Source organism: Carya illinoinensis, chromosome 15 (assembly GCF_018687715.1).
Source record: "Carya illinoinensis cultivar Pawnee chromosome 15, C.illinoinensisPawnee_v1, whole genome shotgun sequence".
Classification (NCBI taxonomy): Eukaryota; Viridiplantae; Streptophyta; class Magnoliopsida; order Fagales; family Juglandaceae; genus Carya; species Carya illinoinensis.
Window position 1 is genome coordinate 18,027,075 of NC_056766.1, and position 72,089 is coordinate 18,099,163.

At 36.8% G+C, this 72,089-nt stretch overlaps 3 protein-coding genes across 3 annotated transcripts; 2 read left to right on the top strand and 1 right to left on the bottom strand.

Annotated features, from left to right (window-relative positions):
• Window positions 1-16,328: 16,328 nt before the first annotated feature.
• LOC122296383 (gamma carbonic anhydrase 1, mitochondrial) lies at window positions 16,329-19,413 on the top strand. The gene is made up of 5 exons (XM_043106014.1): window positions 16,329-16,517; window positions 17,059-17,202; window positions 17,866-17,991; window positions 18,092-18,243; window positions 18,980-19,413. The coding sequence occupies exons 1-5, from the start codon at window positions 16,403-16,405 to the stop codon at window positions 19,262-19,264; spliced, it is 822 nt and encodes a 273-aa protein (XP_042961948.1). The 5' UTR covers window positions 16,329-16,402; the 3' UTR covers window positions 19,265-19,413.
• A 7,228-nt stretch (window positions 19,414-26,641) lies between these two features.
• Window positions 26,642-30,893, top strand: LOC122296384 (fructoselysine 6-kinase-like). Its single transcript, XM_043106016.1, has 8 exons — window positions 26,642-26,912; window positions 27,338-27,601; window positions 27,709-27,780; window positions 28,025-28,063; window positions 28,393-28,500; window positions 29,416-29,513; window positions 29,670-29,781; window positions 30,321-30,893. Exons 1-8 carry the CDS (start codon window positions 26,730-26,732, stop codon window positions 30,567-30,569), a joined length of 1,125 nt encoding a protein of 374 aa, XP_042961950.1. The 5' UTR covers window positions 26,642-26,729; the 3' UTR covers window positions 30,570-30,893.
• A 2,240-nt stretch (window positions 30,894-33,133) lies between these two features.
• Window positions 33,134-37,836, bottom strand: LOC122297127 (proteasome subunit alpha type-1-A-like). Its single transcript, XM_043107030.1, has 2 exons — window positions 37,332-37,836; window positions 33,134-33,899 (listed from the first exon to the last, which is right to left on the bottom strand). Exons 1-2 carry the CDS (start codon window positions 37,680-37,682, stop codon window positions 33,411-33,413), a joined length of 840 nt encoding a protein of 279 aa, XP_042962964.1. The 5' UTR covers window positions 37,683-37,836; the 3' UTR covers window positions 33,134-33,410.
• Between the last annotated feature and the right edge of the window lie 34,253 nt (window positions 37,837-72,089).

Consider the following 72,089-nt stretch of genomic DNA (forward strand, 5'->3'; position numbering starts at 1 on the left):
TCAAACTCATGTTTATGTTATGTTATGTTCATATTCCCGTTATGTTTCAAGTTCATGTCATGTTATGTTCACGTACATGTTATGTTCAAGTTCACGTCCATGTTATGTTATGTTCATGTTCACATTATATCTCAAGTTCACGTTTATGTCATGTTATGTTCAAGTTCACGTCCATGTTATGTTATGTTCATGTTCACATTATATATCAAGTTCACGTTTATGTCATGTTATATTCAAGTTTATGTTAAGTTCAAGTTCATGTTTATGTTATGTATGTTAATGTTTATGCTATGCTTTCAAGTCCATGTTATGTTTCAAGTTTATGTTCTTGTTATGTTGCTAGTCCATGTTATGTTTTAAGTTCAAGTTCATGTCATGTCAAGTCAAGTTCGGTTCATGTTTCAGCTCAGGTTATGTCAGTTATACCATACTATATATCAAGTTATGTTATATTACACGACTTTAATTATGCATTCATACTTTTACTACCATGCATGCATTATTAACCTGCGTGAGAGTTTCTGTTAACTTATTGAGATTTATAATCAAATCTCACCGTGGTAGTCCCAACTACCATTCCCCCGAATGGTAGGTGATGTGTCAGGATCAGAGCAGAGAGCAGACATTGGTAGACTGGAGAAGGTTGACTAGAAGCCGCAGACATGACGCGAAGCTTACAGCTTTCATAGGTAATTTTTGGACAATATTCTGGCCTCGTTAGTCGAGTTACACGAGTTACTCGATGAACTTGCTTAATAGTATATTTTTGGTAATATAAATATGGAGTCTGGTCTCCCATGTTTTTAAGATTAAAGCCTTCTGAGACTCGTACTGAAATTATGGATGTTTATTTTGTTAAGTATGCTTGGATTACAATTTAACTATTTAGGATATTATAAGTTTGGCGCATAGTATTGCCTAAAAAAATTATCTACTGTGAATATTGCATAATGCTAGATGCACAATAGGAATATTGCATCTTATATGTTATGAACAGGGGCAGCTAATCTTGTGTTGTATATCCCGATGCTTCAAATGTCTGTTCGATCCCAAGTGAAAACTTGGGGCGTCACATCCTGACCGTTTGCAATCTTCTCAACTCCATCGTTTACGGTAGTCGTAGGGAAGTGTTCAGGCAAAGGAGTTGGTCCTGCAGAGGAGGTGGTCGTGCAGAGGAGCCGGTCGTGCGGAGGAGCTGATCGCGAGGAGGAGCTAGTTGGAGAGGAGCTGGACGCCACGGATGGGAGAGAAAAATGGCAAAAGCGTGGGCAAGAAGATTTTTCTTCTTATTTCATTTCCCTAGTTTTGTTTTTTGTTTTTGTCTCTTTTAAATAATTTAGCCTGCCACGTCAGCAATGGTGCACAAATTCATCCACCATCCGCTTGCCTATAGAAGAATTGTATTAGAAAATTCTAGCCATGCGCAACTTCCTAAAAAATTAACACGGCAAAAAATTATTCATACTTGACTAAACCCTCGGCCAACAGTATTGACCGAATACTATGTGAGAAGTCAAGAAAACAAAGGATCTGAAAAGAAAGAGAGAGAAAAAACAAAAAAACCATTGAACCTAGAATATTGAGATTCTAATAAAGCTTAATATATGAATTGAAATAAAGTAAAAATATTTTCATCAATCAATTTCCACCCTAAGCTTTATCCAAGGTTTAGTTCTTAATGGGAGAACTCAAAAAGTACAAAAATAAAAATGATTTTCTCCTTTATTCAGATCTGTCTCTTGTGCCTCTCATCTCCCTTCATTTCGTGTTAATGATATGCTTATATAGGGTAGGAAAGAAACCCTAATGTCTTCATGATTTCCACATAAAAAATATCTAAATTTTAGGACTTATTTTGGCAGCTATGTATGTGTTTCAAGAGTTTGAAATTAAAAATCCTTATTAGAGACTAATTTATATCCCTTTAATATTTCTTTCCAACACATCAAGAATCACATCAATCCAATATGTGAGTTGAAAATTACAATCAAAATACTAAAGTATGTCTAGGTTGTCTACTAGCAAATTTCGGACTTGGACTTATTGTAGTTTTCTTTTGTATTTTTTTTTAATCCAAATTGCTTTCAAATCTCATGAAAGTCCTCATTTGAATTTGACTGGGCATTACTTGCTCTTTTATAAATTCTGAAATTAAACATAAAAATTTGCTTAAGAATATTACAAAGCAAATAGAAACTCAATTCAAGAATACACGTTAATTTATATAATTTCTATTCATATTTTAGTATTTTAATCCAATAATAAGGCATTTAGAGTGCACTTTCGTACACACATCAATCAAGTATGCCTAAATCGAGAAGTCAAGTCAAGGACGAGCTGAAGCCCCTATCACCTAAGGCTCCCTCAAGCTTGTACAAAGGAATAACTTATTTAGAACTCGTTTGAGCCCCTAAAATCATCAATCTAAGGTATGTTCCCTCTCCTTAACACTTCTAGACAATTTAACTTTCTCTATATGAAGGTTTCACTCCTAAATTCTCCAACACCCAACACCAATGAACTGTACACAAAACTCTCTCATGCACGTCGAGATGCACTCGATTTAACCCTAATCCCAAGTGAACTCTCTCCCTTTAGTTTATGCTAGTATGCCATGATATGCTTATGCATTTAATATATATTGTGAAGGAAAAGAGTAATTACCTAGAACAATTTAGAAACACCCAAGGAGTGTAGAGGAGGAGAGAGTTAGGTTTTGAACCCTACTTTCGTGCAACTTGAGGGTTGCTTGAAGGGCAGCTCCAACGAACTTTGGTAAATAAGTGAATGTGGTTAGAAAATATGATGTCATGATAGTACTGTGGTGGTGGTTGATTGTGTGCGCTACATGGGACATGTGCATATTGGATGCGACTGCTTAACCCGATGCACGTGTACGAGCAAGTGTGGTCCATCCAATTTGGGAGAGCACTTTCACCTTCTAGTCGAATCTTTTGGCTTGGACCTTCTCAATTATATTTGCAAAATTCCCTTTTGGATCAAGTCAAATGAACCGGGAGCCCCAACTATTTAGGATTAAAAGTGCCTTTTTAAGGCTGAGATGGACATAGGATAGCTATCACAAGGGAGTGTTGTGTGTTTTTACTAAAATGAACGTTGGACTTCTCTTATTAGTGATTTTACCCAACTGAGTCTCATATTTGGTGAGCACAGATGAAATAGCTTCCACTACTTTGTTGGTGGCATGAGAACAAATGATTAGATCATTAGCAAAGATTAGATGGGTGACTAGAGTTGAATCCATGCTAATTTTGACTCCCTTCATGTTCCTTTGTTGCTCTTTCTTAAAAAGGTCTAGAAAACAATTGAGAGCCAATAATGAAGGGGAAAGGGGATCACCTTACCTCAGTACTTGTAAAAGATCGTCATTGCATAAGAAGCTTTTGATGGTAGCTATTAGTGTAAAAATATGTGTGTTGGCATATTCATGCGACAAACTATGTAAAATTGTGTTGTAACAATGCTAAAGTGGGTTAAAGTGAAAAGGGATCAAAGTGAGCTCAACATGGCTTAAGCATAACTCATAGTGAGAGTTCGCTTGACAAGCACCTGACATGGAGCTCGAGCGAAACTCATACATAGAGTTCGCTTGACAAGGGATTGACATGCCACTCAAGCGGACATCCAAACAAAGTGTTCGCTCAACACCAGCTCAACATGGTGCTCAAGCATAATCCAGATAGAGAGTTCGCTCAACCCTCATTCAACAGTACGCTCTAGCGAAAACCCAAATAGAGAGTTCGCTCAACATCTGCTTGACTCATGGCTCGAGTGACTCCTTAAGTATAACGTGCACTTGACACTTTGCTCAAGCGAATGTTCAGACTCTTACTAAGGTTTGAGCGTTGTATTCCTTTGTGGCTATAAAAGGAAACTTAAGCTCAATTTCATTAGGTGGAGAAACTAAGCTAAAGCAGCGCCCCTTCCAAGAGAAACACCATTCTACATTCAAAGTTGATTCTCACTTGAGAAACATCTCTATCATATCACACCCATGATTAAACACAATTGAGTCCATTGGTGTGGAAATTTTCATTGCCCAAAAGGGATTCTAGAGCTGCCATTGATGTGGAGATCGAGAGGTTCTCATGGGAAGCTATGGAAAGGTCGAAGTTCTAGAACTGCATGCGTGCAAAGATTGAGTGGGTCACTCATAGTGTTACAAGCTAAGTTTAGCCCCTGCAAAGGTTTTATGAGTGCTTCTAAATTAGTTGTAACAAACTAAAATTTTTATAGTGGATTTGAGGTGGTGACTTACACACGAAATGGTTTTAGATTTTGAAAATATTTTTCAAATGAGTTTCCACTTCGTGACCAAATTGTTGTATTGATTATTTGTGTGATTTGTTTCATTGATTAATTATTTGTTTAACAATACTTTTAAATAGATTATCAAAATTGAATTACACATATTTAGCCCCATTTAGGTGTTGTGTTGGGGTAGAACCACCGCTTTTTCAGTAGTGAAGACAGATGTTGGTAATCAAGTCTCATGGTTAGAAGGTTTGAAAAATATCAATAAAGTTTAGATCAATAAAGTTTGGGGTGAATAAATCAACTATTCATAGAATCCAATTTCCATCAAAAGAATTTGTAAAAAGAAGTTTGTAAATATATATATATATATATATATATATATTTAATTACGAATAGCCAACCATCAAGGTATTAGTGTTGGGCCCAAATATTAGGCTTAAAAAACTCAGGAATATTGGGTTGGAGCCAACGGATTGAAACATTTTTCTTTTAAATTCTCTTAAATAAAATTATTCGCCGAGAATTTACACACTCCTAAAATTAATTGGGACCCTATTCTCAAACACCCAGTTCCAATTAAAAAAATTATGGGATACTGGGGTCACAACTCTTGCCATCATTGAATGCAAGATTAGTTGAATGAAATTTTGCCATCATATGTGTCCTTACAAGGAGTTTACATTCATTCAATATTTGTTTAATAACTCGCTCTAATTGATGAAAATTAGGGGTGTAACGGGTCCGATTTTAGATATATTTTAGAATCAAATCGGTATATACCAGTTTTGAGATTTGAAAAACTGATACTGCACCGATTACACCCCTAAACTGATACTTCCGATTTCACCGGTTCTGGTCCCTTTTTTTCGGTATATTATATAGTATATATAATATAGTATATTACAATATATAATAAGATAATGACAATAAATTTTAGTATATTATAATATATATTGTAATTATATTATAGATTATAGTGATGTATTATAATATATAATATAGTATATTATAATGTATAGTGATATAGTATTAGTATAACTATTAGAGTAATTCTACATACAATTATAAAGTGAGCAAATGCCGTATAATTGTTTTGAAAAAGAGTGGAGTCTATTATTAAAAAATTAATTTTTTTCATGTGGGTCTTCTGTTTTATTCACTTTTTTCAAAATGATTACGTGATGATTACACAATTCAAGATTGCAAATATCTTTCCTTTAACTATTAATACAATAGGCTATAGTGATATAGGATTTTAAAATTTAATATTATATTTGTTAACGACGTGTTTCGTCAACAAACCGGAAGAGGAGAAGGATCCCTCCCTAAAGAGCTAAGGTGGCATTGGGCCCCATTTGGCGATGTGTAAGCCCTAATATGTTGGGCTTGGACAAGGTTGTGTGGGCCCCAGCTAATTCGGTGTGCCTGTACGGAGTCCGTGCACATGGCCATGATGGTGAAAGTAGATAAATGCATGAAAAATATAGAGAGATAAACACAAAGACTTACGTGGTTCAGCACTGGACCTAAGTTCATGGGAGTTTGGGAAGAAGAGAATCCACTATAATAAGCTTGATTTACAGTCTCTCAAGGTCTCTCATCCTCACTGTATAATAGGTTTCGTAAATCTCTTTTCTCGGTCTATACACTATTGCAGGATCCCATGTCTAGAGGTTGAAGAAGTCTTCTTAATAAGCTGCCTCCTAAGAAGTCTACCCAAAGAGTCCATTTGAAGTCCTCAGTTGTCTTTCTTTCTCTTCTTTTATGTCATATCACCTTGCCTTACTTCTTTTCCCTTCTTTTCCTCCTGCTATGCTATCCTGGCATTGCTTTGCCTCCCTTTCTTTCCTTTCCTCTTCTTTTTTTCTTTTGTCTTCCCTCCATTTTTCCATATTTTGTCCTCTAGTGAAGCCCCATTGATGGGCTAGGTCTTTAGAGCCCATGTGGGCCTATGACAAAAACCCACCCTAACAGATGACCGTGATTCTTAAAGGCAATTTTGCTCAAACGCTAACCTTAAAAATCTTCAACAGTAAAATATGTATCTAAACTGATCTGTCCAAGTTCATAGAGAAATAAATTTTAATAACTGGTCCTTATTCATCCGTTCCTAGAGCTAAGCAGTGAAGGTTTCCAAGTTGGGATTAGGAAGGACATGGGTCGAAAGCGAAGTGCAACCATGCAACTCATCTTGGCGAGATAAGCAGGAGATAGCTAAGCAGCATGTTAAGGTTGAACTTGCTCTAGATCTTCAGAGGTAACCGAGTGGTCTATTAAGACAGGGCCCACCTCTGACAGAGGTCGAGTTGCGCATAAGCCTAGCTTGCCCACATATTCCAATGGAGGTTGAGTGGCATGTAAACCTAGCTTGCCTCACTAACCTCTGTGCTTGGCGAGAGGGGGCTATTAGGACTGGGCTCACCCAAATACTCAGATGGAGGTCGAGTGGTGCGTAAGCCTAGCTCACCTTGTTAACCCTCGTGCTTGGCGAGAGGAGGCATAGTGGCATGTAAACCTAGCTCGCCCAAATATTCCAATGGAGGTCGAGTGGCACGTAAGACTAGCCCGCCTCATTGACCCTCACGCTCGACAAAAGGGAATTGAGTGATATGTAAGACTGGGCTTGTCCAAATACTCAGACAGAGGCCTAGCTCGCCTCGTTGACCCTCATGCTTGATGAGAGGGGGCCAAGTGGCTTGTAAGCCTAACTCGCTAAGATACTTTGAAGAAGGTCGCGCGGTAAGAGATCATGCACCTCGTTGACCCTCGTTCTCGATGAGAGGGGGCCAAGTGGTGCATAAGCTAGAACTCACCTAGATACTTTGAAGAAGGTTGCGCGGTAAGAGATCATATGCGCCTCGTTGACCCCCGCTCTCGGCGAGAGAGGACCTAGCTATATATAAGACCAACCCTACCCAAATAATCTGACGAAGGTCGAGTGGCATGGAAGCCATGCTCGCCTTGTTGATAGGGATCACCCAAGTACTCTGACGGAGGCCGCACGGTTAGATTGTATACGCCTTGTTGACCCTCATGCTCAGTGAAGGGGGGCCGAGTGGTATGTAAGACAGGACTCAGTCAAGTACTCTAACAAAGGCTGCACAATTAGATTGTATGTGCCTTGTTGACCCTCACTCTCGGCAAAAGGGGGTCGAGTGGTATATAAGATCGAGCTAGCCCAAATGCTCTGATGGAGGCCATGTGGTTAGATAATGCACGCCTTGTTGACCCTCGCACTCAGCGAGAGGGGCTGAGCAGTATATAAGACCGAACTCACCCAAATGCTCTAACGGAGGCCATGTGGTTAGATAATGCGCCTTGTTGACCCTCACACTCGATAAGAGGGGCTGAACAGTATGTAAGACCGAGCTTGCCCAAATGCTCTGACGGAGGCCGTATTGTTAGATCATATGTGCCTCATTGATGTTGTGAAGGTCAAAGAAGTTGGTGCAAATAATCACTAGAGTTTGCAAACCAAATATGTTTGGTGGATGTGCAATGAAGATGCTTGTCTAACTGAGTTGTCTGGCTGGAGCACTATCAGTCATAGGAGATGTCGTCATCAGAGACAGGTAGTCTTGGGACTATCCTGCACTCCACTAAGGGAAGGGTAGGGGCGCCTCAAGCCATACCCTCCCCTTTTAGCCCCCCAAGGAGGTCATCATCCCTTTGGTGTGATGGGATAGGGTCATGTTCATGCAGCCTTAGGGTTAATTTTGCCTATTGAGCCACATGTGGAGGTAGTCTCTTCGGGCAGTACGTCTAACTAAACTCACTCCCATTTGTTAAACTCTCACAGAAAATGAGAGTAAGGTTCAGGCTAGCACTAGAAACTCTTCGTCATGGTAGAACGAGGTATGTTTGGGCAATCTTAGGGCTGGACCCTCTCTCCCCCGCAGGAGGGTCGAGATGGCCTCTGGTTCATCCTTCCCTTGCGTACCCCGAGGAGAGGTCATTTGTTCGGGTGGTCCCTGACTGGACCCTTTCCCGTAGGTCGATACGGCTGCCCTTTGGCATTACACCCATATCTTTGGTATCCCATAGGGGAGGTTATAATTGGAGGGCCTAGGGCCGGTCCACTCTTTGCCACAATGTGGACGGGGTCATATTCGAGCAACCTCAAGGCTAGACTAGCTTTTCCCCTTTGGGGAGATTGGGACAGCCCAGGGCTAGACTAGTCTGTTCAGGCAATTTGTGATTGTAACCGCTCCTGCCCGTTGACATTGTTGGGAGGTAAGTGAGGATCGGGCTGGTGTCACGTCCACTTTTTGTCTTGTCGGAATGAGTTATGTTCGAGCAACCTCAGGGCTGGACTCACTCTCCCCCGTGGGAGGGTTGAGATGGTCTCTAGCTCACCTCACCCTGTGGTGTCTCGAAAGGAGGCAATCTGATCAGGCAGTCCCTGACTGGACCCGCTCCCGCTGGTAGATGCCCATAACGAAGGTAAGTTGGTGTGCGATCGGGACTAGCCCGCTTCCCATCGCAAGAGGAATAAAGCAACCATTTGGCATTACACTCCTCTCTTCGATGCCCTACCACCCGGGGGGGGGGGGGGGGGTTCAGTCATGGAAGGTCGAGAGGCCGTCCATATCTTCACCGCGATGGGGATGGGGTCATGTTCAAACAGCCTTAGGGCTGGACTCGCTCTCCCCCGTACGGAAGAGCGGGATAGCCCAGGGCTAATCTTGCCTATTGACCCACATGTGGAGGTAGTCTATTTTGGTAGTTTGCGACTATACTCCCGCCCGTTGATATCACCAAGAAGGGTGAATTGGTGGAGATTTTGAGTATGGCTGTATAGCTAGAGTTCCACACCACAAGTATCAACTATGTTAGCAAAAATAGAATTCACATAAGTTTTAAAGAAGACAAACTGAAGTATTTTAGCTGCTATAGTGTAATGCATGTCCTTGTGGTGAGTCATTTAGAAAATGATTTTAAGAAAATATACGGGAATTACGGTTCCTTTTGAAATTTTTTTTTCTTTCGTGCCAGGATATAAAAGACTACATATTTATAAATAAAACTTGTTTTCTTAATTAAAAAGTTACAGCGAAAAATATTAAATTTTATAATTAAAGTCTCTCATACAAAATAGCATGCCTAGGCTTTCGTGCTCTTCCCCTTATACTATGTTTGTCCTGACGTGTCTTGCTCATTTTGTCCCAATGAGGGCACACATTAAAACTAAAATGATTCGTAATCATTACTTCATACAGTTAAAATATAATAATATAGGTTTTCAAACATGCATTCATCACTCCATACATATCATACATAGACATTCAATTCATTTTAAAACGTTGCGAGGCGGAGTTTTTCTTTAAAGAGGTTTTTTTTTTACTTAAAGCAGTTCCCCATGCCTCACTGCATTCATTTCTTAAAGGGTCTTTTCATGCATACACATACATCTTTTCATACATGCATGCATTCTTTCTTAACATACATACATCTTTTCATACATACATGCATTATTTCTTAACATACATACATACATTCTTTCTTATCGCTTTTATTGGCTATTGCACACTGTTAATCCCATTGTACTGGGGTTAGCAGTCTTTTGGACTTGATTCTGCCCATGGGCATAGGTTGGGAATCCATTTCGTTAGGGTGGAGCACTAGGTGCACTACTAGTACTACTTATCTGTCATTGCAATCTGCTCAGTCCAGTCCTTCGGTACCTTTTCTTTCCATTCATGTGGCCGTTACGTATTTTCACACATTAAACATTCAGTCCTTTCCATTCATTCCTTTTCAGTTCTTTACAGTCTAGTCCTTTCCAGTTCTTTCATTCCTTTTTTTTAGTTCATTCATTTATTCCAGTCCTTTCAATTCTTACAGTCCATCAGTCCTTTTATTCATAAAAGTCATTTTAAAAGCATGGAATATTTTAAAACTCTTTCTTCAGGCCGAGACCTCTCATTTCATTTCGTGAAAATGCATACAATACATACCACATATAACATTTATTCACATGCATACACTTACATACTTTGGGTGTGTGACAATGGGCTGCCAAGGAAGGTCGTTACGTACATGTACTTAAAAACTTATGCTTAGCATCCTTTTTTAAAACGTCTTTCGTGTCAGTTCGTAAAGCATCGTAAAGAAAAGCATTTGTTTTTATCTTCTTATCTTTTAGAAAAACTCTAGAAGAGTATGACCGCAATACTTACTTGGACTTCATGCCATACTCATTCGATGCAGTCCATTCATGTGCATGTCAGATGGCAACCTACATGTATACACATTACCTCACATCATTCTCTGTCTAATGCAAAAGCAACTATACTAGAAATAGAACTTAGAACACTTTCCGTCCATCCTTAGGCTCTTACATGCCATTTACTATGGTAAAACCTTCGGAGTCTTATACCTTAAAGTGAAACTTCGTAATTCACCTTAGGGTTAAGACACTAAGACATTTGTCTTATTCTTCTATCAACCACATATTGACGCATGACTCAGACTGACTAAGTCACACATCCTAATCCTAGACAACTTACCCATTACTACCTTCATGTATCCTAGCCCATAACCAATCTCCATTTTCATCCATACATGCCACAAGGCTTTAAGCCAACTCTGGGGCTAAAACACCGCGTAACCATGTTGAAAACAAATTTTCCATTATATATGGTAAATCTATCAGATACATGTGTTTCACCAGAAGCACATGTACCTTACCCTTTTTCACCTTAGAACAACTTATAGTCCAATGAACGTCTGATTGTATAAACAAGTTCCATACTCCGATACCAACTTCTACTCAAACCCGATCGGTAGGACTCTTGCTACTTTTCGGCTCCTCTACAAGTTCATCCTGACACTTAATAAGATAGGACTACATCTACAATGCACCTCTGTCAAGTCACGTAGCTAGAGACTAATCTCGAGTTATATCACGATACCCGTCATGCTTCAGCTGCGCTACTCTTACACTTTTCCACCACTTCACACATATTCTTAGCCATAAGTCAACCATAAAGTGACACTCGTCACCTCGAACTACATGCCACATCACAGCTATTTCGGGATACTGTTACACAGTTTCCGACACTACACAACACATTCTATGCTCTTCAACTATGCAACCATTCCGTTCTTTGCGACATGCCATACGGTGCATCACTACACAACATGGAGTACGCATCGAATGTACTCCCTTCGCTACATTACTTATTATCACGATGCACATCACACTGTGCATCACTACATGACACAGAGCACACGCCATATGTACTCTCTTCATTCTACGCCACACGTCACTACGGCGCACATCACACGATGCGTCATTGCACTACATCGAGTACACTCCATGTGTACTCCATTCACACATCACGTCGCATCACAACTGCGGCATACACCTTACGCCCATATCTCACAGCACAATCCACAACACTACACAGTTACGCTCAACACTTCACTACATAGCCACACTTCACTACGCACTCCACAATACTAACAGCATAATCCACAATCTATTAACTAACATATAGCATAAATAACAAGAGATAGAGGGTTATACCATCGATGGGATAACCAATGCGTTGCTCGCTGCACGTCACGGAAAGACATCAGAAGAGTCGTACATGACAGTTAACACCATGAACAGTGGCGGTTAGCCACATACAGTGCCTGTCCACCAGGTAAAATGGCTTTGACTTGGGAATAGCTAAGCATGGTTTTGGAAAGGCTGAAGGTGGCCTCATAGTGGTCTGGGTGGTAGAGCACGATGGATCTCGCCATGAACAATGCACCCGAGAGAGAGTGAGGGTGCGTGAGGTTAAAGGGAGGAGTTGGAAGTTATGGCTAGGCATGGAGGAGCTTGAGGGAGGTGTGGTGCAGCTATGGTGGCTAGACGGTGGCCCACGGTGGAGGAGAGGCTGTGAGAGAGTGAGAGAAGTAGGGACTTTGGTTGGGCATGGGAATTACTAGGGAAGGTCATGGTGGTCAAGACAAGCCATTGGTGGTGGTATGGTGGTGTGGGTAGTCGTGCACGGTGGAGAAACTATGCGTGTGTGTGTGCAATGGCCCAATTGAGAGAGAGAGAGAGAGAGAGAGAGAGAGAGAGAGAGAGAGGAAAAGAAGACCATGGAAAGGAAGCCATGGAGTGGGGGTGCCGATAGAGGAGCTCAGTGGCCACTTTGGCCGTGTACGGTGGCGCTAGGAGGAAGAAATGGGTTTTCATACCCATTCGGTTGGAGGGAAGATGAGAGAGAGTTGGTTGCCGGTGTGACTCACCACAGGTGGGGGTGAACTCGTTGACTTGAGGGGATGCTGCTGGTGGTAGAGGTGAGGCTAGGTGGCGTGTGGTGGCACCGGCTGGAGGAGAGAAGCCGCACGGTGGAGAAGAGAGGGAGAGTGCACGCGGGGCTGGGAGAGAGAGAGAGAGAGAGAGAGAGAGAGAGAGAGAGAGAGAGAGAGAGAGAGGAAAACGTGAGGAAAAAAGGCTAGGGGTTGGGTATTTAATCCAGACTCTTCGTTTCAGGGTCTTCAAAACGATCTAACGGTAAATTTAAATACTAATTTGAAAATGCGTAAGCATTTTATTTAAATTAAACACTAAGAGGAATTAAGATAGAATATTATTTTATAAACTAAAGTTTATAAAACAATTTTTCTTCATCATTAATTAAAATGATGAAATCTAGTTAGTTACTCGAAGAGAATAAAACCATTTAAATTAATTTAGAGTTTTCAACATAAATTTGAATCTCATAATATTTTTAAATGACTAAAATCTTTAATTTAATTAATTTTGCACAATTATAATATTTTTCAAGCTGTTCAAAAATATTATAATTGTGTTATTTAAAAACAAGCTTAGTCCAATAACATTAGAAATATCACGTATAAATATTTTTAAAATATTTAAAATATCCGTAAGTTTTAAAATATCAAACTTACTTTAAAATCCGTTTGTTATCTTTTAAAATACGCTATCGAGGCTCGGCACATAAAACAAGACTCGTAATTATGGAAGAAAGAATGAGTGGGGTATTACATATAGCCCATTTTTTGCTTGACTAAAATTGCTCGCTATTGGATGTTATTTCTTTTCTTCCTTGCTTTCCTTTTGCTTTTCTATTTATCTTCTTCTTTTTTCTCTTTCTCTCCATTCTTATTCCTCTTCTTATTTCTTTTTTTTTTTTTCCTTTGAAATGGGGTTGCCTCTAGTCTAAGTATGGCAACTGATGTTGACAACCCACTTGCCCCCTGTAGGGGCTAAGCTTGTGGTGGAGTGTTCTGGCTGACGTGTCCTTCACGATGGTACTATTGCCAGTGAGTCTTCATGGTGGTCCCGTTCAAGCTGCCTGCTAGCCTTCATGATGATTCTACTTTTTTTGCTCTCGATCCCTCGTGATGATTCCACTTGCGGTGCCTGCGAGCCTTCGTAATGATTCCATTCGTACTGCCCTCGAGGCTTCACGATGGTTCCACTCACACTGCCCACAAGCCTTCACTATGGTTCCACTCACATCGCCCTTGAGCTTTTAAGGTGGTCTCACTCACAATGCCTACGAGCCATTGGCAGCAATCATGCTTGCAAGGCCAGCAAGTATTCTCGGATGTCCATTATGCTATCTATGGGTTCATCCTGTGTTCTGTGCGTTATATGTGACCCTTCCCCTTGGTTGTGTTGCCATGCTTAGGCTGCCTAAGAACTCTTCCTGCAATCATTGTGTTGCCCGCGAGTTCTCCTTGTGGTTATACTCGAACTGTCCGTGAGCTCTCCATCATGCTGCTAATTAAGCTGGGCACTTTGTCTCCCACAAACTTATCCCACGGGCTCTTGTGCTACCCGTAAGGTTCTTCATAGTGGCCGTTCGCAAGCTTCTTCCTGTGGGTCTTGTGTTGTCTGTAAGCTTCCATGGTAGTTGTGCCTGGGGCTGTCTATGAGATTTCATTTTGGCTAATGCTAGTACATTGCACGCAAGCTCTCTCAAAGGTCACTACCGGCAAGTCTCTTCACAGTGATCGTGCTACTGTCCATGATCTCTTTCTACAGTGATCTTTGTGAGCTTCTCCCCGTGGCAATCCGTGAGCTTCTCCACCGTGGGTATCTGTGAGCTTCTCCAATGTGGCAATCCGTGAGCTTTCCTTGGATTGTCCTACTCGAGGGCATCTCATGGTGGCCAAAGGCTACCCTCAGGCTGGCAGAAGATGCCAATGCCCCCAGTGATGGTTATCTGCCAAACAAAGGGCTCACGACAACATGTCATGAGCTTCTCGCACAAGGTGCTCATGCTGCTGGTCAGCATGGTTGCTGGATAGCTTTCCCCTAACATGGTGATTAGAGGTCTCTCAAGTAGAGACAAATGACACCAGCGAGCCAGATGGTGGCAGCTAGTGTCCTCCCTTGGCCATGCTGTTGATAGGAGTGGTCATTGCCCACGTGCAAAGGGTGGGACGCACAGTGTGTGTTGTTCATAGCCCCAGCAGACAAGGGGCCACTAGGGTCACCTCTAGAAACTGTTGACGGTCGAGAGCGGACCTTCAGCAAGTCATCTAAGCTCACAGTGGAAAGTTGCGAGCTTCTGCTTGCCAAGCCACTACTCGCAACCCAGTAGCTGGGTGCAGCCCTGCCGAAGGGGGACCACACCACACTGAACAAAAGCTGCTGACAGTCCACATGGTGGCCACCGATGGGCCAACAGACCACGTGGCAAGCTGCCACGAGGCTCCTCGGGTGCACAGTGACGTGCACCCATGGAGAGCCATATGTGCCATGCACGGTTTCCACATGCATCCCTGGCTCCAGTATTCTATGTGCTCGGCCTTTAATGTGAGTGCTCAACATATTTTTTATACACAATTTAAGTTGTCAGGAGCCTGGCCTGTCAGTCTATACACTACACATATAAAAAGGTGCAATGCGCTCAACTGAGAAAGCTCGCGGTCATTTTCTGCAGTAATATTTTTCATAAAAATAAAAATAAGAAAGCTGGGAATACTTATCTAGAGAGCTTCACTTCTGGAGATTATTGAGTGCACCAAGAAATCTTCCATCTTCCACTCCTGATGTTAGAAGTACTGATCCCATAAACGGCACTAACTGTTAACAACGTGTTTCATCAACAAACTGGAAGAGGAAAAGGATCCCTCCTCGATGCGCTGAAGTGGCGTTGGGCCCCATTTGGTGATGTGTGGGTCTTTATATGGTGGGCTTGAACGAGGCTATGTGGGCTCTCAACTGATCCAATGCAACTGTACGGAGTCTGTGCACATGGCCATGGTGGTGAAAGTAGATAAATGTAGGAAAAATAGAAAGAGATAAACACACATATTTATATGGTTTGACATTGGGCCTACTTCCGCTAGGGCTTGGGGAGAGGAGAATCCACTATAATAAACTTGATTTATAGACTCTCAAAGTCTCTCATCCTCATTATACTATAGGTTTCATAGATTTCTCTTCCTGATATGTAAACTATCGCAAAATCTCGTGTCTGGTGGTTGAAGAAACCTTCTTGATAAGCATCCTACGAAGTTTGCTGAAGAGTCCATCCGGAGTCCTCAGTTATCTGTGCTCTCCTCCTTTATGTCACGTCACCTTACCTTGGGTCTTTTCCCTTTTTTTCCTCCTACCATCCTGACATTACTTTGCCTCCCTTTCTTTCATTTTCTCTTCTTTTCTTCTTTCATCTTCCCTCCCTTTTTTCATATTTTGTTCTCCAGTGCAACCCCCTTGATGGGCTGGGACTCGAGAGCATATATGGGCCTGTGACAAAAATCCCCTCTAACAATATTTATTAGTAATTTATTATATAATACAAAATTATGCTATATATAATTATATATATTATATATAAAAAATCATATAAAAAATAATTTATACAATATTAAAAATTAAAATATATATATATGAATTAATCCCATCCAATTTAGTCCGGTATTAGGACAAAAAAAAATAGAAATCAAACTTATATACGTTGTCATTACCAAAGATTTTTGTTAAAACGACTTTTCGACCCAAAAGAAAACCTGTGTGGGATTGAAAACGACGACGTTTACAAAAACCCTCTTTTACCCTGCCACAATTTCGTCTCTCACTGGTCACTCCACCTTCATACCCGATCGTCACTCACGCAGAGAGCTGAGTTTCAACCATCACAAGATGGGAACCCTTGGAAAAGCAATATACACCGTCGGATTCTGGATTCGAGAGACCGGCCAGGCCATTGATCGTCTCGGCTCCCGCCTCCAAGGCAACTACTACTTCCAAGAGCAACGTAAAACTCCCAACCATTACCTCCTTCTAAACCTAGATCTCTTGTTTTACCAAATCTGTTACTCGAAATTTATAAAAATTTTCGTTGTCGATTTCGTTTTTCCATAATTTAGATCGTTTCTGTAAAATGCTACCGTCTGCTTGGGTCAGAAATACGATTTGGCCTGCTTAGATCACTTTTTGTTTCCGCTCAATTAGATGTTTTGCTGCTACGGAAAGTGTTTTAAGTGTTTGAACCTTTTTTTTTTCCACCCATAACGCGTTGACGGAATGTTTCAATTGTCAACGAGCTGGATTTTCTTTTGGAAATGACGAATTGAAAGCTAGCGGAAAATATTGTGAAATAGATTAGGGGATTTGGCGAGCACTGTGCTTTTCATAGTTACGCTTTTATGCCCATATTAACGAGTTCTTATTTTCTTGTATGCTTTAAATATGCATAGGGTGATTATTGTTCTTACTTGCTTTGCTGAGATTTGGGTAAATGTGGCTGCACTGTTTTGCTTGACTTCTGACATATATTTATTCAAATAATTTTTTAGTGTCTCGGCATCGAACTCTTATGAACATATTCGATAAAGCTCCTGCGGTTGATAAGGATGCATTTGTTGCCCCAAGTGCCTCTATCATTGGGGATGTTCAAGTTGGAAGAGGATCATCTATTTGGTATGGATGTGTCCTGAGAGGTAAGATTCTTTTTCTGTGATGTATGTAGATTCTTAAACTATGAAATTGGAATTTCCTTATTTTCTTTTTTTAAAGACACCTTTTTCATGTCAATTTTTTCAAATCTCTGTTTTCAATCCTTTTTGGGGAAGGGGGCAGGGTTCGTTTGATAACCTGAATTTGGAAATCGTTTACCCTGCTAATATAAGGCATTATGTAAGGCTGAGGCACCTCATGATTGTTTGACTATGTAAATATTTTGTTTATATTGCCACCCTAGTATGTCAAGGTATAATCTTTTGTTACTTATTGTTTCTCAAACGAACACATATGTTGCGGAACTATTATAATTTCATTATGCGTCTCTGATTTGGCTTGATTGTCTTTCAAATATGTATGCATGCACCAGAAATAAGTCGTGAATGAGTTCATACAAAGATTGATTACATTTGAACAATTAAATGAGGTGTCTGAATGCCTTACCCATATTCGAAAGGATTTATGCCTATTCAAGTTGATGGTTGTTCAAATCAGCTGCCTTCTACCCTTCACAAAACCAATTATGGGAAAGTTACAAGTTTCTTCTTCAAGTTTTATTGTTTAGCTACATTTGAGCTTCTTCTTTTTTTTTCTTTTTTTTTTTTTAATTTGGTAATAATTTTGGCAAACATTTTTTAATGTAGGTGATGTCAACAGCATCAGTGTTGGTTCTGGAACTAACATACAAGATAACTCCCTTGTACATGTGGCAAAGTCTAACCTAAGTGGCAAGGTCTTACCTACTATTATTGGGGATAATGTTACTGTAGGTGAGTAATTTGGTGACGATTATATGCATTGTGTGAAATTTCTTAACCTGGTGTTGGTTCCATTCTTTACTGGATTAATTTGGAAATTGGAACTGGGCAGGTCATAGTGCTGTTATCCATGGCTGTACTGTTGAAGATGAGGCCTTTGTTGGTATGGGAGCAACACTCCTTGATGGCGTTGTTGTTGAGAAACATGGTATGGTTGCTGCTGGAGCCCTTGTGAGACAGAATACAAGGATCCCGGCTGGTGAGGTCTGTCTGCAGATGCTCTTATCTCTTTTGAATCTATTCATTTATTTTAAGGAGTTACATGAAGTATCTTAGAGGGACACATGTTGTTCAAAAAATGAATAGTGATGTCTCAACAATGGCCTTATTCTTGATTTAGAGAGACAAATAATTGCTCTAGTTGGTGACTATGGAATAATCACCATAATAATGTTGTAGATATAGCATTACATTGGGAGGGAGATACTGGCCCCGTCCCTGATCAAATTTCAAATGGCTGATTCATTTGATGGTGTCAAATATTGTAGCTTTGTTGAGAATTTTTTAATTTCTGTTAGATCTCAAATTGACCAATGATTAGGAGGAAAAAGGATTCTTAATCCTTCAATTCCTTTTAGTGCTCTCTCTTTCTCTCTCTACTTTGGTTATCTACCCATTTCACATGGGGGGAAAATTTCTAGTGCGTTAACTCTCATTGCTTTTGAACAGAAGTATTCTGTTTTTTGCCTTCAGTCAGAAAACTCATCCTGAATGATTCCTTCTTTTAGGAATTTGGTAGAGTTGGATTTGATATGTAATGCAGTAAGGCTAATTTAGTCCTTTCTGATGCGGGATCTATTAACATCTCCAATGCATTGCATTAGGAACAGATGCTCACCTCTAACAAATGATTAGTGAATGTGTACTTGGGCTATGCCTTTTCTTATCAATAAAGTTTTACTTTTACTTAAAAAATAATAATTCAAATAATGAATCACAGGTATGGGGAGGAAACCCAGCACGATTCCTGAGAAAGCTCACTGATGAAGAGATAGCCTTTATATCCCAGTCAGCCACCAACTATACAAACCTGGCACAGGTTCATGCAGCCGAGAATGCGAAACCATTTGATGAGATCGAGTTTGAGAAGGTTCTCCGCAAGAAGTTTGCTCATCGGGATGAGGAGTATGACTCGATGCTGGGAGTTGTTCGTGAAACTCCCCCTGAACTTATTCTTCCAGATAACATTCTACCAGATAAAGCAACAAAGGATTCTCAAAAATGAGGATTTTTAGGAAGTTCTTTTTTTTCCATTTCAGATCTTGATATTGGACAACAAGGAATATTTGTTGTTATGAGCAAAAACATGGAAAAGGGATTCTTTTCTTCAAAATAATACCAGACGTGTTAGGGAAGAATTATTGCTTCTTTCTAGCTCCTGTCTCTATTCTTCCTGCAATTTTATTTTTTATTTTTTATTTTTTATTTTTTATGCTTCAGATGGTACTGATGCCAGAAGCAGCATGCGTGTTGACGCTTTTTGTCCCTTGTGTTAAAGGTACCCATGGCTGTTCTGATTATGCTTTATTAATCTGTATAGATTCAAGTCATTCTTGTCCGTGATATGAGAATATTCTCCTTGAAGTCAAGTACTTTGCAGTAGTCATAATTATGACCTTTGCATTTGTTGTTACCCTGAGTAGTTTTCCATATGACTTTTGCAAACTCTAATTGGAGTTAGATTGTATTTGGAAAGGTTATATGCTAAAGAAAAAGTATATTTGCAAGTTAGATTATGAAAACATCAAATGGAACACTGATGTAGAAGCCTTTGGAGGCTATCTTAATTTAAATGTTGATGAACAATGTCACCTCATCATGGTAGGATAAGAGTTGAATGGTGTTGTAGTTTGCAGAATTTTCCTTGTTTTAATGGGCGATTGTTTTGAAAGTTGTTTACATATGTGCATGGCAGAAGCTGCTGGAAGTGTTAAATTGAAATTGTGAGACATATCACACACCATATGACTTTGGGATTTTAGTGCAATCACAATCACAATTGAGAACATGAACCTGAACTACTACTTAATTTGGCTGTTAGAATTGGGAAGAATGAATACGTGAGACTAGACTGCGGAGTTGCTTGAAAGAAGCATTCTGTTGTAGGCCATTGATGCGTCAAGTTTTCTTATATTAATTTTTATTCTTAATTTTTTGTCATTTCCTACGTTGTTTTCTGGTTAGTTAACGGTTTGTTCCGGTATCTGTATCTTTGCAATGATGTCAATTTCATGTATCTAACTGTTGGTGCCATCCAATAATCTTGGTTGACTTTTGTCTCATATGGACCAAATGTAGGGCCACGATCAAGTGCTTGATTCGATTAAAGTAGCTCTCAAGTTTAAAAAGGGATTCTTGAGGTTTACTCCAAGCTCGAGCCAAACAAAATAAATGAGCTTGAGCTTGAGCTTGACTTGGATTCAAGTTAATTTTTTCGGATTGGATGTTTAGGTTACTTCTGGGGTTAAATATTATGTCTTTGTGCTTTGTTCTTTAAACTACCATGGCAAAATTCTCAAAATGCCATGTCGTCATCACCAATGAAAGACTGCCACGTGTTGTGCGGCCAGGCATGACTCATGCAATGTATTTTTTATTCATTTTTTTTCTTTTAATTTTAGTATTAAAATAAATATTTTAACTTTTAAATGACACGTGACGATTCCTCATTGGTGATGGCGTGGCATTTTGATAGATTTGTAACGGTAGTTTAATAGAGGGGCTTATTGTATCACAGTTCATATTTACTTTGAAGGAAATATATAAAAATAGCTAAAGTTATTGTATAATATATATTGAATATAGTGGAATTCATATTTCCTTCAATGCACTAACCTTTAGCTATTCAAAAATTAAGTCAAACTAGCATCTGGCCCATGTTCAATATATATCAAACTTTGTTATGTATGTAAAATTAATCTCTTATATTAAGAGACTTCATTTGACCCATACATAATTAGTTATTTCTTCTATATAAATAAATGGCGATACATAAAAACGATTTATGGAATATTTTATCCATTAATGATATGTACCAAGTGTTGTATTCCTTGACGATTACTTTTACATTCACAAAAGAATTACATAAAAATAATCTCACAAATTAATATGGTTTCATCTAATTCGTTAGATATATTATATAATAAAAGTAACTTTAGAATCTGACAAACTATATCAAACCACGTCAATTTGTAATGTGGTTAGAGTATTTCCCTTATTTGATGGAAGTCTGTTAGCACTATACTAATAAAGGTGGAAGGGCCCATCCTAACATAAAATTACCAAGTTTGTGTACTCTATCTATATAGTTTCATGGAGATGAATAGATTAAAAGCTTTTCTTTAGGGATTCGAGTGAGCCCTTTGTAATTATACAATCATGGTTGAAGATACATATTCTATTTTCGCATTTTTCACTCCGCGTTGATGTTCAAGTTTCTTCTTGTGCTAAAAAGTAACCATGCATCGTTGCATACAAAGCTCCATTTACGTGAACTGACTTAATATAACAATTCATATATATACAAGAATCGTGTCGAAGCTCCATTTATTTTACTCGTATTTCTACATTCAGGTTTAAGAATGAGCAATTGATATGAAAATTAAGAGAAATGATTTATACAAGTTTCAAATAAATAAACTTCGCATAAGCCTTTGCAAAAATAAAAATAAAAAATAAAAACAAGAAGTATATCTTTCCTTCAAAAAATGTAAAGAAAAAAATATATTTATTAGTAACATCTACTATTTTACAAAGGACTTGCATAAACAATGTTACTTACAGCTCCATTTGAGGACTTCAATGCACGTATAATCAATTTTATATTTAAAATTCTTTTAAAATTATAAAAAATTCATTCTGAAATGATGTTTTTTCTTATTTGGCCTACACACGCGGTCTTTAAGTAGAAATTATAAATAGAATTTCTAATCTATTTAAGGCTTGTATCAACAATTACTCGTACAAAACTTAATTTTTAGATAAATGATATTTATAGTCATGAATTACACAAGCACCACATATTTATTTAAAAAAATAAATAAATATGAGACTCACATAAAAAATTTAATTTAATAATAAAATTTACTATTTTTAAAAAGATGTACACGATACTTATATTATTCATGAATATATCATCATTACTCGTTAAGTAATTTTTATTTGAATTGACAACATTTCACGTGGAACATTGATAGCAAGTTTAGAAAAGAAGCAAGAAAGAATTTATTTTAGCGGGAGAGACCAAAATATCTTTTGGGGAGGGCCCCTTTCCCCCAGAAATTGGTAGCTGTTTCAGCAAGTTGATTAAATAAATGGATCATTATTGTTACTACGTTTCACCTAACAATTTGAGGCCTTTATCCTCATGCACGATGCATTTCACTTGGAAGGTCAGGATCTTTACAATTATTTTTGTCCATAACCAACAAATATATTTAGATTTTATAATTCATATTAAACATTGAAATATAGTTGAAAGATTAAAAAAAATAATAAATCTCAATTTGAGATTTATTATTTTTTTTACGTACTCTTTATTTATTTTATTAATATAATTAATTACGTCATTTTTTTAAAATATAAAATAATTGTTTTGACCGATCACGTCAGTGAAATGTGTAATAAATATGTTAAAATAATTGTGTGTAACATAATTCATGTTATGTTATTAGTATGAAAGAGTCTATCTTCATACGATTGGCTTATAAATATAATTTTTTTTAAATAAACAAACTTGTTATAATTATCATTATTATTATTATTATTATCATATTGTCTCTATAATTTTTCAGAACCTAACTTCTGGACAACGGCAGTGGAGGAAAATAGTATGTAACAAATTATCATAACTTTTGTGCAATAATTATAACGTAATCGGAATCTTTGAAAGCCAACATCAAAAACTCCGTGATTTAAGCTGCCATCTCGTGGAAAGTGTTTGGAAGGCACGTAGTTGTTGGTAGTCTACAATCTCCCTCAGTGTAAGGTGTTATTTGGGAGAGTTAGGTGAAATAAAAGGATTTGAGATAAAAGTTAGGAGTGGAATAAAATGTTATTTTTTTAATAATATTATTATTATTTTAAGATTTAAAAAAATTAAATTATTTATTAAATTTTATATAAAAAATTTTAAAAATTATAATAAAGAGATAAAATATTTTCTGGAGTTAAAAAACCCATTGGTTTTATTTCATTGTTTGAAGTTTGTGCCTAAATCCAAGTTTACTTTTGGAAAATGGTTTTTGATATCTCTCCACTTTTATTTTGGATTTGTTAGCATTATTAAATATAAAATTCAGCATGGATGTATTATCATGGACAACATGTTACTTTGCTTAGTATAACGAGGGTAGTGGTTAAAGCTTTAGGTTATCAATCATGTACAGAATATGGATTAAGTAATCGATTTTTTAGGGTCTGAGAATACTAGTATTGGCTTATTCATCTTTATCTTTAAATTTGAATAATATGTCTTTAAATTCATCTGTATTAGTTTATGCATCTCTAAATTTTTGCATAGTTATGAATAAGAATCACTTTTCACTTTCCAAATATTATTTTTAATGTTTTTCTCTCTCCTATCTATTAAAATCAATTTTATGAAATTTATATTAAGATGATTTTGATATATAAAATTTGTATTAAGTTGATAATATAAAGTGTTTTTTAGTACATATTAATATTTATTGATAAAATTGATTATTTTGATATATGAAATTAGTAATATTTAGATATATGAAATTGGTATTTTTGAACATATGGTACTAATTGTAAAGTATATAAAAAATAATAATTTTAAGAAAAAAAGTAAAAATTAAAAAAATAAGAATTTATTATTATTTGGTTCAAAGATGCACAATCTAATGTGAGGGTTTTTTTTTTAATATACAAAATCAATCTTCAAAAGATATAATTTTAAACATGCATATAAGGAAACTAATACTAGTGCTCTAAGTTGTACGAGAGAGATAAACACATAAGCATTTATATTAATAATGTTGCTCATGCTATCTCTACACTACGATGACGATAAGTTATCGTAAAATTCACATCATATGTCTATCAATCAAACAATCGAAGAGAATCTCTTACAAATAAATTTGTAATCGATATTGGAGATAAAAAGTTTTGTCTAATAATCATCATGGTAGAGGATTAGGAGAACTCTTAGTGGTGGAGAATGAAGCAAAAGCGTGCAAGATGATGCCTATTAATAGCCTTGCTTAACAAAGGGACAATGAATGAAAGCACTCGAGCATTTGGCTTTAAATACATGAAAACAAAAAAACAATAGCACATGCCACACGCCGAAAGTTTAACACCTTCTCACCGTCGGTTCCATTTGGAGAATGAATCAGCAAGAAGTATATGGATAAAACAAGTAACCAACCGGGTCGGTCGTGTTTTTTTTTTTTTTTTTGTTTTTTTTATTGGTATTTGACCATTTATCTTAATATAATAACTATCAATAATGATAAAGTAACCTAGCCGGTCACTTTAGAAAAGTTGGGATTTTTCTTTTTTTTCTTTCTTTCTTTTTTTCTTTTTTTTGTCTTTAATGGAAAAGAAAAGAAAAATTAGATATTGTATGATTGTATTTTGTATTTGGTTATCTGCTCTTACATTTTACATATTTATGAGTTAGATCCCATAGATTTTAATAACTATTTTAATGGGAATGATGATGTATTTAATTGATTATGTTTGTATGGTGGCGCGAGCTGGACGCATCTCGGTGCTAGGGGATGGAGACTGGGTTGGCGGGATTGCCCAAATTATATATAATTAACTTTTTTCTTTCAATAAAACGACTTTCTTTTATTTTAAATTTTATTTTTTTATAAATAAAATGACGTCATTTCACATCAAGTCTTAGTTTAAAATCTACATCTTGTCGCTCTTTCTATCTAATCCACTCCCGGCAGCCGCTCACAGGGGCCAACTCTCCCCCCTTGGCCCATGTCCACTGGTTCAGGAAGTGGCCTACATGATGATGGTGGTCAAAATGTGGCATATCTAAGATTCTTAACACCAAAAGAGAAGTAGACATAGACCAAAAAGAGAGATATTTGGAGAAAGGTGAATTTTAATATAATTAAAAATATGTATGGTGTAGTTAAAAAGGAAAAACAAAAAATAAAGGTTTCCTAAGAGCTACTGGTCACAACCTATCATGGAGAAGATATATATCGCCTCTCCTCCCTTGGAAAAGGAGCTTTATCCCATTTACGTAACTCACCATGCACGGATTTATTTATTTATCTTTGCATAGGAGAGGGGATATGATTTTGGAAAAATATAGTTGCAAGCATAATTATGTATTAATCTGTACATTAATTTAATGTGATTGGTCAAAAAGTAGATTTTATTGAAAATAATATTAATTTAAATTTTAAGTATAAATAAATCAGTATTGGTACACAAATTACTACGCGACTTTATTTATATATAGCAAAACTCTACACCTTTACACCCTCTTGTTATCTTTTTCATATGCATAGCAGTTGATTTTGAGTAATAATACAAGTACAATTATTTTACAATCATATATAAGACCATGTTTTAAGTAGAAAGTATTTTTATAAAATGGTGTTACTTTTATAAGTTATTTTATAAAAAAGCTCCTAATTTAAAACAAAGCTGTATAAAGGATTGTGAAAAGAATTGTATATCTATGATTGTATAATTTAGGCCTTCTTTGGATTCAGAACTCAACGCATCTAATTATTATAATTTTTTTAAATTTTTAAACAAAATATAATAAACAATTCAACTTTTTCAAATCTCAAAATAAAAATAATATTCTAATAAAATTTTATTTAACTTTCATATCATTTTATCTAAACTTTCAACACTATATAGAGATATCACATAACTACCATCAATTTAAAATAAAATAAAAATTTATTGTTTTTATTTGTCTTGCGCATTAAATTGTCCATTTTGAAAGACATATAACAAAGATAGATTAAGCTACGTTTGGGTACCAAGAATATCTCAATATTCTCAAAATCACTATTATTTTTTATTTTATTATTATTTATTATTTACTTTTTATTACTATTCAATATTCTATTATTAACTTTCCATAATTCTTCTCAACAATTCTTATTACCTAAGATTGTTTAGAGTTTTGAGATAGATGTATATAGTGAGCATCTACCATATATGTCTAACTTGAGTTTAATACGTTTCTATTAATAATTTCTTAAATTTTGTTATTTGAACTATAAGCCCAAAAGATTTATAGAAATCTCGATTATTAAACGATAGAATTTATATAAATGTTGACTAAATTCGTAAAAGCTTTGAAAATCTCATATTTATTATTTTATAATATAAAAGGAAAATTGTTTGAATCTTTGTAAATATAATATAATAATTTATATATCTTTATACATAAATTATACATTATTAATTAAAAATTTTATAAATTAATTATAAAATATAATATAAATTATAAATGAAGTTAGTTACAATCTATGAAACTACCAAAGCTAATGAATTACTTTGTGTCCTACTTCAATTATTGTCAAATGAATCAAATCTTAAAAATAGAAGATTTTCTTATGAAAAGGGAAAAAGTTCCAATTACTATCAAATATCTTCCCTCTATATAAATAGGCAGGGTGGGAGCAAGAGAGTTGGAGAAAGAAGTGAGGAGTGCGATCGATCGATTGATCGGAAAAATGGGTGCAGAGCTCTTGCTCAACAATAACTACAACAACGGGGCCGGGGAGGTAAAGTTAGATGCCGACGCCGACGCTCCTCTCATCCTGGGTCTGCAACCGGCCGCCCTCGTCGATCATGTGGCCCGTGTCGACTGGTCATTGCTCAATCAAGTAACCGGCGAGCGCGGTGGCTCTATGCCGGTACTCTCGATTTTGGGTTTTCTATGATTCCTCTCTTTTTGCTAACTTCCCATGTTAAATTTATCCTTTTCTTGTATATACTGATTCTTTTGGAGTCGGGTTTTCGAGTTCGTTTGGAAGCTTCTTGTGTTCAGTGAATTTCTTGCTTTCTGACAATGCAGGCTCTGAAATCCCACATTGGGCCACTATCATTCAATATTTTTTCGTGGATTTTGTCCTTTTTGTGCCTATTCTTTAAAGTTGATTTAATTTTCTCCTAAACGTTTTCCCCCCGTTGTAGAAATAGTGAATTTTGTTGTAGATCAGTGTAAAATAGTGGTTACCCTGTAGTGGATCACAAGGCTATGCGCCTTTTTATAGCATAACTTGGATTCACATGTTGTATGTACAGCACCGTCAGAATTTCTTATATATGTATTGTTTAGGTCTCGATTGAAGAGCTTGATCACATATTGAGTGAGTTGAGAAGTCATATCCTCGCATTCCCCAATGATCCGTTGCCCATGAAGACGCTAGCCGGAGGCAGTGTTGCCAATACTATCCGAGGATTAAGTGCGGGCTTTGGAGTCTCCTGTGGAATAATAGGGGCCTATGGGGATGATGAGCAAGGTCAATTATTTGTTAGCAACATGAGCTCTAATGGCGTCGACCTCTCGAGATTGAGGATGAAGAAAGGACACACAGGTCAGGTGAGCTTCATGTTACAAATTATGTGAAATCGATTGTTTCGACATCTTTTGGTTGAGCTTCTTAATGCTTGGTGCTAAAAAAATACTATCAATATTGTCTTGCACAGTGTGTTTGCCTGGTTGACGAGCTTGGTAACCGTACCATGCGGCCTTGTCTCTCCAATGCTGTGAAAGTTCAGGTGCAATTCTTCTTTGCGTGTCTATATCCATGTGTATCTGGCTGTGTTTCAGTGCATGTGTTTTTGAGCTATGTTGTTCACCAATTTTAAGGATTAGCTTAGGCTTCATGTATGAGCTATGAGCAATCAGGTGATTGCTTCTTTACATGTGTCTCTGCATATTGCTCAGGGTGTTTATTCATATTTTCTCGCAATTTTTACGCTCTTATCAATAGGTTAACTTTCAATATTTATCCTCTTTCAGGCAGATGACTTGACTAGGGAGGATTTCAAGGGCTCCAAGGTTAGGCATCTTCCCCTACTATAAAAATTCCTGATCAAATCTGCCATTAGAATCTTTCCCTTATGTTTTGGGAATCTTTCCATATTCTTCAATTACTTGGTATTATTCTTTCCTTTACTAGTTAGATCAAATTTCTAATCCAGCTATTTGTGTGTGTATATACACTAAAGATAATGGTGTTTCTTGAATAAAATTAACTCCTTATGAATATAATGTAATTCATACCACGAACCAGGTCTGTATGGTTATCTTGTAGTTTCTGCAAGATAATATGTTGGTTTTATCTTGAGGCCTTCTATGGACTTAATTGCTTAAGTTTTTTGTTACAGTGGTTGTCGCTGCGGTATGCAATTTTCAATTTAGAAGTTATTCAGGCAGCTATAAAGATTGCCAAACAAGAGGGTCTTTTTGTGTCTCTGGATTTGGCCAGTTTTGAGGTATATATTCTCTCTCTCTCTCTCTCTCTCTCTCTCTCTCTCTCTCTCTTCAAATTCTTTTAGTTTGATTCAATACAGTGATTCACTGATTCTCTTCATTTTTCATTACTTGAGTTTGTAATTGCAATGTTTCAGGTGGGGTTTTTTAAGACAGAAGACAATGTTTTCACCAGAAAGAATGATTGAAACAAACATTTTATTCACTGAATAGAATCACTTCATGCATCAATTGTAAACTTCCATTTCTCAAATATGATATTATGAATGTGGTGATTTGTACTCCTGATGTTCTTTTCTCCCTGACCCAATGGTGATACCCCCCGGCGGGCCTCAGTAACAGAGCCAGAAATTTATATTTTTTTATTGCTGGAGAGGTGGGGTGGGTTCTTATATTATAATAATATTATTTTGTAATGTGTATTTTACTACAATATTTCATTCTTCAAACAAAAACTTAACGTAAGTATTCCCCTTCAAAGCAAATGAGAATCACAAAGAGTTTGTAAAGGACTCAATGGAGGTTGAAGAAAAGTCACATGTTCTAATATTTTAATTTTAATTTTTTGGATTTTAATTTACAAAATTTAAATTTAAAAAAATGATTTTTCCCAGATTTTGGGCTAATTTTGAGTTTCAGAAAAAACCTAAGAAATAATTTTATTTTTATATTTTTAGATAAAACTATGGGAATTAAAGATTTTTTCCCAGGAAAATATTTGGGGTGCAAAGAAGATATATATACATACATTTGCATATATTACCTTTCCAGAGAGACCATGGGGGTTAAGGGGCTTCTCAATTTTTTTTGCGGGGCTAGCTTCCCCATCCCTCCACCCCTGCTCCCCTTTTCTTGTTTTTTCTATGCTAAAGTTTTCTTGATCAAATGTAACCCTACCAGTCTTTACCTTTGGACAGATGGTTCGGAACTTTAAAGTACCTCTTATACAGTTACTGGAGTCAGGGAATGTAGACCTCTGCTTTGCCAATGAAGATGAAGCAACAGAATTGCTGAGGTGACTGTCATCTATTTAGTATGTTCACATGTGAAGATAATTTTTCATGAACAATAGTTAATCTTTCAGACGCTTCAGTTTTTTAGCATATCATTCTTCTCATAAAAAGCTTGAATAGTTATCTGGTCGTGTAAATTTCTCCTACGACTTTTGTAGGGGTAAACAAAATGCTAACCCTGAGAGTGCGCTTGAATTTCTGGCAAAACACTGCCAATGGGCTGTGGTGACATTAGGCCCTAATGGATGCATTGCAAAGCATGGAAAAGAGGTTAGTGAGATGCTGCTGGACAACTTTGGGGATATGAGTACTGTATAAACTTTTTCCTTTTATTTTTGCATTCAAGTACATTCATGTCCATATTATCAAAAAAAAAAAAAAGGTACATTCATGTACAGATTGTGTGCACTGGGAAAAAAGGTTAGTTTGTCACATAAGCCCTTAGCTTGGTGGACGCATCATCTAAACAATTTCTACTTTTCTGGAAACGGACAATCACAGTATTGAGAACCTCTTGTACTTTCTATTTTATCCTTGTTGTCATTCTTGCATTGGAGGACAATTGAAGCGTTGAATGGCTCTGTAAAAGGCTTCCTCCTCAGAGAAGCAAATTTAAGCCCCAAATCTCTATATAATTCAACAAATAATTGATGAACGAAAAGAGTAAACCTTAATTTCTAATGCGAGATATAATGTGAGCCCCAAATTTCTAATGCAAGGAATTCTTCTGCAGGATTTTTGTCAATGTGACAATTGCATATGCATATTCCATTGTTATTGACATTCCTTATAAAATTTTACCATGTCAGATTGTCCGAGTTCCAGCCATTGGGGAAACGAAGGCAATTGATGCCACCGGAGCAGGCGACCTATTTGCAAGTGGGTTTTTATGTGGATTGGTAAAAGGGTTATCTCTAGAGGAATGCTGCAAAGTTGGCACATGCAGTGGTGGATCCGTTATCCGCTCTCTTGGAGGCGAGGTGGCCCCAGAGACTTGGCAATGGATGTACAAGCAGATGCAGATCAATGGGCTCCCAGTACTAGATAGCCATAAATGAATCACACTGCTGGTTCACCCCACTGTTATCCTTTCTAAGCACGGGGCGGCTGTAGTTCATTTTGGGGCTAGTTTGATGAGTACGTCCTTCAAGACTTTCTCCCGCAAACTACTCATTATTTGGATATTGATTCACTAAATTAATTCAACATCATCTTGTTAAGGCTCTTAAATCCGTGGCCTCTTATCCAATTTGATTATATATATTTTGGATTATTTCTTGTGTATGCGCTAGACGATATATTGAATTGACAAAGATTCACTGTAGATGAGGTTCTATTAGATCCCAAAATTAACATCAACTTGGGATTTTGACTTCTGATAATTTTGCTTAAAGTTATTAAGTTCAGCTGCATGGTGATGAAATCTTAAATGAACTGCTTTCCCCCAATCCCAGTACAAGTCAAAAGTCAATAAAATAATCCTGACAAAATCATGTAGATGAAACTAAACCTGAGGTAAACTCATGAAGGAGCCATCTCAGTTCAACTGATCCTCCCATCTCGCATATCCAACAGTCAAGAAATACAGGAAAGATGGTTAATTCAATGCAAAGAGTACTGCATATAGGTTATGCAAACTAAAAAAAGTGATTTCATTTAGTTAAATTTGGCAGTCTTTTACATAAACAAATGCCAATGCACATAGCTTTCTTTAAGACTATTTTGTCCAAGTAACATACACCTTACAGTTATGATAAATTGATCTCTAGAATACAATGAAGTTCAGAAAATAAAATAATAAATAATTAGTTGTGGTGGTCGGCCATCGTCACCAACTACCTTTGGCGATGATGACCGACTGCCCCTAGCACCACTAGGTCAATTGCATTCATCCTAAAGGAAGGAGCTCATGGCCAAAATCTTGGGTCTATTAACCATGAAAATCAACAGGACTATGACTTGTGGGGTGACCTCCCTCTTTGTGTATGGTCACCATAATCATACTTTTAACTTCTTTTTCTTGCTTCGCCTCCTTTTTCGGAGAGCAGATTAATCTTATATGGATGTAACCCAAGCTTCTGAAAAAGGAGATGAGATATTAACTTGTTATCACTTTGTTTCCTTTCCATTCCTTTATCTCATCAACTTGTTATCACATTGTTTGCCTTTCCATTCCTTTATCTCATCAACTTGTTACCACTTTGTCTGCCTTTCCAGTCCTTATCTCGTAACTTGTTATCACTTTATTTGTCTTTCCCTTCCGTTCATTTCTTTTTTCTATTTTCTTTTTTCTCTCTTTTTCGAGGAATAAACATTATATTCATCAAAAACCTAAACAGTCGACAAGGCAACTGGCCTAAATAGATTTTTACGGATTTTTTTTCCTTTTTATTATTGCTAATGTTATTTCCTTATAGATGCAACATGACACTTAGTGCATGTTTGGAATTGCGGTGGAAAATATAGGTTATAATTTTAGGACTTATAACTTATAACTTAAGTAATAAGTTTTACTATTAAAAAGTTATTTACTGTTTGGTAATCATATGTTTAAAACACTTCCAAACATTTTATGTTTGTTTGGAAACAAATTAAAAAAGTATTTTCTAAGGTAGAAATGATAATTATTTGAATTTTTAAAAACTATGATTATATCCTTGAAAATTTAAAAGTTGTAATTATCTTAAAGTTGTATGGATATTTTCGTCCATTGACAATCTTTTTAAAATTCAAATTACGTTCCGCATTATCCAGTAAATCACTTTTGAGAAAAAGCATCAAAATCCTCAAACGTAATTTTTAGTTTATTTGAGATAAAAAATGCTTTAATATGTAACACCCAAACGACCTAATTTTTTCATTAAAGAGTTTTTAAGAATATTTAAGCACTTTTTAAAATTCCTAACGTAACACCAAACAGGCCCTAAGGATTTTATTTGTTCTTTTTGATAAAATTTTATGTTAATACAATCTCAAGTTTAGGTTGGAGACCGTAAACTGAAGGCTTGTTTGGATTTAAAGATGAGATGAGATGATTTCAAATGAAAGTTGAATAAAATGTTATTAGAATACTATTTTTTAATTCTATTATTGTTTTGAAAATTGAAAAAGTCGAATTAAGATTTTAAAAAATTGAATTATTTATTATATTTTGTGTAAAACTTTAAAAAATTATAATGATAAAACACTCTAACAGATGCTCCCTCGTAAAAATGTTAGTATGATCTTGTGAGCCTTGAAAGCACACATAGAAGGGTACGTTAGAAGAGGAAATGTGGAGAAATGTGTTCTTAATCAATCAAGGATGCTACTCCGTATATTTTAAGTTACTTTTTTATCATTTAAAAATAAGCATCAAATATAAACCAAGATTAAAAAAATATATTATTTTGATGATAAAAATTTTAGAGACCATCAATAAGCAACGAGTCCTTCACATGGATAAAATAAATCATCAGCCTTTCTTATAGACAGACGCGGTCTTAGTTATTTGCACCCAAGAGTTCAGATTTAGAGTTAACATACCAGTAGAGAGAGAGACAGAGAATGAGGAGGAGGAGGAGAGAGAGAGAGAGAGAAGAGAGAGGAGGGGGGGGGAGGATATAAATAGCACCCGTAGAAAGGTTAGTAATGAGCACACTAAAATACACAACGGTAGGGAAACATAACCAGTTGAATATCACCAATAAGCTCATGACATTTGGAAGTATAAACGAAAAATGTAAATCTAAAAGTGTTCGAACTGATTATGAGGCAAAGATAAATTTGCATGCCTGAGAAAAAACAAGAGAAGGTTTTCCATGGCCATCCAAATTTGTAAGTTATTTCTGCATACAAATTGCCAGAAAACCTCGGCTGAAGACAAAGTAGACGATGGCTGGTTCTTGAATCTTGCATCCTCATATATCCATTGGAGCCGCACCCTGGTCAGCTGCACCACTCTGTTCAGGAACGTCGCCTTGTTCTGCTGCAACACCCTCGCCAGCATCAGCATCAGGTTCTGCAGTCGGACCCTCTTCCTCACCCACAAGCTCAAACGTATCAATCAATTGCTGTACAGTTTCCTGATCCAATATATGGAATGGCTCTCCAACTCCCAGTACAGAAATTGTGCATATGGAGCTCCTGAGCTTCTCTCCCTGCAAAGTTTCCCTTGTTGCAATAAGTGCATCTCTGATGAGATCTTCCCGCGAAGAGTCTTTGAAGTTCTCAAACCTGCGTTCCAAGTAGGTCTTTGCAGCTTGTGAACGGGACCCAATGGCGAAAGCCTGGTACTCAAAGTAGTTACCGCTTGGGCAGTTGTAATAAAGGTGAGCTCCAGATTCGTCTAATCCACCCAACAGCAGACCAACACCAAAGGGCCGTTTCCATGAGCGTTGCGTGCAAACCTGCCACCCAAAATCTAGTTACAGATGTGAAGTAGCTTCTCTTACCCCAAAAGGAGAGAGAGAGAGAGAGAGAGAGAGAGAGAGAGTGGAATAGCTCTCATGCTGCAAGCATGGAACATAAATTTCTCTCTTTTTTTTTCATGCCATTACACAGCCATCCACTTGTATAAATGTTGAATAATCCATGCTCCGCACCCATTCAACCACAGATACTAATAGCAAAGACATATATAGTGATTGTAGCAATAGTACCAAACTTCCAGCAAAAATTAAAAACTAAGACAAGAAATGGGTATTTCAGACAAAGAATCGTCCAAATAGCTTGTGTTGCATAGTTCTTTAATGTGAACAAACACATTCCCCAACTCTAGGAGAAAAAAAATGGTGTAACCCAAGACATTAATAGAAGCCGGAGTTGAAGTAATTAGCTACAAGACTACTCACTACGGACCTCAGGAAAGAGATAAAAATAGAGAAGCAAAGCTCAATTCATTTCTCAGCAAATTTTGACACCTTACGTAAATCACTCTAATTTAATAGTCAACCCTCCTCAATTCATTTCTCAGTGTTGGAGATATAGTTATTTTATTATAGCTATCGAGATCACGACTAGCCAACATACCCAAATCCAAAGTATAATACAGTCGTGTTATGCATCTTATGTACCATAGGACAAACAACTTTTTGCAAGTCAGTTTGTAATTATTCATTTTGATTATTCCCAAATAGAACCAAATTACATTGCAAAAACAATAGTATGCCTCTGTTATGAGCACAACAATCCCTAGTATGCATAACTAGAGCTGCTTGTAACATTATTTGTTCTTCAGAAAGCAGAAACAAAAATTCCTATGTGTACTTCAGAATCCCTCCCCCCCCCCCCCCCCCCCCCCCCCAAAACAAAAAAAAAAAAAAAAAAAAAAAAGAAGGGGAAAAAATATAAGGAGGTTCTCTTGCAACATGTTTTCAAATTTCCATATCATACCTCAATAAAATTCTAATTTATATGGTTTCCGGCTAAATTTATCTTAATAAATGGGCTGGCCCTGCTGAAACACGATTGTCAACAAATCAAAATGTTGAAACTAAGTACATGACTATTCCAGAATCACAAATGTAATACCCTGGGATGAGTGATTATAGAAGGGTGGTGAATAATATCCCTCATTGCCTAAGAGAGATACATTTTTTCCATCTATAATGATATTCAGGGGTTCCGACTGTAAATTTGATGATGTGACTTGGGCTTCCCTTAAGTCATTACATATGTTATTAGAGCCATCTAGTAAAGCCAATCATGAGATACTGGAGCACTATATGACATGGCATTGATTAATAAGAATTTAAGAGGGGGAGTTTGTAGCACCCCAATCCCAAATTTGGAAAAGGAATAACTCACTAAGATTGGATAAGTTACAAAGGTAGTCATGGATGCTAAGAATCCGTTTGGCAACTTATAAAAAAAAAAAGAATCCGTTTGGCAACACAACTGTGCTCAAGTATTCTCAAATATTTCCTTCCCAAACATCACTCAAATACAAAACACTTTCAATTTCAAATCTTCAGCATTTTTATCTAATTATTACAATTTTCCCAAACTTCCCAAACAAAATACAAAAAATAATACTATTTTTCCAAATTTCAAAACAAAAATAATATTAAAAAATCATGTTCAAACAATTTTTTAACTTCATAATATTTTTATTCAACTTTTTCTCTCTTATTTCCCAAAATCCAATAAACATCTCAACTTAAACCATTTCACTACCATACAAAATATTCTAATTATCCAAACGAGCCCTGAGTCTCACTCTGGATCTCAATTGTTTACTTACTAGGTGAACTGGAGACATTATAAGTGATTTTAGGAAAAATTCAGATTGACTAATCTTTTCGGTGTTAAAACGTAGATGTGACTAATGCTTTAACTGATTCATTACAGCAAATATGAAACCAGATCTAGCCAGCCTACGTGATTTCATACTGCCAAGGCAAATGAACACATTGACCAATGTTGTCTGGTCTGTCATATTCTAGTGTCTGGATGAGGTTCCTGTTTTAGTGAAGCCAATACCATTGGTTTTGTAGAAGTCTCGAATATCCATTTTCCTAAAACAACAGAACCAACTGAATAACTCATGATTGAGTCTGACCACAAGTTGTTTACAAAGAGCACAAGCTATGGAACTGACAGACAAAACAGCAGAGGCCAACTGACCAATTCAGAGGTAATGTCATTGAAGAGCTTAAACGACACCCAAACCCAATGACATCCAAATCATCGCCCACCCAATATTGAAGCGTTCAATGGGTATGGAGTTTGGAACTATTGTTTTGTTTGAACCTCTGAGGTCGTTGCAATTAATTTTGGTCCAGGATTCAACCTGAAATCTCTGGCACAGTGGCCAATTCAGGTGACTTCTTAAAGAGATTAAACTACACCTGGACCCAATGGAAAGCTAATCGTCCCCAACCCAGTAATGAGCATTCAATGGGGATGGAGTTTCGAACTATGGTTTTGTTTGGGTCACTGAAGTCCTACAAATTAATTATGGTCTAGGATTCAACCTTAAATCTTTGGCACAGTCATCAGTATGATTTGGTTTATGATTTCCTACGATTGATGGGGTGAGCTTGGTGGTGGAAAGAGCTGCATCAACTTCAGCCAAACTGAGCAGTAATGCAAAGCTAGCCTTGCAATCTAAATACATCTGAATTTGCCTCTTAAGAGTTTCAAAGCCAAATCAAACCCATCTTTTTTGCCATCTTCAAATATTCAGAATTACTAAATTTTAAGAAGAAAACATACTCATTTTTATGAGAGTTCTTACCGAGTATTTGATTAAAAGAAGTTCTGAAAGTTGGTTGAAACTGGCTAAATCAGTACCCACCAAATATTACCCCGATATCTCTAGTTAGAATAGAATATGAGTTGCTCAAACGTAGACGGCCACATGATTTCTGTAACATATCAAAGTACAAATTCGGATTTGTAAATCCCGTGCCTGAATGCATGATTTGACAGTATAGACAAAGTATTAATCTTCACCAAACCTCAGATGCAGTTAACCAACTAAAAGTGATCATTAACTTCCCATATGGGTGGAAAACCAATCCGCTCCTAACTCAAAAACAAGAACCCTAACTTCACTAATTCAATTACTCATAAACTATACAGGTTTCTTAGCGTTTCGAAAGTAAGATTCTCCATTATATTAGACCCAAGAACAGCCCAAAGTCACGCTTAACGGAGCTTACATTTAAGGTTTCAAGAAACAAAACAACCAAAGCAAAAAATATAGATTTAAGAAATTCCCAACATCCTGAACTCACCTGATACAAAATAGGTAACATTTCCCAACCATCACGAGCCAAAAACACACCCTGAAAAACAATTAACAACTGCAGGTTTTAGTGTGTTTTGTAACGCACCTGGGCCTTATTGGCGAGCTGAACTACGAGTCTACCCACCGGGAGCGGCGACTCGTAGGTGAAACTATGGTTAATGCACTCTGATCGCATGTAGCGGGAGAGGACACGGCCGTCGGCAGTGAGTCCGGCAATGGCGACGCCGATGTGATCGTCGACCTTGAAGATCTTCTTCTGGTGGGAGGAGAGCTCGGAGTTGGCCTTGTTAACGCAGGCCAGGACAACATGGGTCTTAGATCGGAGCCCAATGGCCGCCGACCCTTGCTTCACCGCCTCCATCGCGTACTCCACCTGGAAAAGCCTCCCCGCCGGACTCCATGTCGTCACGTCCGTATCGTATTGATTCCGAAACATCCTTTCTATGTCGTCCTTTCTCTCTCTATCTCTCTCTGTGCTAAGAGGTTTTTTTCCTATTCTCTGTGAAAATGGTTCAGTTTTGTAGAGTTTTATTGGGATTTTCTTTTCTTCTTCCTCAAGGCAGCGAAGAGAAGACAAGAGGTACCGTGAAAGGGTCGTGCTTTTTGTAAATATTATTTTGGTTCTTGTGAACTATTGATTTCACTGAAATCAATAGAAATGAGTTAAAAAATTCTTCTCATTAAACTATTATTTATCACTTTACACCACACTTTATAAAAAGAGAAATACTACACATCATTCCATATAACACATTTTATATATTAAAATATTATTTTTTATTTTTTTTTATTTTATTCTTATTAAACTAATTAAATTATTCTATTTATCATCCACACACTATATATTTATTATAGAAAAAATAAAAAAAATTAAAATAAGTGTAGTGTGTGAAGTGTGAGGATGACAAGAAGATTTTTCCTTATAAAATTATAAATACTCATATATTTTATAAAAAACATCCCTACACCCTATGAAAAGGCTACAAGTGTGTGGTGTGAAAGTAAATAGTAATTGATGCATAGTAACTTTCGAAATGATTATCTCAATTAGAAATGCTTATATTGTAAAAAAAATAATAAAAATTAAAAAATTAAAAAAAATCACAAAAAAAATTTATTATGCTGATCTCGAATTTTTCCAAGTCCATGTTTCTTATTGTCATGGTTATTTTATTTTATTATAGCGAATATTCCCTAAACTTAGTAAATAAGAAATGAATAGATTTTAATTGGATAAAGACCTTTAGTAAATTTTTACTTTTGGACCTTCAGACTTTTTAGATTAAAAGGCTTTGAGGAGATGAGATGAGAAAAAGTCCAAGGACTTATATGGGTTTCGGCCATACTAGGGTAGGAAGGCCCAAAATATCTTCCAAGCATGTGGTAGGCATGCACCACATGGTTTTGAGGAACTATTTGGTTATTTGGGTGAAAACATAGAGAATAGGAAAGGCAAGACACTTGTCCTCCATGCAAAAGGTTTTATAAGGTTGAGTGAAAGATAATGTCATCTAAAACTAGGGCTTACATGCCACTTTGGATAGGAAATGGCAAGATGGACACTTGTCAAGCATGTGGAGAGTGTGAGATGGACTTTTGGAGTTTCAAGGAGATCTTACTTGGGAAGAGCAAAATGCATGTTCTAGAAGCATGTGGAAGTGCAAAGGGAAAGTGAGAGGCTGACGACATGCATGGAGGAAGGCCAAGGGATTTGTCTTGAGAGGGCAAAAGATCAACTAGAGAAGATGAAGAAATTTTTGGCCAAAGCAAAACACACAATTTGCCAAGTGGCACTCATCTACACAGTGAAGGATTTCTAAGAGAGATTTGATTGTGTGATTTTATCCTTGAACCACCTAATACATTGAACTTGGACATGAAAGGAAGGGCAAATAAGGAAAGTGAGAAAGAGAGGGGGCGGATTGGAAGAGGAACAGGCCACCCTAAAGTGTGCCATTTGAGTTTCCAATGCAATCCCATCCAAGAGAAGTGGAAGAGCCATTTTTGCCAAGTGGCATGTATGCAAGGAACCTTGTCATTTCAAGAAGGGGATTTGAGACACTATATAAAGGCTTGACTGAAAAGTTAGAGGGTCTGTTGCTCAAAGTTTCACTTGTTGCTCTTAAGGGTTTTGGCACACACTAGTTCTCTCTAGTCTTAACATTTTATCTTCACTTTCTTGTCACTTTCTCACCACCCAAATACTACTATTTTATTTCTTCTATGTCAAGAACCACAAGGAGTTTACACAACACCATTTGGCTCGGGAAGGAGCTCAAGGAGCTAAGAACCATTTCCTTCTCTTGCACGCATGCACACACACCCAAGAGGGAAGATTCTCATTCCCATTCGGTTTCTACTCCTTTCTTCACACACACACACACACACTTTCACTTGGGTAACTAGGGTTTTCTCTTCAATAAAGAATGGACCATAAATGCCTATGCGTTTTGGAGGAAAAAAACCCAAGTGAAAGGGATTAGGGTTTCGGTTTTTGCTTGAAAAATGGAAGCTAGGGTTCCTTAGAAAAAAGAAGGAACCTGAATGCCCTTAGCACTTTAAGTATAGAAAACACAAGTTTTAGAAAATCTTGAATTTCGGTTTTCATTGGAGGAAAAACTAGGATTTGAACTTTCAAGGAGTTTCGGCCCCTAGGTTTGTTTTGAGGAAAAGATTTCAAAAACACTCTACACTCACACTCACTCATATTTTCGGGACTTAGGGTTTTTGTGTATGAGTTTCTAAAAAAACTATGTTATATTTTCAGATTTTGCTATTTTAAATCGTTTGATTTTTGTAAGTATACACTAAACTTGCTATTGGTTAATACTTGCATATATTTGTGCAGATCCTTTTAGTGTTGTTGTTATTTTGATTGTTATTCTTGTTTGCTTGCTTGAATACTCTTACATGAACTTGGAATATGAATATTGGATGATTAATGCAACTCGGTTTATGATGAAAAATTGTGATAAAATGTTATGCATGATTCGGTTTTTAGGAAAAAGACATTGAGGTTTCAAAGTTCTTGATGATTTGGTTTTACCATACTTTGAATGATTTGGATTATGTATAAACGCCATGATTTCATGTCTTGTTTTACTATATTATGAATTATAAGTATCTTGGATGAAATTTGAGGCATGTTAAAGTGATGATCTTTCATGAATTTGAGAACGCATGTTTCGGCCAAGGCTTATATTCATGGTTCCATGTATGCAATTTAATACCTCATATGTTTTATGTTAACATGCCATGAATCAAGTATGTTATGCATGGTTATTTTATGCATGACATTTCATGTGTAATATGTCAAGTCTAAGAGTATATGCCTTAAGCCTTATGTCACATGCATTTATAAAATTGATTTTTAAAGAAAAACATTTTCCAAGAACGAAAAGTAATGATTTTAAAAGAAAAGTTTTATTACGACCCCAAATGCTAGGACGGGGAAATGTCCCAATAGAACTCATCTGTCCACTCTAGAGTACTTAAGAATGGAGTGGTAACCCCTGGATCAATAAAGAACTGTCGGCGTGTCCCAAATAGATTATTTTTAAAGGATCTCGGAGTGAGGTAGCACCTTACGCTAGTAGGTGCCATGATTAAGGCAAGTAATTCGATGAAGTACTGTCATATTGTTATAATATGAATATGTTTAAGACATATTCACCACGGTGTACGGACTATTGGTGGTGCGGTAACTAGTAGGAACACACGGTGTATAGGGAAGCCCTAATGTGTCCACAAGAATGATGCCACATGCCTATATGCTATGATTTGGATCACATGATGTGAATCCATGTGATATGATATGATATGCTCTGCATCATGTGATTTAGTTACATATGTCTTTAAAAAAGGTCAAGTGCATAAGTCAAGTCTTCTATCACGTCATGTGTCAAGTATATGTCCATGCATTGCATGATATACCCCTTGTATGCTTGTGATTAACTTTGGTATGTTGTGTGATTACTTACTGAGATTTCTTGAAATCTCACTATTGCATTTTTACCACTATCATTCCTTTCTTGGAATGGTAAAAGTAGTTTCGGGTGCGCCCAATAACCCAAAAGCATGAACCTTGATGGTACCTTAATAAAAGATGAGTACACCATTTAGGAACGTATACGATATGCATCAGCTGTGTTGGAATGTACCATTCGCTTTTTTCATGAGTTGTTGAGGGGTCTTCACGACCCTAATTTTGGTATTCTATGTTTGGATCCTTTATGGGTTATGAAGTTTTCTTGAAACTTGAATCAAGTAACGCAACTTGTTGAGGAAGCTACCGCTATTTATGTGGATGGAATGAAGCTCATTATGGAATTAGGACTCCCATTGCCAGAAATGAGGAGGTTGACAGGAGCTTGGTTGATTTTGTCTCATGATGGATACCTGATAGTGGGGCAATTGCATAATGAGAACTTATGGAGGTTTAGGTGTCCTACCCATTTCTCTGTGTGTGTGTGTGTGTATGAGAGAGAGAGAGAGAGAGAGAGAGAGAGAGAGAAACTTTTGGTCCTATGTTTTGGGAACTTGATACTCTGATTATGTTTTAAAACTCTTTTATTATGGAATGATGGTATTTTGGAACTAGTTTGGGGATTAATTTTTTTATTTTTTTATTTTTGTATAATGTGTTTGGCAATTGCCTACTGCATTGGTTAGATTTTTCTTTACCTTTTTACTAATTTCCACTGTATGATTATTGCATATTGCTAGAATATTTAGGAGCATACATATTATCTGTCATGTATGAGGGGTATATAATTTTGTGTTGCATGTCCCAGCGTCTCAGTCACAACCAAATCCCAAGTGGGGGCCTGCAAGTGCCACATTTATAAATTGATATAGTTTTATAAAATATATTAAATTATAAGTTTATTTTTATTATAAAGTGAATTTAACATATAGTATGAAATTATATCAATTTATAATTCAATTTTAAAAAATCTCTACTGTAGTATTTTTCTATATCAAAATATTTGAGATTAAGAACATAAGAGTCTCAAAGTTTTACACCTTACTTTCTTTGTGAGCTCAATTTCATATTTGATTGTTGAATTTTATTATTTTATTAATTAGGTTAATTCATCATATTTTTTTATAACAATTATCATATAGGTCTATGGAGTTAAACTTTTTTCAAATTCATCAATAGGAGTAAACAATTTCTAATAATTCTTAGGGTAGCTTTATGTCCCAAAATGATCCTACGTCGAAATAGTGTAATATTAGTTCAATATCAGTTTTCTTATGTATAATTTATATTTATATTTAGTATTTAATATTGGATTAATAATTGTTGATATGTTAGGAGATACCAAAACCATGTAAGTCGGATTGGTCAAACTATATGCATGGTTGCAATGAACCAGGCCACATTCCCTGCTAGCTTATGTTTTCCCAGACTTTTCACATCAAAATCAAAATTTTTTTTGTATTCAGTTAGCACAACTTTCCTCTTCCATCTTCGTGCTACCTCAGTGTGCTTTGGTTTTAAAGGATCAGCTTCATGGCTTTCAGTTTGACTATCAGTAGGCAACACATTTACAACTCCATGCCCATCCACCAGAGGGCCCTTTGTCACCAAAATGCTACTATTAAGCCCAGGTCCCTCACTGTCCTCAATCGTAGTCTTAAATTTAGAATTCAAAAACTTATTACAGCTAGATACCATCTTACCTTTACTGTCAATAGTTGATTCATTCTTTATCACATTATCCATAATAATAGCAGGCTATAATGGACAGGTATGATGATTCACATTTACTTCCTCTGCAATTCCCTCCATGAAACCCTCTGAACTTAAATCAACAACCTCTTTTTCTGTAACGGCCTTGGTATGTTTCTTGCACTACCAGCCTCCTTTTGTGTCTCCATCTCTTCTGACCATGACATACACTTTTTATGAGTGTGATCCAGCATGCCACTTACGTAGCAAAAATCTTGTAACCTGTCATATGTAAAACTAACCCACACAGATTTTGTCAAGGCCAGATTGATCTTCTTCCCCCTCAGTAAAGGCTTCGTCACATTCACATGCACTCTAACCCTTATAAACTCCCCCATGCCATCTCTCCCTCACCAGATCTACCTCCTAAACTCTTCCTAAAGAACTGCCAATAAGATTTCTCATATATTCATTCCTTGCCACTAATGGGTGACTGTGAATTCGAATCCAGAAAAGTACCTCCTCCAAGTTAATTTCATGTATTTGTTTGAAGCCATCCACCTCACTGACTAGAACCAAATGTTTATCAAAGGTATAAGGGCCATCTTGCTTCACTCTTTCCTTGTCCAGGGCATCATCAAACTCTGCGATAAATAACTTTGAGTCCAAATCACTGATATGCATCAGCTTCACTGATCTCCAGATCTTTCTCATCGTGCTCTTGAACTAGGCTCAATCCTACAATTAAGCTTAAGAAATTAATTTGAGGGAAGTTGAAACTTTGTTTACTTCTTCTTTGCTTAATATTGCATGTTAGTTTGACCTATTTCCATGAAATGGTTTAAATGAGTCATATTATATTAACTTATTTATAATTAATTATTAAGCAATTCAAAATGGTTAACACGATATGGCCCATCATTTAAATGGGTCATTTAAGGTTTGAAATTCTAACCTATTAAGATTAAAAAGTCATGTTTGGTTAATCCATATAATCGAATGTTTATGACTTAACATAGCATGAAAACGGTCCACGAACAAGAATTTTCACCCCTACACAAAGCCATAAACTATGTCCACAAAAATTAAGGTTCTTTCTATGCAATAAAAAAATAACGAATAAGGATGTAAAGAGGTTGTTAGATACAAATAATAAAGGTTGCATACAAATAAATAAGAGTCTGGTTGGATACTTATAATATCTCAATATATCTATTAATAGTAGTGAAATGGTTTGCGGTGCTTTATTGGATTTTAGGAAATGAAAGAGAAAAAGTTGAATCCAAATATTATAAAGTTAAAAAATTGTGTGAATATAATTTTTTAATATAATTTTTATTTTGAAAAAGTTGTTTTATTTTTTGTGTGCTTGAGAGTTTTGAAAAGTTATAATAATTAGGTAACAATTAGTTAAAAAAATTGAAAATTTGAAATTGAAAAGTATTTTGTATTTGAGTGATGTTCGGAAAGAAAATATCTGAGAATACTTAAGAACAGTTGTGTTGCCAAATAGACTCTAAGAGTTTCAACTCTCTTGTAGTTGAGTAGGTGGTTTCAAGACTTGCCTTTTTTTAGAAAAAAATATTTTCTTAATTATACTGACAAGTCACAACATTTATAACTTGGAGAAGGTGGTGCTAAACTGCTCTGTGAGTATTTAGTAAAAATACAATACAAGAATGATAGATTTTTTGCTTGATTGGATTTGAACGATGATCCAAAATTGAGAAATATTTTTTTATACAAATGCATGAATTAGTGGAGCATACAAATATTTTGGGTATATTGTAACATTCGAATTGACATATTTGACAACGAAATATGACATTCCTTTTCGCATCTTTCATGAGGATGAAGGTTCTGAGTGGGTGACGACTCTAGATAGGGAATGTGATGGTGAAGGGAACAAGATTATTCAAACTGTATTGGGCTTAGGGCTTAGGAGAGAGAGTAGTTTTTCCTTCTTTCCCCACACACAATTCACTCCCCATTCACAAAATTTTCACTTAAACGAAATGATTCATTTCGTTTAAGTAGGGCCAACATAGGCAGTCCCCAAATGGGGACTATAAATAGAAAGTGAATGTTGAATATTTCTTTAAAGAAATTATATATATTATATACTTAAATGAGGACGAGTGTTAGGCAAAGTGTATATGCAGACTGTTTGATATAAGAGTGATACTGTGTAGACATAGTTTAGCCAATTTTTAGTTAGAATTGTCCATTTGTTGTCAGAGAAGTACGTTTTGGATCAGTGGAAAAAGGACCTAAAATGAATATATACTCTGATCCAGAGAGTTATGATCTTATTGATTAGAGACGAGGAGCTCGCATATATTCACAAATATTGAAGACATGTTATGGACTAATAACAAATGCATTATCATGCAATGAACATGCCGATGATATGATTTACAAGTTACATGCAATGAATGAGATATATTGTATCACAAAGCCCCACCCCATAGTTTACAACGTTGATCGTACAATTGTTAATGCAACCACAGAAGGAAATTTTAAAAAGGTACTCAATTCTTGTGTTGTGAGAGGCAAAGGTAGACTACTATTTAAGGGGTAGGCATCTAGGATTGAGAATGTAGCGAAGATATTACAAATCAGAAAGAAGTTTAGTGAGAAGAGAAAAATACACAATTTGGGTCATTGCACTATTATCTTACTAGTTTTTAACTCTTATTTTGACTAGTTTATAGTAATAATTTTCACTTATTTCATCTAGTTTATATTTTATTGGTTCTTAGCCATGCGGATAAAATACTGAAGTGTTGGACATAAGCAGACATCAATTTGATCCATTAGTGGCAGAGTCACAACAAGGTTATGTGATTAGGACACAACAAAGTGTTCTCACTGAGGTTTAAATATATCTATTATTTAGTCTTTTGGATTTGGATTAACATATTTAGCATAGTTATGTGATTGTTGTTTTATGTTCTGTTATGCTAATAGATGCAATTTAGGATAGATGTAACACAAGTGAAGAGTTTATTATAGGAAAACCAAAGTTTCATATTTGGTACAACTTGTCCACATATTTCTATTAAGATGTTGTACCTAAAGAAAAGGTATTGATCTTGTCTTATTTGATTCTAAATGATACATAGCTTTATACAAGTAAATACCAAAAGTAAAAAAGGAAACTAATGGAGGAAATGAATCCTAGAGATCAACTAAATATACACACACTAATTACAGAGCAAATAAAGATTGTTTCTATATATTTGGAGTCAAGAATCAATGAGAGAATTGTGGCTTGACATGAGAAGCAATGAATGGCTTAAATGGAGGAGCAATGGACGTTGTTGACTTATCATGCCCCCGCAAGATTCTAGCCATTGAGGACACCAATCTTGGTTCGATGAGTAAGAAAGTGGAGATGAGGCAGCGGCTTGGTTAGAGAATTAGCAAGTTGATTAGAAATATAAACATGGGAAACACATAGGCGACCTGTAGCAACTTGATCATGGACAAAATGGAAGTCGATAGCGATGTGTTTCATACAAGAATGGAAGACTGAGTTGGCACAAACATACGTAGCACTCACAGTGTCACAATAGATGAAAAGAGTAGGGGATATAGGTACATGCAGCACTTGAAGAAAATTCATTACCCAATTTACTTTAGTTGCAATAAAGGTAATGGCCAGGTATTAAGCCTCGGTAGAGGAGCGAGCGATGCTCTTTTGCTTTTTATAATTCCAAGAGATGGGATTAGCTCCAAGAAAAAGAACATAAGCAGAGGTCGAAATCTAATCATTAGGATCACCTATCCAATCGGCATCTGCAAATGTATGAAGTGTCTGAGGAGAGTTTGTGTGAAGCATGATGCCATAGTCAAGAGTTACAATTAGATAACGGAGCACTTGTTTAACTGTAGACCAATGAACTGTGGAAGTAGAGTGCATGAACTGAAACAACTTGTTGATGGCAAAAGAAACATCAGGACGTGTCAAGGAAAGGTATTGTAACGACCCAAGAGTTTGGTGATACAAGGTAGCATTAGTTGGTGGAGAGCCATCAGACAATTTGAGAGCTTCAGTAGTGGCAAGAGGGGTAGAAACAAGCTTGGCATCTACCATGCTAACTCGATGCAAGAGGTCTTTGATATATTTCCTTTGAGATAAAAACAAACCATTAGAGGTAAAGTGAGCTTCAACCCCAAGAAAATATGAGAGATTACCAAGATCCTTGAGGGAGAATCGTTTGGTGAGAACAGTGATAAAGGTAGTCACATGAGCAGCGGAGGATCCAATAATGATGATGTCATCAACATAAATCAATAGATAAAGAACTGAGTTAGAAGAGTGGAGGATAAACAATGAGGTATTAGACTGAGAGTTGGTGAAACCTTCCAAAAGAAGAAAGTTGCAAAGTTCGTGATATCATGCATAAGGGGCTTGTCGAAGTCTATATATGGCCTTGTGTAAGAGACAAACATGATCAGGAAGATCGAGGTGGGTGAAGCCAAGTCACTGGTCCATGAAAATTGCATCAGATAAAGAGCCCTACAAGAATGTATTATTCACATCGAGTTGGCGAAGGGACCAATGGTTAGTCATAGCAAGAGTAAGTAATAACCGAACAGTTGCAAGTTTGACAACATAATTGTAGGTTTTAGAAAAATCTATCCCACGTTGTTGATGAAAAACTTTTGCCACTAAGTGAGCTTTATAACGAGCTATGGACCCACAAGATTCTTTTTAATCCTATAGACCTATTTACACCTAATAACATTTTGTGTAGGGGTTCGTGGAAGAAGAGACCATATGTGATTGGAGAGTAATGCAAAGCCATGAGTGATGTTGCTGGGCTTGTTTGAAGGTGGAGGGTTCGGTGATAGGAGTGGTGGTGGTGTGAAGATCAAGAAGACGTTTTGGCTTTGTAATGTTATTACGTAGCATGATCTTATAAGGGTGAGGTTCGGCTAGAATGGAAGATGGGGGAGAGGATATAGGAGATGAGATACTTACTTGTGAAAGATTGGATTTATCCTAAGATGGAGGTGTGGAGGAGCCCGAGAATAAGATGTCCTGATTTAGAGATTCTGTCCTGCAAGAAGAAGATTCACCACTTAAATTAGAAATAAGAGGAGAAAATATGCTCTACTAGATGGGTAGAGGTGACGGGCAACTAGGAAATATTAGGAGAAGATACAAGAATGGACACTTGGGTAGGTTCATGAGTTGTTTTGAATAACCAAGTGGCTAAGGAAGGCAAGACTAAGGGCAACTCAGTATGAGATGTGTTATTCTGGAAAAGAAATGTATTTTCCACAAAAACTACATGTTTAGAGATGAACAATTTATTTGTGGAGGGATCAGGGCACATATAGGCATGATGTGGAGTTGAGTAGCCAACGAATACACAAGGAAGGAATCGTGGTTGGAGTTTGTGAGAGGAGTAGGGTCGTAACCATGGGAAACATAGACAACCAAATATTTTTAAGGATAAATAATTAGGTGACTGCTTAGAGATGAGAGAAGGGAGATTTGTTACATGTTACCGGAGAGGGCATTCGGTTGATGAGGTAAACAACAACTTGAAATGCTAAGGACTGATATTTGAGTGGAATATATGCATGATTTAGCAAAGCAAGCACAGTTTCAACAACATGTTGATGTTTACACTTAGCTGTGACAACATGTATAAGGGTATGAGGAGGACATTTGAGATGTTGAATTCCAAATATTTTTAAGAATAAATAATTAGGTGATTGCTTAGAGATAAGAGAAGGGAGATTTGTTACATGTTACCAAAGAAGACATTCGGTTGATGAGGTAAACAACAGCTTGAAATGCTAAGGACTGATATTTGAGTGAATAGATGCATGATGTAGCAAAGCAAGCGTAGTTTCAACAACATGTTGATGTTTACGCTTAGCTGTGACAACATGTTTAGGGGTATGAGGAGGACATTTGAGATGTTGAATTCCAACCCGAGAGAGAAAATGATTGAGACTAGTGGCTTCGCCACTTCCATCTGTATTAAACAATTTTAATCGTTGTAGAAAAATAATTTTCAACAAGAGATTAAACCGTTCAAATACGAAAGTATCATTTGATTTATTTTTGATTGGATAAAGCCAATTATATTTGGTAAACTAATCCATAAAGATAACGTAATAGTGAAAATTATCAAAAGAATAAAGATAATGTGATAGTGAAAATTATCAAAAGAAAGGAGATGAGCAGGTCCTTATATTCCATAAATAGAATTTCCAAAGGTCTAGAACAAGTTAATAAAGAAATTCCAAAAGAGAGTTTGTGGCTTTTGATACATAAACATGCATTGCAAGAATGAGAAAAGGAACTGAACTTATATAAAGGTAGTTTCTGAGATGCAATGATTTGATAAAGAATTTTGGAGGACAGATGACCAAGACGACTGTGCCAAAAACTAATGGTTGGAAGGGAAGGATTGGACCAAGTTGTTGTGAGAGTTGAATGTTGTGGTGAAAGAGATGGTTTGCTCACTGAAGTCAGTCACTCATATACATTTCCTCTACTCCAACCTTGCACTAAAGATGCCCTGCGGTTAGATCTTTAATTCACAAGAAAGAAGTGAGGAAAAATATTCAATAGAGGTGTTATTGTGAGAAAAAATTTGAGAGACAAAGAAGATTTTTCTGGAAGTTGGATGCACACAAAACATTGTTGAGTTTGAAAGTGGAATCATAGGAATTAAGAGCAGTAAATCCTATACGAGTAATAGGGACATTATTAGCATCTCCAACCATGATATCTTCATTGCCCCCATACTTAGAGTGAATAGAGTGATTTTACAAATCTAAGGTGATGTGATGAGATGCCCCAGAGTCAACTATCCAACCTATCTAATTACCTAGAGTCTTGTGTGGTGTGAAGTTGGCTTGCGGCCAGGTGGAGGGTAAGGAACGTGATCTGTATACTTTGGCAACATGGTTAGGTTAGTCACATAATTGACAAACAACTCGAGGTTGATTCTTGTTGAAGTTAGGCCCCAATTTTGATTTGAGTGGTTGGACGAAAGTCCTTGAGTGTATGGAATGTTGGGAAAGTTTTGGTTACCATAGTTTCCATAGGAATTTTATTGGAATTGATTGTTGTTGTTCCCTAGGTAGCCATTATTGTTTCCTCCGTATTTTGACTATTTTTGAGAGGTATTGAAGTGGTTGTTTTTGCCTTTCTTGTTGTGTTGCTTTTGTGAATATTGAGTAGTGATGACAGAGTCTTCTTTTGTCTAGTCTAATTGTTGAAAACTCATTTCATAGTCTATAAGTTTTTCGACTAATTCTTCAAAGGAGATGGGTGATTCTCTCACATGTAAAGCAGCTTTGAGCTCTTTCTCCATCACTCAAATCGTGCCCAATTATAGCAAAATCATCAATAATAGTTTTAACAGTGTGCAAAAATTCAGAAATGCTCTTTCTTGACTGAGCTTGGTGAAGGAGTCAATGAGACCAACCATTCGAGTATTAGATTTATTGGCATAGGTAGTTTTGATTTTGCGCTAGGCCTCCTCAGTATTTTTACATTGAGATACAGTCGGCTCTGCTTGTCCAGTGAAAGTTGTTTGGATAGCAAGAAGCGGTAGTCGATCTTGATGAATCCAAGTTTTGTACTCTAGATCGTCAGCTAGTGGGCATGGATGAGTTCCATTTATAAATCCTATGAGATCATATCCAAGGAGAAGGTTTGTCATCTGTGAGTTCCATATTGAATAGTTTCCTCCTTTGGAAAGTTTATGAGGAATAAATGTGGCTGTGTTGATTAAGACAACATAAGAGGGGAGTGAATTTCCACTATTGGACATAAACTTTACTTCACTTGATTCAGTTAGGGTTGAAGAGCTAGAGCAAGCTTAAGACAGAGCCGTAGGCTTTGATACCATAAAGAGAAGGTATTGATCTTGTCTTATTTGATTCTAAATGATACATAGCTTTATACAAGTAAATACCGAAAGTAGTAAAGGAAACTAAATGAGGAAATGAATCCTGGAGATTAACTAAATATACACATAGTAATTATAAAGCAAATAAAGATTGTTTTCATATATTTGGAGCTCATAATCAATGAGAGAATTGTGGCTTGACTTGAGGAGCAATGGATGGCTTGAATGGAGGAGCAATGGACGTTGTTGACTTATCAGTATCAACTTGTAGACTTGTTGCTCTTTTTAAATCTGGCAAATGAATGTCAGTATTATTGTGACAATGTTTAGTAGTTGTGATGATGCTAAATCTAGCTTATTGTTAGTTTGCGATGCGTGAAGGAATGTCAAAACTTACAATATTTGTTTCGATATAAGGGAAATTCATGCTAGAGTCTAGTTTTTTGTTAGTTGTGATGAAATGCCAAAGTTTAAGATTCTGTATATCATAAAAGGAAAGTGTAAGCAAAAGTGAATGACTTCTTGGGTAACTTTTGTTGTATTAGCATATTGTCTATACCTTTATATTATATTTGGGACACTCGAAGAAGGGTCGTCCTGGATTTCTTAGAGTATTCGATGTTCTAAGTGGAACTTTAAAACCGTAGATGCACACTGGATCATGACTTAAAGTACGATTAACCAAAGATGATGAAGAAATTAATTTTGACATTCTAAATCTGTCACAAGGAATTACAATGAATGTGTCTAATGATATTTAAGAATGAGTATGACCAGCAAATACGATGTTGTTGTAGTATACAAAACCAAACTATAACCACAGGAAATATTAACACCTAAAATTTAAATAATCTATATATATATATATATCATCTAAAATTACATCCATCAAATGATCATGGAAGCATATTTTAAAAGGTTCTTATAAATTGAGAACAATGACATATAGAATAATCTTAAGCCAACATAACTGAGATATAACTCTATCTAAGAGCATTTGTAGTGAGCTAGCTACATATAAAGTCTAGCCAAAGTTTGGCCAGCTAGCTCAAAAAACACCCCATAGCAAACTCGATAAATGAATAGTAATTTTACCTATGATTATTTCGGCTGGCCAAATCTAGCTAGTGAAATTGGCTGGCCATTCACCTTTTTAGTGTCATTTTAATTTTGGCACTTTCTCACTTTGCGCTCTCTCATTTTGGCGCACCCCTACCACCGACCTTTGCATCTAATTTTTCATATCGCATTGCACACAAAGGCTTCATCTCTTCCGGAGCTTAGTAATGAGAAAATAAAAAGGTTCGTCATTTCTTTTTCTTCTCTAATATTTGCTTCAGAGACCTAGTAAACTAGAGGTTCTCACTTCCTTTTTTCCCCATCGTTCCGACTTGGTTTTTCTTTTCCTAAGTTTTATATCTTTTTTATTTTTTTTCTCACTTGGTAGCTCTATTTTTCGTTGGAATTCTTCAATTTTGACCAGTTTTGAGTTTTTCGTAGAAGTTTCCTGCTATGTTTTATTTTTTTCTCACTTATTCGTATTAACCATCAGTTAAACACAAGGTGCTATTCAAATAGTCTAATGTGTGAATTTTGATCATTTTGAACATTAGTTGATAGTTGGAAATAATATATTCTTCATTTCACTTTAAATATTCCTAGATTGCAATGTAATTTCTTTGCTCTCAAAGAAAGAGTCCAATATTTCATAGCCGAAGAAGTTACCAAAACAATTGAACAAGAGCATCTCAATAGAGTACAAACATAGATGGTTTTGGTCGGTTCATTTATTACTCTAGTGTGTTTCAAAACATATGATTAATATACTTTATGTTTTGTATTTAACTCATTCTTATACATAAAAGTTTATTTTGTATTTGATCGGTTCCTATTCGTAGAAAAATGGCAAGCTTTGCTTTTACTATTGTACTGGTTTTTTAGTTGAATGTAATGCTTTGCATTTTGGTGATTGAGAAATACTAAGTGAGTTGTACACAGAATTACAAGTGCTCTAATATTCTCTTGGTTTTCCCTTTGTCAATTGTTACCAAGTGTTTGTGTGTATGACTAAAAAAGGCTAAATATTTCTATATTCTCGGCTTGCGTATTATACATCTCTGATGGGAATGGATTCAAGAACTCACCGAGAAGCCTACTTTATAAATTTTCTAAATAACAATAACTTTTAATGGAATCCACAAATGATGTAAATAAATAGCAATTATCTTCACCCCAAATTGAGGTTATTGAGGTTGAACCTATTGGATAAAAATCATAACGAGGTAAAACTTTTAGTAACGAGGAGGATTTGATGCTTGTGGAGGGATCGCTTGAAGTTTCTTAAGATGCAGTGCAAGAAAAATATCAAAACTACATGATGTTATGGAAAATAATTCATAAATATGAGTGAAATTAAAAACTGGTAAACCAGTGAACCGGCCCGAACAGGTTGATTCTGTCTGGTACTGATTTTACCTTTTGAAAAATCGGCCGGAATTAGTCAAAGTTTCCTTTTTCCTAACACTGGACCGATTCATATATACGTACATTTATTTATTATATGATTCTTTTTACTATATATAATTTTTATATATAATATATAAAATTTTATATAAAATAATTTTATATTATATGTTAAATTGCTAATTAATATGAGACTAAATTTTAAAATCCTATTACTCATAATAATCAAATAACATAAAATTAATATAATATTTGATATAACGTTAAAAATTTTAATTTTATTAAATAAATTTAATATAACACAAAATTCTAATCTTAAACATGAACATTTATTTGATCATATGTTATACATATAAACTATATGTATATATATTTCAAGGATAAATATATTTTATGGCATAATAAATTATAATATATATTCTTTTTCATAAATACATTTCTATACATTTGATCTTATACACTCATATAAAAAGTGTATGCATGTAACCGTCATATAATATATTATCACTAGCATATTATCACTAACATACATAAATTATAAATAAGTTAGACACTAACTTATTATTAGTTAAATAGCTATTAGTATTAGTATATTACTATTAGTAATCCACTATATATAAATAACTATATAAATCACTATAACTATATATAATATTAGTATTATTATAGTATATAGTATTAACATCACTATAATATATAGCATTACTATCACTATAATATTATAATATACAGTAATAGTATATATATATATAATATACTATATATACTATATATGCTATATATTATATATAATTTTATGGCATCTTTGTAGCAGATTTTTTTTATAGCAAATTTTATATTTTTATAACAGATTCTTTTATAGTAGATTTTTTGTTCTAGCAGATTTTTTATTTCTTTAGTACATTTTTTATGGTAGGAGATCTTTTATATGGTAGCAGTGTTTTTATTGGCATATATATATATATATATATATATATATATTGTAAATGATTAAAACTAGAAAACCAGACTGAAATTGACAAAACTGGAAATACCAATTTAGAGATGTAACCGATGCAATATCAGTTCTATAAAACTCAAAATTGGTGTATATCGGTTCGGTTCCAAATTTTTCAAAAACTAGACCAAACCGAACCTATTACATGCACCCCTATCCATAAATACTTTAAGGAAACACATTCTTTCAATAGAGATGTATTAAAGCCTTCTCCTATTCATCAACTTGAAACTCATTCTTTTGCAGTTGATGTTATAGATCAGTCTTATTCTTTAAAGCCAATAATTTTGAAAACAAAAAGAAATGATAGTGCAAAGAAAAAAAAAATGAAACATTAATAAAATCATAGGTTATGAAAATCTTATGCTTCACTATTTAGTTATCATAAGTGGTCGAGAAGGTCTACTTGAAGTTGACAATGGATTTTCCTATCTCTAATATCATGATAGCATTAAATGAACTCACTAAATTCAGTTGTAGGTGTGATGACCTGTTTTTACGTGTATTTTCACTGAATGGTTGTTTTTAATTTAATTAATATATTGGTTTATTTATTTTAAATTAATGTATTTTAAATTGGTTTTAATTTATTTGATGTGTTTAATTTATTTTAATCGTTTTACGGTTTTTAATATCGTTTTCGGCGGATCGGTTTTTGGTCTCCGGAGTGAGGATTGGACCTCATTTCTTTTCTTTCCTCTTTTTCTTTTTCCCTTTTTCCTTTTCTTTTTCTTTCTTTTTCTTTCTTTTCTTCTTCTTTCTTCTCCTTTCTCTCCCACGTACGCATAGCTGCCCCTTTTTCTCATTCCAGTCGCCGCCACTTTGACCGGCCAGTTCTCCGCCGTCCGGCCACCGTTTGGTGCACCGTCACCACCATTCTCTTCCCCTTCCACCAGAGATCATCCCCACCAATTTTCAGAGCCATCGAACCAGCCGTTAGCTTTCCAGAGCCGCCGGAAGTTGCTGCACCTGCTCTGTTTTTGCCCCTGTCGCCGGTTGCTTTCGCAGCCCAGAACCGCCGCTCACCGGCGGCGTGGCCTACACCACCCACCCAGTTTTCTTCCCCTCTCACCGGTGAACATCCCCACCAAGTTTCACCTCCATCCGAGCCACCGTTAGCCACCACGAGCTCCTCCAAGCCATACGGTTTTTCACCGTTTCCGGCGCCGTCGCACCACCTCCGGCCACCATCTTTTCGCAGCTTCTTCCCCTACCTCTTGCCAACCTAAACCACCCATTTCCGGCCTCGATCCGTTGCTGGAGCAGCTCCCACGAGCTCAACTCCGTTCAGCCACTTTTTGGCCTTCGACTGCCATTTCCACCACCACCTACGGCCAAAACTTGTTTCCTTTAACTTCATAAATATCTCAAGACCATTCCCTATCAATTTCGTGCCTTGGTTTGTCCCCATTCGAAAATGGGTAATTTATTACCCACGGCGACAGTGTAAATTACACTGTTACGTTGCTTTTCTTCCGCCGTTTGCAACACCGCAAGCTTTCTAAAAATACCATATAGCGCTGTAAGTATTTTCCAAACCCTATTTTCAGATTTAAATGTATATTGCTCTTTCAATTAATTAATCTGCTGGTTGGTTGATTCCGGACTGAGTCCGAGGAGTTCGGGGGTCGGATGGATGGAGGACGGAGTTGCCTGTTTATTTGTTTTATGTTGTTGGATTATTTTATTATGCATTGTTATGGCATTGCATGGTGCATACACGTGTGTTCGTGAAATAGTGTGAAAAGCCTGTGTTTGGCGTAAGTGGTCTTACGGGTGCGTGTGTATCACGACCCCAAGCCGGGATGGGGTATTATCCCGGTGGAGCTCCTCTGGTCACTCGGGAGCGGAATAAACTGAGTGATGTCCCATGGGTTGTCGCTAGACGACGGGAGCGGGGGCTAGGGGTTGCTTGGCTACGAACGCGCAGGGCACGGAACCGGGCATCGCTCTACGCACCGACTCCGTGGCCCTTCGCTGGTGAGGGCTAGAGGATGCTTGGCTACGAACGCGCGGGGCGTGGAACTGGGCATCGCTCGTTAGGTGTCACATGCGTGGTGGTACTCTGCGATGTGGCACTGGAGCCAGGGTGTGCGGATGACCCCTAGGGGAGGTCATGGTGCATACGGTTAATATGGATTCTGGTTTGAGTCGGATAAAGGCCAAATGTGACTTTTGGCGTGTTTTTCGGAAAGGATGTGTTTTTGGGCCAAATGGATTTTTGGCGTGTGTGGAAAAATCGTGTTTTATGGGCTTTGTGCATTGGGCATGTTTCATGCATATTGTTTGAGTTCTATGTGTTTTTATCTGGTAGTGTTTGGGTTTTACTTACCTGCGGTACCATTTTTGGTTCCATAGCTTTTGATGCAGAGTTGGAGGACGAAGAGGAGGAGGCTGAGCCCGAGGATGCGGCTCCGCCGAGTTGCTGATGCTATGCTTTATATTTGGTTTAAAACTGTATTTGTGTTTTTGTAATATTTTATTTATGTATGTTTTAAACAGCTTGTATTACGTTGAGAAAAATTCTGGTACTTAGTTATGACTTTCGTTATCCGCTGCGTGTTTCTTTGTACACATATATTGCCTTGCACACACTTGGCACCCGTCGATGGGATGGTGACCCGGGTTGTCACCATCCGGACGTCTCGATTTCCCCGTGTTCGGGTGTGGGGATTTGGGGGCGTCACAGTAGGGCCAATGACACTTGCTCATATATGCTTTTATTGAGCTATTCATATTCAAAGTCTTCAAATCCATTGTTAACTCATTCATCTTCAATAATCATATTATGTAAAATTATGCACGTGATCATAATATCGTTGACATGTTAATGTGAAAAATAGCGTAAGTCTACAAATTATTGCAAATTGTGCTTGAAGCATACCAAAAGGATGCTTCACATCCTTCCATGCTGACTCTTGGGCTGTAGCAAAGTGTTTTTTCTTATTTCCTTAGGAAGTCGAGATGGTTTTAACAAATGTTATTTATTGCGGATATATATCATCAGCGAGGTAGTAACCCATTGCATAGTTATGACCATTAATTGTGTAGTTGACTTCAGAGTATGCACTTAAGCAAGGTTAGAAAATATAACTGACCTATCTAGCACATTTATATCATTATGAGACCCAAGTAATCCAAAAATAGCATGTCAAATCCATAGATTATAGAAAGCCAATGCTTCCAAAACAATTATTGGTCCATAGATATAATCAGAGTACATACCATGCCAAGAAATAGAGCAATTTTTCCTTTTTCAATGTATATAATCAATGCTTTCTAACATACCTGAAAAGCCACATTTCTCACCAATTACGAGCAATCTAGCAATGTCATCATTGTTGGGTTTCCTTAAATACTCTTCAGAAAAATTTAAAACTACTAATTTGACAAATAACTTTAGACTTTTTAATGTAGTGGTCTCTCCAATTTTCAAATATTCATCCATAAAATCAGTTGTAACACCATATGCAAGCATCCTAAGAGTGGCTGTAATCTCTTGAAAGTAAGAAAAACTAAGACTTCTGGAACCATATCTTATCTAGACAAAATCAGGTTCATGGGCTTCCACTATAGATTGGATGCGAAGAAAAAGATGACTCATTCGAAACTTCTTTCAAATGGCAGATCAGCAAAATAGTTGCGAAATTGTTTTTGATAGGCTTGCAATTGGTCACGCCTGATGAATCTGCATTATTTTTTAGGATGATCATGTGAGGTTGATCCTCCATCTTCCATCACAAGTTGCCTCGCCATCTCATATTTTTCATCAAAATCTAAATCGAGAAGCGCCATTTTGCAGAAAAAGAGAACAATTCATTGGGAGGAAAAAAAGATGATTTCACAAATAAACTTGGATGAATACGAATAAAATTTTTGGGGAAAATTTTGTGTTTTATAACGAAAGAATATAACCATTACTATGGTTGTTAGAAAAAGAATATGTTCATTGGAAAAATATGGCCGTTAGAAAAAGAATATGTCTGTTAGAAGACTATGACCGTTAAAATAAATATCATACGTCTATTGAAAAAATATGACCGTTGGAAATGTGACGCCCCAACTCCCATGCACGGATATGTGAAAATCGAGACGTCGAGATGATGACAATACGGGTCACACATCCCATCGCCAAGTGTCAAGTGTGTGTATATGCAACAAGTGTACAATAAAATCATGCAATGGATAATAAAAGTCGCATAACTAAGTACCAGAATTTTTGTTTAAATACAAACTCGTTTGAATCACACATAATAAAATATTACAAGTCTCAAATATTGTTTCAAAACTAAATTACAAGACATAAAAACTAGTAGAGATAATTTTTAACATAAAAGACTCCAAGTCAATATTCTGGTGGAGCCGCCTCCTTGGGCTCAGCCTCCTCCTCCTCCTCCTCCTCAATCTCTGCATTAAAGTCTACGGTATTAAAATGGTGGCGCAGGTAAGTAATAATCCAAACGCCATAAGATAAAAATATATTACACTCAACAATATGCATGAAAATATGCTGAATGCACATGTCCCAAAATCCACATTTTTCCACGCACGCCAAAAGCCTCATTTGGCCCCAAAAACAATTCCTTTAAAACTCATGCCAAAAGTCTCATTTGGCCCAAAATCCAATTTCAAATCAATGTTCAATTTATCCGAATGCACCATGACCTCCCCTAGGGGTCATCCGCACACCCTGACTCCCTTTGTCACACCACGGGTAATAACCATGCGTGTGACTTCGTAACAAGCGATGCCCAGTTTCGCGCCCCGCACATACGTAGCGAAGCATCCTCTAGCCCTCACCAGTAGAGGGACCACGGAGTTGGCACGAGAGCGTTATCATCCTGCCCGCTCCCGTTGTCGCCCAACGACAACCCAGGGGATGTCACTCAGTATATTATGCTCTCGAGTGATCAGAGGAGCTCCACCGAGATAATAACCCATTTCGGCTTGGGGTCGTGATACACATGCACCCAAAAAACCATTTACACATGAAAACCCAGTTTTCATAATTTAACACATGTACATGTATACCATTATGCAAAAAAAACCAATTTTTCCCTTTTAAACATGAACATGCATGCTCCATGCAATGCACACCTTAAGACACAATTTATCCAACAAATCTAAATATCAACAACAAACAAACAACTCCGTCCTCAAATTCATCCGACCCTTGACTCCTCGGACTCAGTCCGGAATAACCAACTAGTCAATGAATTTATTGTAAAAGTAATGATATATTTAAATCTAAAATGAAGTTTGGAAAATACTTACAGCGCTATATAATAATTTTTGAAGGATCAACGAGCTAAAAAAAGCGAAGAAAAAGCAACGTAATAGTGTAAAAACACTGTGGCCGTGGGTTGTAAAATACCCACTTTAGAATGGGAACAAACCAAGACTTGAGATTGATAGGGAATGACTTAGAGGTGTTTATGAAGCTAGTGGAAGTGAGAGTTGGCCATGGGTGGCGGCGAAAACGGTGGTGAAAGTGAAAAATGACCAAAACGAAATTGGGCTCGTGGGGGCTGCTCCGGCAACAGATCGAAGCTGGAAATGGGTGGTTTAAGATGGTAAGAGGTCGATGTTAAAGCTATGAAGAGATGGTGGCTGGAGGTGGAACGACGGCAACTATATGGCCCAAAAGTCGTGTGGCTTAGAGGAGTTCGTGGGGGCAAACGGCGGCTCGGATAGAGGTGAAATTTGGTAGAGATGTTCACCGGTCGAAGGGGAAGAAATCTGGGTGGTGTTGTACACAGCGGTGGTTGGCAGCGAGTTTGGGCGGTTGAAGGCAAACGGCAAAAATGGAGGGGGAGAGAGAGACTTCGTGCGACCGAGAGGAAACCGGAGGAAAAGAGAAGAAAAAAGAAAGAAAAAGAGAAAAGAAAGAGAAAGGAGAAAAAGAAAAAGAGAAAAAGAAAAGATGGAAAAAGAAATGAGGTCCAATTCTCACCTCTGGAGTCTAGAAACTGTCCGACGAAAATAACTTTAAAAGCTATAAAGCGAATAAAATAATTTAAACAGCAGATTAAGCTAAAATATAATAAATAATTAGTAAATACTAACAACACAATTTTAAATCCAAAAACAAATTAAAATAAATTAAACAGTAATTTAAACTCAAAACGATAATTAATATTAAGAAAGCTCTACAAAATAATTTTCACAACTAAATAAGTTCAATTAAAATACAATAATTTAAAATAAAAGAACCAATATTTTAATTAAATTAACATACTCCTTCAATAAAAATACATGTAAAAACGGGGTATCACATTCTACCCCTCTTAAAATAAATTTCGTTCTCGAAATTTGTAAGATCAAACACTAATTTTAAAGCAAGCCACAAGATTCCACTGAGACCAAGTTTAAGAAACATACCGCCATTTACTCAAACAAATATGGGTACTGCTCTCTCATGTCTGCTTCTCTCTCCTAAGAGAAATCTTGAGCTAACGGATCTCCCCATGCCACCTTTACCAGAGGTATCGTCTTGGATCTCAACTTTTACTTTTTCCAATCCATAATCTGCATCAGGACAACTTCATAAGTAAGATCCGGTTGTAGCTGAATAAGCGCGGCTCTTGTTGTCCAAAACTCTTCTTCAAGGACAATACATGGAAGACATCGTGAATTTCTCCAAAATATTCTGGCAATGCAATTCTATAAGCGACGGGCTGTACTTTCTCCAAAATCTGGAAATGGCCAACATATCTCGGATCCAGTTTCCTCCTTTTTTACCAAAACACCTAACTCCTTTCATGGGAGAAACTTTGAGATAAACCCAATCACCTTTCTCAAAAGATAATTTTCTCTTCCTTGTATCCGCACAGCTTTTCTGATGACTCTGAGTTGCCGCCATTTTATCTCTTATAATCTGAACTTGACTTTGCATTTCCTGAATTATTTCGGGCCCAATTATCTTATTCTCCCCAACTTCATCCTAACACAATGGTGATCTCCACTTCCTCTTATAAAGAGCTTCATAAGGAGCCATCTGGATGGACGCATGGAAGCTATTATTATAAGCGAATTCTATAAGCGGCAAATGATTTTCCCAACTTTCTTGAAATTCCATAACACATGCTCACAACATATCTTCAAGGGTCTGAATAGTGCGCTCTGATTGACCGTCTGTCTGAGGGTGATATGCAGTACTAAACTTCAACTTAGTACCCAGAGCTGCCTGCAAAATTTTCCAAAAATTAGATATGAACCTTGGATCCCGATCCGATACAATACTCTTGGGTATCCCGTGCAACTGTACTACCTCTTTTACGTACAAGCGAGTCAACTTTCCCAATGCAGTATTATTAACAGGCAAGAAATGAACACTCTTAGTTAACTGGTCAACAACCACCCAAACCGAGTTCTTTCCACTAGGAGTCCTCGATAAGCCCACTACAAAATCCATAGTAATGTCGTCCCATTTCCATTTAGGAATAGGGAGGGTTGAGCATACCAGTGGGTCTTTGATGTTCGGCCTTGACTTGACGGCATGTGTCACATCTCTCAATATACAAGGCAATATTCTTCTTCATCCCTTCCCACTAATACTTTTTCTTTAAATCTCGATAAATCTTCGTACTGTCAGGATGAACTGAATAGGGGGCTGCATGAGCTTCTGCCATAATTCGCTCCTTGAATTCTGAATCTTTGGGGATTACTCTATGATCTTGGAACCAAAGAATTCCATCCTTATCCATACTATAATGCAATGGCCCTCTAGATTTTCTGACTCTTTTTCTAATATCTAACAGCTTCGGGTCATTCCTTTGAAGAGTCTTCAATTCCTCAAAATCAACGACTCGAATATCAAGAATTGAAGATAACACTTCCTCTTGTTGTGAACTTTCGACAAGAAGTCTTCTCATCCCGCAAAGTAATGAATCCAATCCGGACGATTCAGCTTCATCTTCTAAGTGCGACTTTCGACTTAAACCATCTGCAACTATATTTGCTTTCCCTGGATGATACTTGATCTTGCACTGGTAATCACTGATTAATTTTAACCATCGTCTCTGTCTCATGTTGAGATTCTTCTAAGAAAATAGGTGCTTCAAACTCTTATGATCGGTGTAGACTTCACAAACTTCTCCATATAAATAGTGCCACCAGATCTTAAGAGCAAACATGATCGCTGCCAATTCTAAATCATGCGTCAGATAATTCTTCTCATGATCTTTCAGATGACAAGATGAATAAGCAACAACTCGTCCCTCTTGAATAAGAACACATCCCAATCCAAATGTAGACGCATTGCTGAAAACTACAAATGGCTTGTGCGATTCTGGAAGTGCCAACACCGGTGCAGTTGTCAGTCTCTTCTTCAATTCTTGGAAACTTCTCTTACACTTGTCTGACCAAATAAACTCTGCATTCTTTCTAGTCAAAGTAGTGAGAGGTCCGGATAAGTGAGAAAATACCTTCACAAATTTTCAATAATATCCGGCAAGTCCCAAGAAACTCCGAATCTCACACACGGTCGATGGACGCTGATATGACAAAATAGCTTCTATCTTGCTAGGATCAACCGTCACACCATTTCGGGAAATTACATATTCGAGAAATTTGACTTCTTCCAACCAAAATTCACATTTGCTGAGCTTTGCATACAACTGGTGTCCTCTTAACTTCTCAAGTACTAAACGAAGATGATAAGCATGCTCTTCAAAATCTCGAAAATAAATTAAAATATCATAAATGAAAACCACCACAAAGGAATCCAAATAAGGTCAAAATACCCGATTCATCAAATCCATAAAAGCTGTAAGGGCATTGGCTAATCCAAAAGGCATCACCTTAAACTCATAATACCCATATCTCGATCTAAGAGTGGTCTTGGGTATATCCTTATCTCTTATCCGCAACTAGTAGTATCCTGATCTCAAATCAATCTTCGAGAAGATAGCTGCTCCTTGAAGCTGATCAAACAAATCGTCAATCCGTGGGAGAGGATACTTATTCTCGATGGTCACCTTATTGAGTTCTCGATAATCAATGCGCATTCTGAGAGTACCATCTTTCTTTTTAACAAACAACTGGCACACCCCATGGCGAAGTACTTGGCTGAATAAACCCCTTATCTACCAATTCTTGCAATTGAACCTTCAACTCTTTTAACTCAACTGGTGCCATACGGTAAGGGGCTTTATGCATAGGAGCAGCTCTAGGTTCCAAGTCAATAGCAAACTCCAACTCACGATCATGGGGTAACCCAGGCAAATCATCCACAAACACATTAGGAAATTCTTCCACAACTGGGATATCTACTAAAGACTTCTTCTCAGATGGCATAGACACCATTTAGACTAAAAAGGCATCCGCTCCACAAGCAATCTCTCTTTTCGCTTCGATGGCCGATACAATTACCGGCCTTTCCTTTAGTTTACTTCCCACAAATTCCAAATAATCACCATCCGGGAGTTGAAAGCTAATTACTCGACTTCTACAATTAATATTTACAGAATATCGATATAGCCAATCCATTCCAAGGATAATATCAAATCCCAACAACTTGAATACAACCAAATCTGCATCAAGTAACCTTCCACCAAAATTCAAAGGACAGCCTAATGCAACTTTGGAACACCATACCATTTCATCATTTGGGAGAGTCAGTACTAATGACTTTGGCAAGGGTCCCGTAACCAGATTGCATATCCGTGCGAAAGTAGAAGACACAAACGACTGAGATGTACCCGAATCAAACAAAGTGCAAGCATAAAAATCATACAAACGGACTCTTTCTGAACTAATCACATTTACCAATGAAATCCAAAAATAAAGAAGAAATCAAATCACACCAAATATCAAATCCAAAATTAAATTAGATCCATACCTGTAATCACTCCAGCATCGTGGGTCGCTGGTGTCTCATCATCAACCTCTCCAGGAGTAACAGCATATACCCGAGCCTGCACCGCTTGCCTTGGATTAGTTCTCCCATCACGTTGACCTCCACAGCTTCCTTGAACTCTAATAGGGCACTCGCGAGCAAAATGCCCCTCTTGGCCACAACGGTAACAATGGGTTCCACCACTTTGCCGACACTAACCCTCATTGGCTCTATTACACCTTCCACAAACTAGCACCCGTCCTCCTATACGCACTCCTGAGGCTGCTTGTGGTCGAGTCCCGGTCCACTGAACAAACTTCTGAGGCGAACAAGAACTACTTCCTTCGCCAGCAAAACTCCGCCTCTTTTGTCCTGGAGGGGAGCCCACGCTCAAATTAATCTCTCGCTCTGCAAGAGTGGCCAAATCAACTAAATCCTGAAAAGTTGTAATCCAGTGGCAGACTACCATTCTACGTATATCAGGTCGCAGACCGTCCTGGAAACGCTCGGCCTGCATCTCCTCCGTGGCGATGAGATGAGTAGCAAATCGCCCAAGCTCTATAAATCTCCGGGTGTACTGTTCCACGGTCATACTTGCTTGGACCAAGCTTGTAAATTCTCTTGCTTTTTGCCGCCTCACAGAAGCGAGAAATAAATGATCATTAAATTCTTTTTTGAAGCGCTTCCAGGACACAGCAGCAAAGGACCCCAATTCTGACTCTAACATTTCTCTTTTTGTCTCCCACCATTCAGAAGCAGTACCTTCTAACAAATAACTTGCATATAGCACTTGTTGCGCCTCAGTGCAACCACAGACTTCAAATGTCTTTTCTAAATGTTTAATCAATTTTCTAGCCCGAAGTGGATTCTCTTCTCTAGTGAAAGATGGGGTTCTATGCGCTAAAAAGCACTCATAGGTGCATCCAGCTTACACCACTCTACATTGCTCCCCTTGCTACGGCCTAAAATTTTGCTGCAGAAATTTAGTCATTCGATTTAACGCTCGAGCTATGGCATAACTTCCATCGCCTCTCGGCAAATCATCTTGAGGCTCTTCAGTAGGCCTTCTTGGTCTTATCATCTTTCTGTCATAACACAACCTTTGACCCCATTTAAATATCGGATAAAATAAACAACATAAAACCAAAACCAAATAACAATAAAATAAAATAGCATACAATAACATAAGTAAATAAATAAATTAAAATCAAGCTAACTCAAATAAATTCAAATGAAATAAAACAATTCAAATAGCAAACTTTAAATAAAAGAAATTTCAAATCACAACTTTAAAAACTTTCTGGTACTGCACTTACAGGACATGTGGTTTTTTACCCAGAGCCAAACCGCTCTGATACCACCTGTGATGCCCCCAACTCCCACGTACGAATACTTGAAAATCGAGGCGTCGAGATGATGACAACATGGGTCACACATCCCATCGCCAAGTACCAAGTGTGTGTACATGCAATAAGTGTACAATAAAATCACGCAACGGATAATAAAAGTCTTATAACTAAGTATCAGAATTTTTGTTTAAATACAAACTCGTTTAAATCACACATAATAAAATATTACAAGTCTCAAATATTGTTTCAAAACCAAATTACAAGACATAAAAACTAGTAGAGATAATTTTTAACACAAAAGACTCCAAGTCAATACTCTGGCAGAGTCGCCTCCTCGGGCTCAGCCTTCTCCTCCTCCTCAACCTCTGCATCAAAGTCTACGGTACCAAAATGGTGCCGCAGGTAAGTAATAATCCAAACGCCATAAGATAAAAATATATTACACTCAATAATATGCATGAAAATATGCTAAATGCACATGTCCCAAAATTCACATTTTTGCACGCACGCCAAAAGCCTCATTTGGCCCCAAAAACAATTCCTTTAAAACTCACGCCAAAAGTCTCATTTGGCCCAAAATCCAATTTCAAATCAATATCCAATTTATCCGAATGCACCATGACCTCCCCTAGAGGTCATCCGCACACTCTGGCTCCCTTTGTCACACCACAGGTAATGACCATGCGTGTGACTTCGTAACAAGTGATGCCCAGTTTCGCGCCCCGCGCGTATGTAGCCAAGCATCCTCTAGCCCCCCCGCCAGCAGAGGGACCACAGAGTCGGTACGAGAGCGTTACCATCCTGTCCGCTCCCGTTGTCGCCCAGCGACAACTCAGGGGACGTCACTCAGTATATTACGCTTTCAAGTGACCAGAGGAGTTCCACCGAGATAATAACCCATCTCGACTTGGGGTCATGATACACACGCACCCAAAAAACCAATTACACATGAAAACCCAGTTTTTATAATTTAACGCATGTACATGTATATCATTATGTGAAAAAAAAAACCAATTTTTCCCTTTTAAACATGAACATGCATGCTCCATGCAATGCACACCTCAAGACACAATTCATCCAACAAATGTCAATATCAACAACAAACAAACAATTCCGTCCTCAAATTCATCCAACTCCCGACTCCTCGGACTCAGTTTGGAATAACCAACCAGTCAATGAATTTATTGTAAAAGCAATAATATATTTAAATCTAAAATGAAGTTTGGAAAATATTTACAGTGCTATATAATAATTTTTGAAGGATCAACGAGCTGAAAAGAGCGAAGAAAAAGTAATGTAACAGTGTAAAAACACTGTGGCTGTAGGTTGTAAAATACCCACTTTAGAATGGGAACAAACCAAGACTTGAGATTGATAGGAAATGGCTTAGAGGTGTTTATGAAACTAATGGAACTGAGAGTTGGCCGTGGGTGGCAGTGAAAAAGGCAGTGAAACTGAAAAATGGCCAAAATGGAGTTGAACTCGTGGGGGCTGCTCCGGCAACGGATCGAAGCTGGAAATGGGTGGTTTAGGACGGTAAGAGGTCAGTGATGAAGCTGTGAAGAGATGGTGGCCCGAGGTAGAATGAAGGCGGCAATATGGCCCAAAAGTCGTGCGGCTTGGAGGGGTTTGTAGGGGCAAACGGCGGCTCGGATGGAGGTGAAATTTGGTGGGGATGTTCATCGGTCAGAGGGGAAGAAATCTGGGTGATGTTGTACACGGCGGGGGCTAGCTGCCGTCTGGGCGGTTGAAGGCAAACGACAAAAATGGAGGGGGAGAGAGAGACTTCATGCGCGGGGAGGAAATCGGAGGAAAAGAGAAGAAAAAAGAAAGAAAAAGAGAAAAGAAAGAGAAAGGAGAAAAAGAAAACGAGAAAAAGAAAAGATGGGGAAAAGAAATGAGATCCAATCCTCACCGCTGAAGTCCAGAATCTGATCCTACGAAAACAACTTTAAAAGCTATAAAACGAATAAAATAATTTAAACAGCACATCAAGCTAAAATATAATAAATAATTAGTAAATACTAACAACACAATTTTAAATCTAAAAATAAATTAAAATAAATTAAACAACAATTTAAACTTAAAACGATAATTAATATTAAGAAAGCTATACAAAATAATTTTCACAACTAAATAAGTTCAATTAAAATACAATAATTTAAAATAAAAGAACCAATATTTTAATTAAATTAAAATACTATTTCAATGAAAATACACGTAAAAACAGGGTATCACAGGAAAATTATACATCTGTTGAAAAAATATGAACGTTAGAAAAATCGTACTGGTAGGAAAATGTCATGTTTTAATTTGTGTGCTTCTTTTAGTGAGGAATAATTATTCTAATTACCATGAGAATAAAAAAGTAGAAATGAAGATTAAATATAAATATTTTAATGAAATGAATATAAATTTAGAGAGTTTATTATTCGATGTCTATAAAAAGTGACTAGCTAAATTCAAAAAAGTGATTTTTCAAGTTAAATTTTCACTAAATAATAGCTAATTCACTACTAATACTCTAATGTATATGGGTTCAAAACCATAAGATAACTAATAACAGAAAAATAGGTATAGCCTGGAGCCAAAAAAAATTACCAAAATAAAACATTAAACACAATATAGTATAGCATAGTTTGAAGTAGGCAAGATGACACGCCAAAATCGATCTCAACCCTAATTTTATAGGATTCTTAGGCATAGACTTACCGTTGTTGAAGTATAATCACAATCCATAAATAAATTCACAAAATGAGTTGTTAAAAAATACAATCAGTTCGAAGACTTCACCATATTAATAATTAATGGCATATGGAGGCATCTATAGACGGAGAGGAGAAGACGGTCATGATCTCGATTCTCGGCAGGCAAGAGTAGACGGTGATCTCGATATTTATTGTAGTGGTTTTAACATATTTCTTATTTTTAAGTTTTTTAGGTTTTGAGTTTTTTGTTTATTTTTATTTTTATATATTTTTATGTTTTACGCATATTTTTGAATTTTTCATTTTATTTATTTATACGTTACTTTAAATTGTGTTTTTAAGTATTTTTTAAAGAAAAAAATTGTCATCTCAAATATTTCTCAAGGAGAAAGTATCACTTTCCAAATCTATTACCATGTTCTCAAATTTCATCTTAAACTATCAAACTAATACTAATAACCTTTACCTCAAATTACAATTTTTTTTTTTTTGGCATATGCAACACACTATTAAACCCTATCTTCTCAAGTAGATTGTCCACAATTAATCTCTCATCACAAATGTTTAATTATTAAAATTATAAAAATAAAAAATAGTCAAAAATTAAAATAATAAAAAGTAATCGATAACAAATATGAATAATAAAGTTTTTAAAATAAATAAAAAGGTAATAATTAACAAATAAATTACGCATGTTTTTTAGAAAAAAATAAGAGAACTTAGTGACCAACGACGAAAAGATCTATTTCAAATCTTTTTTCTTTTAAGGATTGCAATCCTTTTTATTATCACGCGTAACATATATATTACTAATGTGGAAGCTTTTCACATTAGTTACGATAAAATATTACTTAATGTTTTGACTTTTTTCTTAACATTTTACTACCAAATTTCGTGCGGCAAGTGAAACATGGTGGGAAAAAAATATGTATTGCAACAAGAAAACAGTCCTGGCAAGGAGTTCCCTATTTTATACGCTGGGCTCTAAAAGAATTCCTTTCGCGGCGAGAGCAGGCGGTGGCAGCATCTAAAGTTCTTATTACAGACGAGCACTCGAGTTGAAAGCCACCTAGACGGCCAAAATCTCAGTCGTAGACGGAAATTTCTCTTCTTCATACTCCCCTGATTTTTCCTATCACCGCTATTAGGACTTTTTATATCTAGTCAAAAACTACTCATTTGGTTACACAATTCAAATAAGATGACATAAGATGTTTTGAATAGTAGTGAATAAAATATTATTATAATATAATTTTTTAATATAAGTTTTGTATTAGGATTTGAAAAAATTAGATTGTTTATTATATTTTATATGAAAATTTAAAAAAGTTATAATGATTAAATAAGATGACATTATTTAGTTTTGGTTAACCAATTTGGGCCAGTTGTTCGATGTCCTTAGAGGTCTAGCCCACTGTTTTTAATACCGTACTGTACCAGCCGGTACATTCCGTATCGGCCACTGGTTCGGTACAAGTATTTTACTTGTTTCGTACCGGCCTACGTACCGACCTGTACCTATCGGTATTTCGGCCTTTATTTTTTTTTTTCATTTTTTCAAACTATAATCTCATTTTTTGACTCATAATTCAGACCAGACTATTTATAATTTGTATATATATATATTCATGTATAATTTATTCATATATAGACTATTATTTTGAAATATAATTTATATATATAATTTATTTATATATCGACTATCCTGAAACAGTACACGAAATGGTACCGGTACCAAAATATTTCGTTCTAGTGCCTTGACCGGTACGACATCCGATACGGTATTCAAAACATTCGTCTAGCCACTACCGCCTGATGCCACCACATTCAACCTCACTAGACTGCTGATTAATTCCAACTCCAAGGAAGGTAAATCTCTCCCTCAAATCTTTGTTTTGCCTTTTCTCTGGACTATTGGTGATATTGTCTTCTCTGGGTGCGATTGTCTTCTCTAGCTATGCTAATCCAGGAAACCAGACCTTCCCCTTGTTCTTCTTTGGAAGCTTATTTGTTACAATTTTTTTTTTAAATCGTCTATAGGAGGTCGACCGAGTTGGCAATAGTATACTGGGTAACGTTTCTTTCTACTAATACAGGCCATTCCAAAGCCTTGACTATATTTTTCGTCAACAAATATTACACCCATTATACAAATTCAACAACAATTACAATTGCAACTATGGAGATATTTTCATTACATTCGAGATTATACAATAAATGACCATTTAAGTGTTCAGAGCAAGATTATTGCCGAATAATGAAAATATAGAACATGTCTTGTGTCTGATTATTTTACAACACCCTTGCTTTATCTTTGACTAAAATATATATATATATATATATGATTGAAATAATTAATTTACATACAAGGCTTTAGAAAACGGAATATGCAATTCCTTGGATCATCACCGGGCAAAGTGCATGTAGCACCTGTTTATTGTTTGTTTGTAAATGATATGTGTTGACGTCGTGTTTCATACGCCTCTGGGCGGGACTCTCAGTAGTTTGGGTTTTCGATCTGGAAGGCTTGTTAACACATAGAATAGGTTGACAGGAGGTTGCCCTTTGGAGGCCAAGGGAGCCTCTGATGCCTAAGTTAGTAATATACTTAAGGCAGTGCCGGAAAGCAAGAATTTAAGCTAGAGAATTCTTTAGTTGTGCCAGATCGATCCCTCTATCCAATACCTAACAGTTTCTTTTATATACTACCTCGGGGGGCGATACCCTATGGCTAGGTGGAGGTGTGTCCTCCTAGAGTCTCTTCCGCCATGCCTCATTTAATGTGGTGTGGCCCTTTGAATGAGGTAATTAATGCGGCTTGATCCTATGGTGAGCGTATTTAATGCGGCGTGATCATTTAGTATTGCCTTAAAATTCAGTCTCGTCGAGATGATGTGTTCCCTCCCTCTTTCGTTGAGGTAGCCTTTCATGCCCCCTATTTTGTGACGCATCCCCTGACCTAGAACCTTGTACCCAGCTTACACAAGTCAAGAGTCCCTGGTTGGGTCGTCGAGTGGCTCGGTGGATTCAAGCCTTTGGGTACTACGCCTAGCTTCCTGGGCCCTTTGGGATTTTGGAAAGATCCCTCTAACACCTGGTTTGGGCCTGTATTCTTGGACCAGAGGCCCCGAGGAAAAATCCCCCTAACAGTTACCCCACCAATGCTCTAGGCCAATGGGGATTCCTTCTGCTCCCACTTGATGTCGCTAATTGTTGCTTTATATCCAGTTGGTTGGGATAAGATGAAGTCATCACCTCTTGATCATTCTACATGGCAGGCCATTATTCTCCCTCGTTCCTTTCAATGCGGTTCCTAGAGATTTGATCTCGGTACCCAATGGCGGTCGTTATGTCTCCTTCGTAATGATGGCGTCAAATGTTTTCTTCCTCTCCTCGCTGCATTTTGTGTACATAGGACTTGAATCATTCTTATATTCCATATTCGCTAGTGTATTGAGAGAGCCAACCGTCACTTCTCCTATATAAATCCTGTCACGCCCTTGCCACTCTCCTTTTATTTCATTTGCTTTTCCCTTACCTCTCTTTGTCTTCTCATTTCTCTTGGTGTATTTGTTCCCAAATGGCTGCCAGGAAGTTTGCCGAACCTACGAGTTCTGACGGGTAATGGCATCTCAGAGTCGAGTTTCGTTGGTTGCTCTTGGTGCTCGGAAGCCTCTCCCGACTTTCTCCGATTGCTGATCTCCACCTACCGCATTCCCAACACGGTGGCCTTCAAGGCCCCTACACCAGGTAGGGGCTGTCGATGCTGATGGCTCGATGTCACGAATCAATCTCTTCACCAGCATGTTCTACTGTAGGTTAAGGTTGCCCTTTCCTCGCCTGGTTCACAATGTTCAGCATCACCTAAGGTTGGCCCCCGCCCAACTCCATCTAAACACTAGCAAATCTTGAGCTGTTACTG

What these genes read in the sequence shown, in the direction of transcription:
- LOC122296383 (XM_043106014.1), top strand. Translation starts at nt 16,403, where the DNA reads ATGGGAACCCTTGGAAAAGCAATATACACCGTCGGATTCTGGATTCGA. An exon ending in CTACTACTTCCAAGAGCAAC is followed by an intron (nt 16,518 to 17,058) that starts GTAAAACTCCCA and finishes ATAATTTTTTAG; the next exon opens with TGTCTCGGCATCGAACTCTT. An exon ending in GTATGGATGTGTCCTGAGAG is followed by an intron (nt 17,203 to 17,865) that starts GTAAGATTCTTT and finishes TTTTTAATGTAG; the next exon opens with GTGATGTCAACAGCATCAGT.
- LOC122297127 (XM_043107030.1), bottom strand. Translation starts at nt 37,682, where the DNA reads ATGTTTCGGAATCAATACGATACGGACGTGACGACATGGAGTCCGGCG. An exon ending in AGCTCGCCAATAAGGCCCAG is followed by an intron (nt 33,900 to 37,331) that starts GTGCGTTACAAA and finishes TTTGGGTGGCAG; the next exon opens with GTTTGCACGCAACGCTCATG.
- LOC122296384 (XM_043106016.1), top strand. Translation starts at nt 26,730, where the DNA reads ATGGGTGCAGAGCTCTTGCTCAACAATAACTACAACAACGGGGCCGGG. An exon ending in AGGATTTCAAGGGCTCCAAG is followed by an intron (nt 28,064 to 28,392) that starts GTTAGGCATCTT and finishes TTTTTGTTACAG; the next exon opens with TGGTTGTCGCTGCGGTATGC. An exon ending in TTGCAAAGCATGGAAAAGAG is followed by an intron (nt 29,782 to 30,320) that starts GTTAGTGAGATG and finishes TTACCATGTCAG; the next exon opens with ATTGTCCGAGTTCCAGCCAT.